The sequence below is a fragment of the Euprymna scolopes genome, chromosome 9 (assembly GCF_053919585.1).
Source record: "Euprymna scolopes isolate OS-2025 chromosome 9, ASM5391958v1, whole genome shotgun sequence".
Taxonomy (NCBI): Eukaryota; Metazoa; Mollusca; class Cephalopoda; order Sepiida; family Sepiolidae; genus Euprymna; species Euprymna scolopes.
The window spans coordinates 147,551,589-147,623,677 of NC_136490.1; the positions used below are offsets into that span (position 1 = coordinate 147,551,589).

Here is a 72,089-nt window from a genome sequence, read left to right on the forward strand (position 1 = left end):
AATTAAAATTTTTAAAAATATTATATCTTACTAAAGCAATTAATAACTTTCTGAATAAAAACATCCCAAACGCCATTAAAGAAAAGTATAACCCAAATTAGCAGCAGCAAAATCCCATTTCTACACAGTAGAAATCCCAAAATGTCAAACAGCCTTCTAATCTAATAGTTTTTCCCCAGGACTGCTTGACTTTGGAATTCCCTTCCTGATTTCTACTTACCCGACTGTACTAACATGCAGAAGTTCAAGTGTAATGTAAATAGATATGTTGCTGCTCCCTACATAGTATCCCTTCAAATTATGTCCCAGACTATAGCTCCCTACACCAATGTGGCAATGTGCCTTATTTGGGATGAAAATGAAAAAAAAAAAAAAAAAAAAGCAAACAAAAAACAAAAAACAAAAACAACAACAAAAAACCCCCCCAAAAAACAAAACAATTAAATATGTTTAGCCTCTTGATTTCTAAAAATATATCATATATCCGATGCTCTATTTTTAACGTAAATACGCCACTTTCTACATATAAGATAATTTCCCATTCAATTTGTGTATTCTTAACCTATTTTTAGTTATTACACTTTCAACTCAATAGTAAAAAATAGATACACTGAGACCTAATTGATTAAAGAAACGAGTCCCAGACAACACGAGGTAGGTAAGCTAGTAATTGATAACTTTGTCTGCAGAACGTCTATGGAATAAGAGAAATGAAAAATATAATACAAAGAAATCCATATAAAATAAAACCCAAACGAAGCACTGAAATATTTATCACCATGAAGACAAAAAGCAGATCGCAAATTTCAACAAGCATGCGATATCTCGACACATCAACACGAACAACATAAGAATATGACATTTTATAGAAACGTGCAAAAACAAACGATCGTTTTTTTTTTTTTACACGTTTTCTCAGAAAATTACACGGAAAAAATGATACTAATTAATTATTGTATTGGATTAATAGCAATAATAACGACTTACTGTAATCATTATTAATGACGACATAAATTATTTTAAAGGAAATACGGATGACAAGTCGGTTAAAAACAATTGATTTTAGTTTACCTGCTGATTTGTGACCTATTTGTGTTTTATAAATATAAATATTTTACATTCAATAAGAATCTTAAATAAATATCAGTTCCGAGCAACGTCGTCATATTTGTTTAGCAACTTGTTTACATAAAAAAATGGCTACTTTACTCAGAAGCAATATTTTGCGATGACTTAAAAGGCTTTTAATTTCTTTTAAAAGTAATTTTTAACGCAAATACATCACAAATGAGTAGATAAAACAAAATGGGTTTTCCATAATTTCCCAACAATTAAAATAATTTATGTCTGTGATAGCAACGATTACCCGATTTATAATAATAGGGTATTTAGACAGATTTGGCAAAGTATGCCAAAGCAATTGAACATCAATGAAGCAAGGCGATACCTATGCAGCTAGGGCCTACAATTAAGAGCGTGCATGCTTGAATCTGCATTACTGTTAAGTAAAGTTTACACTTACTAAGAATATTTGTAGCAAAGGACTTTGCAGTAAAATCCAATAATTAGCCAACTAGAAGGAAACACCTTAACATTATAATTATTATGGATTTATAAACAAATAAACGTTTGTTTATTTTTAAAAAAATCTGCGTTGAATTGGCTTACTAAACTTATTACAAGAAAAGGGGAACCTTTTCTTGTAAGAAAAACATTAGATAGACCGAGATTCGAACTTTGTAAGCAAAGTTCAGAAATAGATTCAGAAATCGAATGTGGAATTTCGTATTGTTCAGTTTCACATAAAATAGTTTAGATATATGGTTGTAAAAGGAATTTTGATTGTTCACTTCTTTTTATGAAAACTGAATTAAAATAAGGTCAGCTAGAAATTAAAGAACAAGGCAATTTAAATATGTTGAAAAATAGGTTAGGAAAAATAGGAGTGATAATTCTTTGTCTGCAGAAATGGTTTGGAAACGTGCCGAACCACGCATGTTTAGGCCACGTGGGTCGATCACGTTTTTGGACACGCGTATGAAGTCATGGCAGAAATTAATTCTCAATATAGAAGCTAAAGTCGAAGATAGGAGACAGAGTTGGAGATGAAGATAGGAGACAAAGCTAACATTGTCAGAAGAGGGTCCCTTTGGAAGCGAAGGGAAAACCTTTAATAATGTAGTCGACTTTGAATTCCTGGATGTCATCATCATTTCGACAGGTCAAATGGAATAAAAGAACATCTTATATTATTGTAACTGCCGTCTTCGTGTCGTCTTTCTACAACAAAGGTAATGTGTAATCGTTATTAATGAACTTTGTATAACCCCGATCCTAAGTAATGTGTCCCCCTCTCTCTCAGTCGCTAACCTATGTTACAAGGTCCACAGAACTGTATAAATGTCTCTCCTCTCTCTTCTCTCCGTCATCAATATTCTATCTAATAAAAAGGCATCACCTATGCAACAAACTTACATTTTGAATTTGCACTTAAACAACGCCTTTATCGCGGAGAAACATATCTTCATATACTTATTAAATGATCTCTATAAAGGCGGATGTACAATCAATCTACTTCCTTAGAAAGTAACTGACATCCAATGCGATCCTCTATCTATAGAAGAGTCAAATACGTCGAAAGATGGAGTAATCCTGTCATGTCAGAGGAGGTGCTATTCTGAGCTACCATTCGGCCTCGATAAATTATAAAATCAGGTTCGTTTAGGTTTTAAGGAACTCAGAAAATAAGCAAAATCAAAGGGGCAACAAAGTCGACATCGGTTGATTTTCGATGTGCGCGGCATCTGCAAACCAACGGATAATAAACTGGAGTTGTTTGATATTTCGTCACAAAGTCGATTTTTCACATAAGAAAATATTTATTTTAAATGAAAAGGGAGGGAGATATATTGAATATACATTTTTAATGTGCACACTCCTTACACAATCCGAAAAAATAAAGTTATAAACAATTTATAAATAAAATGTTTCATTTGTTAAGTGTTATTTCATTTGTTTATGCATTTTCGTTAATAAAAAAAAGTTTTTTTCGGTCAGTTTACTTATGATTGTTGAGATTTTTGCTTTCGTCAATGTTCTCGGGCAACGTCAGGACACTCTACGGCTAGTAGAACATTTAATTGTATATAATACAATCAGAAAGCTATGTGAGATTTTACAAAAGAGTCTCTAAAAATAATCTGAAAATACTTTAACGAAAAACAGTGAAGCCCAGAAAGACACTAATTTGTAGGAGGTATACTTGCTAAGCAATTAAGCTGCATCTTATGTATTAAGCTGTTTTTGTAGATACTGATATTACTAAAAACAATTATTTAGTTCGCAGGGTTGGAAATAAGCAACGAATATAAAAAATAAAAAATAAAACTCGTACAATTTCCAGTCCCGTGAATTAAATAATCGATTGTTTAGTAAGCAATAGCATCAAGAAATGCAGCGTAGTGCATAACACACTGTTATTATTCAAGTAAATTGTTAACATTAAAAACTACCAAAAGTAATATAGGAGGCGACGGTGGTTTAGTGGTTAACGCCACGGACTGATAACCTGGGTGTGCCAAGTTCGAATCCAGTTCGGTTCCCCAAAACTCACTTTCACTTAAGATGTTGGCTACCTTCACGTGATCCCTAGAAAGACTTCTGACAAGAAAATAACAGGGAAACCAATGCCAACAACATAATCTTCGGATTCATACGGTATGATGATGATGATAACTAATAAGTACAATATTCCGGTGTTCAACGGTCAAAGGGGAAAATTGGAGTTAATTTTGCGTCGTTGACAACGAAAATCGATTGTATCCATTTGGAAAATGAATTATTCTGAAATCGAATTAGACGTCAGAAAATGTTATTGTTGAATAAAAATGACATTAATTTTATTTAAATAACACTTAACAGTAAAGGATTGTTTATTGTAAAACATATTTAAATTGGTAGAATAGATTAATTTTTTTTAATTAGCTGACATATAATATAAGAAAAAAAAATAAAACTATGACGGCAGAGAAGCAATTACACATTTTCTGTGCAATCCTGCTTATTCCTGAATATTACTAACAAAGCCTCTTTTAAAATTTTTCTAAGCAACTGGTTTATGTAGCAGCAAATGATATGCCTACGTAACGTGCTCCATAGATCCCCGATTGCCAATCTTTTTCTGAGTGTCGCCTTGCACTGAAAAACAATGGAATTGTGTTAAACTTTAGATGCCGCCATTAGTAGGAAGCGTGCGAGTGAGCCTTGCATGAAATAACTACGCCACGCACAAATTAAACATGAATAAGAAAGATTAATCTACATTAGACATTTAAAAAGTTTTTGATTTTTTACTGTCGTCTTCATTGACATGTTAATTATTTTTAGATTTTTATTTTAGTTATTTCTGGAATATTTCTTCCAATATTTCCTTTTTTCCTTTGTGCTTCGTTTCAGAAGATATTTAATAAAAAACAAAAACAAAGTTTACATTATTAATAACCATGATGATCTCAACATTTTGATTTTTATTGTCAGAATGCTCCGGCAGATTTATTCTCGGGTCTTTTTCAAGATCGTATCGAAATTGGCCAAACGCTGGTATTCTTGAAACGGAAAACATGTTTATCTTATAATCGAAAGCTTGATATGTCTATAATAGACTTTAAAACAATTAATATTACTATGTTGTAATTATAATTACACCTATCAGTATTTGAAATAAAAACGGTAAAATCAAGAACGCTAACTCTTACAAAAAAGAATAGGAGTCATTCCTTCGAGCAGATTTGTCTTTTTAGGTGTTCATTTAAAAATATCTGTATATTAAAAAACTGCCGAACCTAAGTAAGTATTAATATTTTAGCGAAGTACACCAGTTTATTACTAATAACATGGTACAACGTTATTTATCAGCTTAATTTTATTCAGGTTCAAGTTTTAAAATACGATCAATATAATTATATATAGACATTTTTTTTAAATACTTGACAAGAAGAAGTGAATTTTAAATAAAATTAAGTTTTCAAAATGTTTAATGTCAAATATTTTAAATGGATCTTATCATGAAAATTGAAATTAAGAATAGTTATATTGTTGACATTTTATTTGTTTTGTTTATTTTTGTTGATCTGTTTAATTGAATTAGCGGCAATGTTCAAGTTGCCCAGAGTGATGCCAATTTTGAAACAAAGCTTAAGACGACAAGATAAAAACAATGGCCGAAATATCGTGACAAAAAAAAAAAAAAAAAAAAAATCGAAAATGAGCTGTAAATAGCTTGACTATAAAATAATGTAAATAACAATTTCATATGAAAATCAAAACAAAACATTTTTTATCAGCAATTATGATTAGTGACGTCATTTAAAATTTAAATCTACTTTTTTCATAAACGGTGACGTCATTTAAATTTTAAATATCAATTTTATAATCGATGACGTCATTTGAAGTTCAAATTTTCCACATTTCTGAAATAGAACAAATACATCTTCGCACCGTGCTAATCGCAGCATTATAACAATAAATACATGCTAATGATGCTATTTTGTTTTTCAACATTCGGATTGTGTTGTCTGACTTTAAATCTACCAGGTAGCGTTGGAGGACTTTTCCGGCGCTCCCAGTTGGTGAGGAGCTTGGTTGCTCCGCCTTTACTAAAGTTCAGCGTTTCAAGCCATCGTGGTATTTGAGACGATTTCAGTTGAATTCAGCACCTGGTCCGAGGACAGATCGTCGCTGGCATGAATGTATGTTTTTCGCAACAGGTCGTTATTACTTCGGACTGAAAAATAATAAAGAAAAATATAATTAATGAAAGAACAGAATTTAACACACAGGCAAAATATTAAGACAATAATAATAATAATAATAATAATAATAATAATAATAATAATAATAATAATAATAATAATTTGTTCCTAACATTCAATCTTGATCTAAGAACCAACCGTAGTCTCCTCTGGTATTCTTTTTCTATTATTTCCTTCCTTTCAGCTTCTTTTATCTTATCTAATTCCACAATTCCTTTTTTCCAACCTCTTTTATTATTTCCCCATTCAAAAATGTTATTCCTTTACTTTCAGCACTGTTTCTCCTCTTCAATTTCAAGGCACCACACTTCTTCCTGCCAAATTTCATACTTTTCTCATTACTTAACATTTGAACCACATTTACAAAGTTGTATAGCTGGTATTTGATTTTGTATACAATTTTAAGTCATCGATAAACAATAAACGAATTACCCAGTACTTCTTTCTCCACTCATAACACGCATTTACCTTTCGTAATATAAACGATAAGAGTACCATATACAAAACAAAGAATAATGGCAACAAGCTATCCCCATAAAACCTCCCTCTTACCATGAACTTCTTCCAAATCTCCATTTGATGTTAATGACACTTTTATGCTTCTTTCCAAGAAATCTCCACATTATATTTCCATTCATTCTTTTGACCAGCTCTGTGGAACCAGATTATATGCTTTGCGGTGATATATCTATGACATGCATAGATGTGTGAATCTTTTCTTACAATCCCGAAGTATTGTTCTATCTATAAGCAACTGACTTTTTTCTCCGTCTACTACTTCATCTATATCCGATAAGATATTTTGATTTTCCAGATATTTGTATATCTCAGAGTTGTCAACCACAGTGCCCCTTGAAATATCCTTCTAGCAGAGCGTTCTTCCACACGTGCTCCATTCCAGAATTACATGTCAACATTCCATCGATTTGAGATGCAACCCTTCCATACAAGGTGGCAAAGTTTTTTATAACCATCTGGTCCGGTAGCTTTTCAATTCGGAATTTCTTGCATTGTATTTCTCCTTGCTCACTTTCGCTATATCTTGAGGTTATTTTAACTTACTTTGTATTTCATTCCTCACATCTTCCAGCCACAAAACACTTCCATTATGTTTCTTTTTACACTTCCAATATCACTCCAAAACTTTGTGCACTCTTCTGACTTTTGTACTTCATTTACATAATTTGATCGCCTCTTAAGTCCTTCATAGAACTTCTTCTGGTCTAGACTGAATAACATATTATCTCTGAACTGTTGAATTTTCTCTTCATATCTCTTTACTTTCGCACTTTTTGCTCGCATTTTTTGTTTGATTTCCCCTGAGACAGTTTTAATCTCTTTTCTATTCACTCTGTATTTGTCATTCAGTTGTTTGAATTTCTCTGTCTGACTCGCACCCAGTTGTCCTCTCAAACTTTTTTCATCTTTTCCTCATTTTTTAATGCCATCTTTTATTCTTATTTTCCACCTTGATTCATTTCTATCTTCCGCAACCCAAACGCTTCTTACTAATATCAAACTATTTGTTTCTGTGATGGGATTACATTTCACATATTTCATTGCTTCATTTACTTTTTCTACCTGCACTTTCAGAGTTTTTTGTTTAATTTCTTAAACATAATCTTATTACTTAGTTTTTCTTACACCATAATCTCTCTGTCTTTCCCGAGGTGAAATACCCTATATATTAAAATTCAAGTCTGTAGACAAATGTCAAAGAGGAGTTTAATAGAGACGTTTCTCACACACCGACAAGGTCATATATATATATATATATATATATATATATATATATATATATACATAGTCGATGCATTTCCTTTCGTTCTGACGGACGATGATGATTTATTTTGGAATAATTCAGCCAAAAAGAGCTGACCCATTATAATCAAACCATTGGTACATCTCGGTAATATGTAATGTATAGTTTTTAAATAATTCGTATGAAGTTCTCACATTTGCGATCAAGCACTATTGATTTTTTTTCACCGTATTCTTACAACGCCAGAATGTTGTCCGTTGTCGATGCAACTGCTCGATTCTATCTCATTCTGGGTTCAAGCTTTATTGTGAAAAGTGTATGTGAACGGATATTTATATATTTATCTATAATCTCCTCTTAATGTCTAATATGTGTAGAAAAAGCGGGTCATCCTTCGTAGGGACGTGATGTCCCTCAACAAATAGGTTGTTCCGAAATCGTGTCTGGGGAGTCGGCTAATTTCAGTTAATGTTTGTAGATGTGATATCTACCGCCTGCATACCAGCAGTAACTATCTTAGTTGTATAGGACGCGTTGCTTGCCACATCGTAGAATGTAGAACTGGATAAAAATATAAGAATTTAAAAAATCGAGGTATAGCCAATAGATTGCGCCGTGGCCCATATGGTTTGGTCGTCTGTATTGCACACTTCATGAGTGCGACGACCTGGGTTCGCGCCTATGTCGGAGCACGTCACTGATGAGATGCAGTACATCGAAGCCCACTTTGGGTCTGGCGTTGTCCGTTGTCGATGCAATTGCTCGATTCTATCTAATTCTGGGTTCTAGCTTTATCGTGAAAAGTGTATGTGAACAGGTATTTATCTCTCTCTCTCTATATATATATATATAAGTCAATAAAGGACGAAAACGAAGTTATAAAAACCATATACTAATATATCTATATAGATTTATTCGTTTATTCAATAAGGGTATACATCAATAAGCGGTGTTGTGTAAGATAACTCTTTATACCCTGATATTTTGAAGCCTAACGAAAAGTAGAGAAGATGCTTAGTAACATAATAAGGATGCGACGTCTAGCAATAGTTACATTAGGAGCGAAAGAAATTATTGAGGCTGATTGGAGGAACTATATTGATCATAGTGTTAGAGGAGAAGTATAGTTTATATTATATAATGTAGCTAGGTATATTGCATATCAGTCATACTGAATTTGATGAACGCTCGTTTTTCAAAGGAATATGCAAATTAGTGAACCGTCATGAAATCGCTCAAGGATCCATGATTGAATTGAGTATATTAAGAAATTCGTTTTAATAATCTTTATGTAGAAAAAGTACACTTTTAATATCAATGTAAGCGTAATAAAAAGAAAAACTCAACACAATATATATATGTATATATATATATATACAGAGTTTATATATATATATATATATACACAGGATTTATATATATATATATATATATATATATATATATATATATATATATATATATATATATATATAAAAACCCTGTGTATCGCTTTATTTCAGGTCAATATTTTTTTAATTTTAAAATAGCTATGAATCGCAGAGTAGTGAAATTTATAACACTGGAAGAGCATAACAAGGTGTCTTCTTTCTCTGATTTTCGTGGAATTTGAACAAATATTGTGAAAATTATGCTTATTTTTCTATTTTCTGGTAATTATAAGTGTGTATCATTTTATTGCAGGTCTCACAAAATACCTAGAAAGGGTCGATTGAGAGCTAGTGAAAAGGAGCGTGTTATTGCAGGCCTTGCAAAAGGTTTATTTCTCGTAAATCTAGCCAAGGAGCTTAGAAGAGATCGAAGAACATTGGCTTCATTCGTTGAAAATCCAAACATCAAACCATGAAAGGACAAAAACACAAAAAAGTCAGTTTCTGCTCGTGATGTTAGAAAAATTCGCCATCAACTTATCAAGCAGCCGGACAGCAACAGTGCTGCTATATTTTACAAGGCTGGAATACTTTCCTTGTCCAGAAAGACACGCTACAATGTCTTAAACGAAATTGCAAGAGGCATTACGCCCATAGCAAGACCTGGTTTAAACCAAGCTCATAAGGAAAAACGTTTGGCTTGGGCTCAGAAATACATGAAAACAAGCTTTGAAAATATTCTTTTGGCCGATGAGGCCAGAGCAACCTTTGATGGACCAGATGGGTGAGCCAAAGTTTAGAGTCCTCTTAGATTCCCTACCTCTCATCGATTCTGCTGTCAACGGAAAGATGGGGGTATCATGTTTTGGGCTGAAACAATCTGCGATGAACTAATTGGACCATTTCGAGTGCCAGAAGGTGTCAACCTGACAAGCCATTATATATATTTTTAAATGAGCATTTGTCACCATGGTTGGATGACCTTCCACAGGCGCGACACCGTAAATTGATTTTTTAGGCACGACAATGGGCCATCCCACGCAACCAGGGCTACGACAGCCTACCTTAAGACATTAGGCATTAGTCGCGAAAACTTTTAGAAACTAAACTATTTAATAGGAACCTACTAAAATGTATAAACACATTAGCTGTATCACTATTAAGATACTCTGAACCGTTTTTAGCGAAGTCCGTTCGTCGCGGTGAATAATCAGATAGCATGTATCGTTTTCTTTTTTGACATCACCCGGTTTTATGCTCTTTGCATGAATCGATATGTAAATTAGCTTAACTCTCGCATATTTCCTCTTTGCTATAGGGCTCCCCACCAAGAACAGTTGTGGGAATATCACCACCGATCGACATTGATGAGTCTGCAGCAGAAGGTGATCGTAGAATTTAGGTATAGTAATCTCTTGCGAGTTTCTTGGACCAGTGAACTGTCCTCCCTACTCTCGTTTTGTATGGTTGAGTTGATTGTTTAGTTGTTTTTATTGGTGACTGTAAAGGGTTGAAAATGTTTGTGTCATGCGCATCCAACAAGCTAGTCTCGTACTCAATATGGGCCTTCTTTAACCGTCAACAGACACCGTCTCGGTGCGACCATTTATATTCAGCTTGAAATATTTTTTTTTTCTTGCCAAAACTTGAATGGCCGCAGATAGGGAGGGCTCAAGGGTCCACGGACCGCATGAATTCGAATGAAAACATGAGTCCATTTATCCATATCTCTCGAGACATGTGCTGAAATCATTTGTGGACGAGGACACAGGGGAGGCATTTTCGAAAAATCTGTCTGAAGCCGTGAGACGTACGACGAGATGTGTGTGTTGGATGGGTTTTTGCTCTTCATTAAATAAGTTTTGTTATTTGATGCGAATTTTCATTTATAAAACTAGAAATTTAGAAAAAAGAATAGAAGATATTGTAATCAGGGGGGGGGCTGAGAAGATACAACAGATAGCAATAATGAAAATAGGTGAAATATTAAGAAAAATCCTTGAATGCGGAGAGTAATGCACATTAAGTACAAACGCTAATCGAGCATATAAAAAGTGCAACAGAAGAAATACAAAAACACGAAGCAGCGCTTTATGGAACTAAGAAAACTGAAACCGTATAATTGTAAGTCAATTACCCCCCCCCCTCATCCAAAGATGTAGTATCAATATTGACTAACATCACAAAAATAATCGAGAAAAGTCGAAGTAGGATGGAAAGAGCGAAGAGAAAAAACACTAACCAGACTCTACTGGATGAGTGCGAAAAAGGCTGGTTGTTTAGGGGGGGGGGGCTTATTGCCACTCAAATTCCAGTGATGATCAATGGTAATTGCCAGCAAAATGCCAATGGCAAACGACTTTTGCGATAACGCAAATTCATTTGCAAAGGTTATCGAAAAAGGTTCATAGTACTGGAAATCTAGTCAGACTTGTTGTCACACAGACTCCAGCGAATACCACCGATTCTTGTCAGCAAGCAATTTCTGATGATAACCTTTGTAAAGAACTACTATTGAGTACAAATAATAATAATAATAATAATAATAATAATAATAATAAAATTAATATTAATAATAATAATAATAATGACGACATATGTGTGTATGTGTGTGTGCACGCGCGTGTGCGTGTGCGTGTGTGAGCGTGTGTGTGTGTGTGTGTGTAAAATTGGAAACGTAAAAACCAACACTATTTACATATCAATCAACTTTCGTCTTTTTTAAAGACTTTATTGGGACGATTGATATGAAGAAAGAAAAAAAAATTCTCTGTATCAATCATCTCGAGGAAGTCTTGAAATAAATGCAAAAAAGTTGATGACTACAGAAAAAAGTTTGGTTTTTACCTTTTCATTTCCGATCACGGAATTCCATGTTATAGGAAAAGTGACAAGAATACAATATTCAGTGGGCATTATTTAAAAAAAAAATTAATTACATTTTCACCCCAAACAAAGCACATTGCCACTTTGGTGTAGGGGGCTACTATCAAGGCAAAAGCTGCAGAGGTACTATGTGGGGAGTTGGTCAGCAAGATGTCGGGTCACGTTACACTTGAACTTCTGCATATCAGTACAGTTGGGAAAGCAGGAACCCGGAAGGGAATTCCAAAATCTAGCGGTTCTGGTGAGGAAACTATTGGAGTAGAAAGCTCTCTTACATCTAGGGATCTCATCTGTGAAGGGGTGTGATTTTTCTGCTTGTCGGCTTTGTCGGGGGTAATTACGTCGAGGGGGTACAAGTGCTTGCAGTTCATCGGATCATTCACCGTTATAGTACTTGTAGAACAGGCAGAGGGATGCTACATTTCGTCGATGGGACAGAGGCTAAAGCTTAGATGACAGTTCAGGACCTATGAGGTTGGTGACTCTCTTTTGGACCTTGTCTAGGAGTGAGAGACAAGTAGCAGATGCACCAGCCCAAATATGACAACAATACTCCATACATGGGCGAATGATGGCCTATAGGTGTAAAGGATACTTTCGGGCGTTAGTAGCTTTCTAGTACGGTAGAGAGAACCTACCTTTTTCGCAGCGATCCTGGCAATGCTCTCAATGTAATTGTTCCAACTCATGTTTCCTGTGAAGTTAGGCCGAGGAGTTTAAAAGATGTACTTTGAGATAAAGAGTCTTTGGCCATTACTATTGGTGGTAGAGAAGGTTTCTTGTAGTTATTGAAGGAAGCAAGTTTAGTCTTGGCAGCATTGAATGAGACCATCCATTTTTGTCCCCATTCCACTCCAGATTAGAGGTCATTCTCTAGTGTTTCTGCCATTTCTTTAGATATGTGTTCATTTGTTTTCTATCGTGTCTGTTATAGAGTGTGGTGTCGTCAACATATATGCCAATCTCACAGACAATTTTGTCAGGGAGGTAATTTATGAATATTGGGAATAATAAAGGTCCAAGGATAGACCCCTGAGGCACCCCCGCATTTATATCATATTTTTTAGATGTACGACCATCGAGGACAACTTGAATTTTTCTCTTATCAAAGAAGGATTTAATTGTTAAGTATTCTTTCAGTGATACCGTACGATATAATTTTCCTAAGAAGACCTTTATGCCATACCCTGTCAAAAGCCTTAGATATACCTAGAGCTACCACTCTGCCCTCCCCTGCTTTGTCCAGTGAATGGTATATACGCTTAGAGATTACAGTTAGGATGTCTGCTGTGGAACGGGCTTGCTTAAATCCATATTGTTGGTCGATCAGAAGTTTAGCATCTGTAAGGTGATCGACTAGAGCTTGGTTAATTATGGACTCAAATATTTTGGCGAAAAGTGGGAGGAGACTAATGGGGCGGTAATTTACTGGGTCAGTTTTTTTCGCCAGAATTCCTGAAAACTGGTACCAAATAAGCAGTTTTCCAGCAGGTAGGAAAGCAAGATTCATTGTTGTAAAAGTTGGAGAGAACTGGAGCTACTTCGGCGGAGCACTTTTTGCCATAGCACAGCCGAGATTAGATCAGGTCCACATGCTTTTGAAGTGTCAATATACATTATTTTGCTCATCCTTTGCTTTCATGGAAACGTTAGTTATTTCGTTAACAAGGTTTAAGATACTAAATGTGATAGGTTAATCAGCTTATATATATATATATATATATATATATATATATATATATATTAGATAGATATAGATATGGATACAGCTAGCTAGCTAGATAGATAGATAAATAGATAGATAGATAGGAAAACAATAAGAATGGAAAATGAAGTCACAAATACTATATATTGGTAAATATAGAATGGTTCATTTATTCAATAAGGGTGTACAAACATTCAGTTGGGGATAGAGGGGCATTTCGGGGTCCCCTCTATCCCCTAACTAAATGTTTGTATATCTTATTGAATAAATGAACCGTTCTATATTTACCAATATATAGTTTTTGTGACTTCATTTTCCATTCTTATTGTTTTCCCATATAAACTCCAATGAAACCTGTTGAGTTTTATATTATCCCGGTAAGTCTCCTCTTATAGAAGTGGACTCACTCTCTTCTTTCTAACTCACTAAGCTATATATATATATATATATATATATATATATATATATATATATATATATATATATATATTACATACAGACCAAGTTAAAGGTATTCAGAGGGAAAACACCTGAATGAAAACGAGGTTATTAAGAGTGCTCAATAAAAAAGAGCAAAAATATTTTATTTATGTAGACAAATATTACAGATATATTGATTGTATAGACAAATATTACACACGCACACACACACACACACAAACACACACACAAACACACACACATATGTATATATATATATATATATATATATATAGATATAACTTTCAATCCAAAACAAAGAATCATACGAACTATATAGACAAGATAATGCTAATCTATTATAAGTCCACCCTATGTCAAACCACCTGAAATCAGTGATTAAACATATCCCAAAATCTATTAGTAAAAGAATTAGTGACCACTCATCTAACAAATCAATCCTCGACGTCTATAAAAAAAACTTTTATAATAAAGGTCTAAAAGATATGGATATGAACACACTCAAATAAAATCTACCGAGACCTTATCTAATACAAATAACCCTAAAAACCACAGGAAAAGGAAAATCATCTAGGTTGCCCCTCCCTATAATTTCATGGTTAAAACTAACATAGGAAATATATTACATTTAACGATGTTTTTTTTAATATTTGACGATATATTATGGACGCATATGAATTGTATTTGTATTATCCACAGTTGATAGAGGTTTCGTTTCTTTTATTAAGGAGCTTATCTCTATCTTTGTAATCTGGAAAGAAACAAGTTTTCACTTAAACACAGGAAGCGAGGCGAGTTGAGAGACATATTAGGTTCTTGGTTGCTATTTAATATTTTACTATTGTGATTTTAGATAATATTTTAAAGGTTATCACTTCAACTATTACTTAGTTTGAGAAGTTTTTTTTTTAAATCTTAGAGAGGATATTTTTTGGTGGAAAATATACTTTGATAAGGTTAAGGAATTTTTTCCTTTTGATCTCTATAATGTGCGACGTTAAGAGAAAATATCACATAGTCCATTACACAAATCAGCTAGTTGCCTTCCCAACGCGGCTTCATTTCTTAACTTTGATCAATAGTCGCTGAGATTTAGAACTGTCAAAAAGGTTATATATATATATATATATATATATATATATATATATATATATATATATATACACTCGTAGTTAAATCAAATATTGAAATGCTTATATCTTTGGTTTTATAGGACGAAACTACATGAAAATTTGCAGGCTATTTGAAGATTAGATTACTATTGTATGGTTAGAATTTTTTGACAATTAGTAAAAAAATATTTTCAAACCAACAAAATATGCCTTAATTTGCCTACATTAGTATATATAATGTCCTAGCGGGCTAGCTTGAGGCTTCTTTGGGATGAATTTTGCTTAGTTTTGTTTGCTTAGTTGTCTCCCCTATGGCCTTGTCATATACATATATATATATATATATTACATAGGCATCACCACATTATCAAGGCCAAGAGGCCACTCAAGGATAAGGGTTAAAGAGTGTACAGTAGAAATTGGACAATATAGTAATCATTAGTAATGAAAATTTGGTAAATTTGATAACTTATATGGAACGGCTCATCAAGAACTTATTTACGTTAGACTTGAAGACAACCATATTGTAGTCAGCCGGAAAGCAGGAAAACGGAAGACAATTCCACAGGCGTGCAGTTCTAAGAAAGAAGCTTTGTTCATGGAATCTACGTTTAGGTTTAGGCACAGGTAAAGAGTGGGGGTAATTATTGATAGTGTTTACAGCTAGACGAGTGTTTCTTGTGAAAGTTTGGCGAGGGGGGACCATAGATTGAAGCTCAGTCGAACACTTTCCATGAAAATAACGATACATCAGAGACAAACTCGCAACATCTCTTCTGTGAGATAGAGGTTGCAAGGAAGAGAAAAGGGACATCTCCTACGAGGCTACGAAGTCTATTTTGAACTCTATAATTTATCCTAAACAGAAAGTGATGGCTAGAAAATATTAAATTCACAGATGTATACCCCCGTCAGGAAACATTGCGATGTTATATTTTTGTAGGTTTTGCAAAATTCGGTTCATCAGTGTAGCTAGATACAGCGAGGTTTTAACCCTGGATAACCAGAAGTTGGAGTCCAATTTCCCACCAACTGACTTCCCCAAACCTCTACCAAAGGTATGAGACATTATATACTTATGTTAAAATGAAAATACCCGTTCTATATATAAACATCCTTGTTGTAGATGTAAATATAGACGATGCAAGTCATGCACTCCTTTATTGTTTCAAGTACGTCATTTCCGTTTCATGTAACTCGACGGTGGAATCAAATAACCAACCTATCCGTTTGAGTATTCAAGTCATGCTCTACTTGCCTTAGTTTCGGCTAAGTTACTCACGTGTTTCCGACACGTGAGGAAGTCATCAGCGGTAATTTAATAACTCCACCGATATCTTGATTCGTCACACAAAAAGGTGCAACGATGAATGCATACAACTACAAACTTGATTACAAGGCAGCGGAAATAATCTGAAACCTCAATGTAGACACACACATGCTCCTACATATGGAGAGTTACCATTATCGCCATTATTAATAATAATCAATGAATATAACGCACACATGTAATAATATATATTCATATATAAACTAAAACATAAACACACAAACACACACACACACATATATATTATAATGAGTGCATATGATCTCATTTGATAATTTATTTCTGAATTATTTTAGATGTCCATTGATAATTTGTGTTGTTTGGATTATTGGAACTACTGTTTTAATCTGGGATGTTATTCTCCCAACGTTTCGACCAATGAAAGCTTTGACAGTCTCCAAAATGAATCTGACGGACGTGGCAGATTATATGGGCCGTAATATTGCGAAAATAACATATTGTTATATCCTTACTTTAAATAAGAATACAGCAAGAAACACGGAGTTATGGGTGAAAGACAAAAGGGTTTATTTACAAGGGAATACATGTGAAATAAGAGTTACTCGACATCTTGTCTTATTCTCTTCCTGTCTTTTTTCCTTCTCTCTCAGTCACGTGAGAGGGTATAGTTCATTTCATCTATGAAGGGATGTTAGGTCATTCCATTACATCACCTTCCTCCCAAGCTAAATTCTTCCATAGAATTTTGCTTCTACCATTTTTTCCTTTTTAGACTTTGTCAAAAAAAATTCGGTCCTTTTCCTTTTGATTTCACTTCTCACCATTTGTGCCGATTTTTTACTTTGTGAGAGTGACTTGATTTCTGAGTTACTGGTCCTTCCTTGTTTGGAAGTTGTATATGGAAAGTGTCGTATAGCACTTCCATTGGTAACTGTTGGTTTCTGACTGTTTCTATGTATCGGGGTCTCAGTTGGTTAATATGTTTTTCTTTTGTAGAAAAATGTCTGCCCTTTTATAATGTAAACCACTCTCCCAATTCTTCTTGAGATTATGCCTTCTTCCCAAAAACTCTTCCCTATCCGATAATTTTTGAAGAAAACTTTATCCCCGTCATTTTAAGTCTTGTACCTTACATTATCCTTGATACTTTTTACTTTTTCTCTTGGGATTAACCGGTCGAACACTGAACGTCCCTTCCTAGGAAACATAATTTCAGCTGGGGATAATTTAGCATTTGCATTTGGATTTGGTGTTATCCTATATTGCTAAGAATTTTTGAATACCCTTTTCTTCCCCGTCGATCTTATTATTCTTTTTTAAAGCTCGTTTAAAAGTATCGACAAATCTTTCCGCTTGTCCGTTTGATCGAGGGTTAAAAGTTGGTGTTGTAATGTGTTCAATGGCCAGTGCCTCACAGTAGTGCTTGAATTCTTGACCTATGAACATAGTGCCATTATCACTAACAATTGTTTTCGTAACTCCGAACCGACTAAATACCTCGTCCAGCGCTTTTATTGTGTTTGCCGCTGTAGGGTGTTTTTATTTAAAAACTTCTGGCCATTTTGACATACTATCTACGATTACTAGGTAATAATATCCCTTCAGAGGTCCTGCGTAATCGATATGGATGCGTGTCCAGGGTACATCTGTTTTAGGCCAAGGTTGCGAGGTATGGGGGGAGATCTTGCGGCTAGTTGGCAACCTTTACATAATTTCACAATTTCTTCAATGTCTTGATACATTCCAGGCCAGTATGTGAATTCTCTGATTAGGGCCTTCATTCTGGAGATTCCAGGATGTCCCATGTGGAATTCTTTTATGATTTTCTTTTGTAATACTTGCGGTATTACCACTCTGTCTGCGTACATCAGTTTCATCACACATAGAACATGGAAACACTTTTAATCCTTTTCTATTCTTTTCGTCTTGTTCCACTTGTGTTTTTATATTATTAGTATATTTATCTGTTTTCGCTGCTTTCTTTATTTCCTCAAGTGTAACAGGAAGTTCCCTAACAGTATTTATTAATACATCTGTTAGTTCATTTTCTTCTTTTAGTGCTGCTATAACAGTTTTCTTCAAATTCAGTTTTATTGGGGATCAATCTCGACAAACTTCTGCATGTGCAATTTTACTAGATGCTAGGTGTTTTATTTTGAAATTGTAATTGAGCAAAATAATGCTCCATCTCTGTTATCTATTTGCCGTATGATTAGGAATCCCTTTTTTTTCGAACAAAAAATCGATAGTAATTGTTTATGGTCCGTTTCCAAGACGAAAGATCTTCCATGAATGAATCAATGAAACTTTCTCGCGGCATACACAATCGCCAAACCCGCTTTTTCGATCTGACTGTACTTTCTTTCAGCGGGTAATAAAACTCTCGAGGCATGAGAAATTGGTTTAGTAGATTCATCTTCCATTCTGTGTAGAAGCACCGCTCCTAAACCGTATTCGCATCTGCCGCTACAATTAGACCCTTTTTCGGATCGTAATGTGCTAACACTAGATCTAATATCAAACATCTTTTAATTTTTTGGAATGCTTCCTCACATTCCTTTGTCCAGAGCCATTTTTATTCTTCTTCAATAATCAATTTAATGGTGCTCTTAGTTCGTGCATATTTGGGCTATAAGAATTATAGTAGTTTGCTAGACCCAAGAATGACTGTAACTTCACTACATTGTCTGTCTCTGCATGTCTCTAATTGCTTCTATACTATTTGGGTTAGGTCTTCTACCTTTCAAATCAACTATTTGTCCCAAATATTCAATTTTGTCCATACCAAAATTACATTTTTCGAGAGCCACTTTAAATCCGTAGTCTTCTATTTTCTCGAATACCTTACGAATATGGTTTTTATGTTCTCCAACATTTTTGCTTCTTATCAAAATGTTGTCTAAATAGGCCATTGCAAAATCCAAACATGCTAGCATGGCATCCATAATTTTTTTATTACTCCGATTTCTTTGAGTCTATTTAATTCTTTTCCGATGGTTTCTAATGCCGAATACGGAACCTTCCTTTTGGGTTTAAACACCGTTTTCGCTTCATCTTTCAGTTCAAATTTCACTTCCGTTTTAGTGCAGCAACCCAGACCTTCAGAAAATACATTTTTAAAATCCTTCTTCAAATCCCCAACAAATCTTCCTGGCAGTTTGGGACTTTCAGATCCTGTCACATTTACTCTTTTGCAAAATGAGTTTATTGGTTTCTCCCATGAATTGAAAAGTATCATCAATTCTATACCGAATAGATTAGAATTTTTCCAGGTATCACATACATTTTAGTTTTTAACGTCTTTTCATTCAGGGTTGCATTGGTATAAAATTCACCTTTAAATTTTAATCTATTTCCAGACATTCCTCTGGTAATTTTGTATTTTGCAGCTTTGGAGAACCAATTTTCTTCCATGTTGTTTCACCAATTAAGGATATGTCACTTCCAGTGTCCAAAAGACAGTTTACTTTCCGGCCATTGATTCTGACTTCAATATATTTCCCTTTTTACCATACATGGACTCTTTTTTAGAATCAATGGTCTTTATTTCAGGCTTACAGTATTTCTCCTTTTTGCATACTGTTGACTTGTGTCCTTTATGCCCGCACTTATAGCATATTTTGCTTTTGAAGTAGCACTCTTTGTGAAATGATTCTTTCCTCCACACGTCTTACAGTATTTTTTACATAGTGGTCACCTTGCTTTACCCCTTGTATTTTGTCATCATTTTTCTCTTCGATACTAGTATTATCTTGTTTTAAACATAACATTTTCTGGCATTCCTCAGTAACTTTCTGTAAGGTTATTTCTATGTCTTGGTTCATAATGGATAATATCCTAGAACGAATCTCTTTATCCTTCGAGGATGTTAACCTTTTCACAAATATCAAGCATTTAAACATGTCCTCTTTTATATCTTTCAGCTTAAATAACTCGCATTGGGCATTTACTCTCCCAGCATAGGCGATAAAGTCTTCATCATCTTGTTTCAAAATATTTAAACACCTATAACGAGTATAAAATAAGCTATCCCGTTCCCCGAAAATGTTCGATAAAATTTCTATAGTCTCTTTAAAAGAAATATCTTCGGGTTTCCTTTGGAGAATAAATTGGTATACTTGGTATTTCATGGGAACCCAGTTTTTGCAACAGTAAAATAATTTTTTCTTTATCCGACCAGGTATGACATCGTTTGGAAAAAATATTTTCGTATCTACGATAATATGCTAGAAACGTTAAGCCATTAATTGGTTCAAATAAAAATTCTGTCAGCGAGTTTGCAATTCCTTCCGCAGTGAACCGACAATCTTTTTTTCTTCTTGTTTCATTAATATTTTTTTAATACGTCATTTTGTTTTAACTTTTCTTTTTGTAAAAATTCCATCTGACTTTGCTGAGCTGCCAGTGCTAATTGTATCGTTTTTGTAAACTCGGCTAATCGTTCCATGTTAAAGAATTTTTTTAAAACACAGTAATAAAACAAAAAGGTTAACAGTACCTGCACAAAGCATTAAATAAATTAACTGAATAGTTTTTCTTAAACCACAAAAAAACATTCTTTTGTAGACAACGTTTTTGCAACACCCACGGAATTGACACTGAAACACAGCCTACACGTGTTTTTTTCCGCTGTATTTTTTTTTCTTATGAAACAAAAGAAATTTGAAATGGTCACTCTAAAAAATTAATCCTTTCAATGCTTCGTAAAATGTCAATTTCTTTCTTTTTTCAGTAGGACCGTAACAGATTGAATTAAAAAATATAACGTACTTTTTGTGTGTCTTAGCTTTTTTTTTCAGTAGTTGAATTTATCCGTGCCATATTTTCTTCTCTTCAGAATAAGAATACAGCAAGAAACACGGAGTTATGGGTGAAAGACAAAGGGTTTATTTACAAGAGAATACAGGTGGCATGAGAGTTACTCGACGTCTTGTCTTATTCTCTTCCTGTCTTTTCCCTTCTCTCTCAGTCACGTGAGAGGGTATAGTTCATTTCATCTATGAAGGGATGTTAGGTCATTCCATTACATCACATATAATTTGAGAATAGTAGTCCGAATAATTAAACTAATCCTCTACCGTCTAAGTTTTTTCTTTAAAACATGTTATTGCATTTTTCAACCCTCTGTTGTTTCGTATTAAATGACATGTTAAAAAACAAATGTTTCATCGGCGTCTTTAGTGGTTGTTATTATGTATAAAAATCAAAATTTTCTATTAAAAGAAAATGAAAATTTTAAATATATTATTTTACCTTAATGAATGTTTTCTTTAGAAGAATGTTTTTTTTTCAAAATTAAAAATGTAAAACTTAAAATAGTTCAATGAAAGCATTCTAAAACATCTCTCGTTAAAAGCGCACGAGGAAAATAAAAGTTTTTTGAGGAAGCGAATTATTTTGATCCAGAGGAAAATGTTTTTAATTTGTTAGGAAAAAGAGTAATTTAAGAAGAATATTATTAAAAATATTCACCTTCTATTGTTTCCAATTGTTTTTAATATAACAATTTAAGAGGTTGATTAAAGATACTTCTTTTTTGGTTATGAACAAACAACAAAAACAAAACATTTAATACGGCAGATTAAACCCGGATCTCCAACTTCTAACGTAGACCTCCAATACAAGGTCTCCTTCTCTAACACCTACCAGGTCTACGTTCTAGCTTCCCAGAGGTTGAAACCCAATTACAGGAGACTAAACCAGACATATTATTTCTAAGTGAAACTGGTATTGGACAGACCATTTCCCTAGATGAGTTCGTAATTAAATGACACTCCAAGTTAACTTCCAAATCTGGCCACCAGGATCGCCATGGGTATGGAATATGTGCCTATATTAAAGATGGCTTTCCATGTGGTAGTGACATCTCCATAGAAGATCCTAACTTACCCTTGCTCAAACTACTGCATTTCTATTTGCTCTCTATCGACCCCACAACAGCGGAGTTACTATCTTTAAAAGCATATCTGAGAAAATTGATCACGCCCTATCTGCTTATCCGTCAGCTACTATTCATGTCTGTGGAGACTTCAATGTTCACAATGTGGAATGGTTAACTCACTCAAACAAGACCGGTGATGAGGGGGAGGTTCTGTCATGATTTCTCCATTGCTTATGACCCCACTCAGATTGTTCACGAACCCACCCGTGTTCCCGATACTGACAGCCAGTATGCAAGTCTCCTAGACCTCTTTCTCACAACTTGCCCTGAACTGTGTTCAGCTTCTGTTCTGTCTCCACTTGGATCTTCCGACCACTCAGTTGTATCAGTTAAGATAATAATGAAATGTAATAAGTTCCCAGATGTACCTCTCCATCGTACAGTATATTGATACTCTATGGCTGACTGGGATAGCTTCCGCACATTTATATCAGATCTAACCCTGCGTTCTATGTTTAAAAAGGATGTGTCCTCTATAGTATCAGTCCTGACAGAATGGTTAATTGTAGGTATAGACCGTTTCATACCCTCGAAAAAATTCCAGTAAAAACCTAACAGCCAGCCGTGGTTCTCTCCGGAATGTGCTGCTGCCATTGCGCATAGAAATCACTTTTTCCATTGCTTCCAACGTAATAGATGTACTGAGACTAAAGCCGCTTTCAGAACTGCCAGCAACCACTGTAAAAAAAGTAATAAAGAACGCAAGAGAGTTGTATGCTCAGTCCGTCAAGTCCAAAGTAGCTGGGCAGCGGCTTGGTTCCCACCAGTTTTGGTAAATAGCAAACAGAATCTTGAACAGAAGCGTGTGCTCTATCCCAACTCTCATAAATGGATCTGAAGTAATCTTGTCAGCATCAGACAAAGCCAAACTCTTTGCCAAGAAATTTGCAGCTAATTCTAACCTTTGCGACCAAGGCTGCCAACCTCTAATATTTCTTCCTGTATCAGAAAACATGCTATGTGATATACAAATACCTGTACGTAATGTTGCCAAGCTAATACAAAATCCCTGATTACAGTAAAGCAATCGACCCTGATGGTATTCCAATTATAGTACTCAAAAGACCAGAACTTGCGTCCATCTTTACAAAACTGTTTAAACATTGTCTTAAGGAGAATTGCTTCCCATCACCATGGAAAATCTCATCAGTATGCCCCCTATTTAAGAATTCAGGTGATCGCTCATCTCCTTTACAGTACAGGCCAATAAGTCTCCTGTGCATTACTGGAATCTGTGTTAAATAGAGAAGTAATCAACCATCTCAGCAAAAATAACCTTCTTAATGACACTCAATATGGTTTCCGTTCTGCTAGATCTACAGCAGATGTTCTTACAGTTCTATCTCATAGGATTAGCGAATCTCTACAAGGAGGCTACCTTTTCTAGTGCAATTGCTCTTGGCATATCAAAGGGTTTTGATAGAGTATGGCATAAAGGTTTACTTCACAAGATCTCTAGCTACGATATAGATAAAAATGTCTTCTCAATTATTAAATCATTTCTCTCTGGTAGGTTCATAAGAGTAGTGGTTGATGGGCAGAAATCAGAAGCTCACAGTATTAATGCTGGAGTCCCTCAGGGGTCCATCCTGGGCCCAACTCTCTTCCTGATCTATATTAATGATCTTCCAAATCATATCCTTACATCATTCGTAGACATCTATGCTGATGACACTACTATCTATGGTAGCACATCTAAGACAGTAAACGACCAAGTTCTCCCTGATTCTCTCTTCTCTGATCTTGAGCAAGTGGTACAAAGGGGAAAGAGGTGGCTTGTTACTTTTAATGCATCTCAAACCAAGCCCCTATCTTTACATCATCAACGCTCTAAAATGAATGGCTCTCATCTTGGGAAGGCCTCATGTTTTGACAATCTTCTGGGCTTGACCTTTACTCCTGATCTTAAATGGAACACATATATTAAATCCGTTGCCAAGGCCGCTGGAAAAATGGTGGGATCCTTCTATCGATCCAGTAGATATCTTACTGCTGATGCAATTCTCTATCTATATAAGAGCCAGATACGTCCAAGGATGGAGTACTGTTGCCACATCTGGGCAGGAGCTGCTAGAAAGGACTTATCCTGCCTTGATAGAGTTCAAAATAAACTTCGTAGCCTTGTGGGGGATATCCTTTTCTCTTCCCTGCAACCTCACAATATCTCACAGAAGAGATGTTGCATGTTTGTCTGTGCTTTATCGTTATTTTCATGGCAAGTGCTCGGCTGTACTCCATTCTATGGTCCCCCCTCACCAAACTTTCACAAGAAACACCCGTTTATCTGTGCCTAAACCTAAACGTAGATTCCATGTGCAAAGATTCTTTCTTTCTGCACGCCTATGGAGTTGTCTTCCGTTTTTCTGCTTTCCAGCTGACTACAATATGGTTGTCTTCAAGTCTAACGTAAACAAGTTTTTGATGAGCCGTTCCATATAAGTTAACAAATTTACCGAATTTCCATTACTAATGATTACTATATTGTCCAGTTGACCACTGTACACTCTTTAACCCTTATCCTCGAGTGGCCTTTTGGCCTTGATAAGTGGTGATGCCTATGCAAAAAAAAGTAACTGCTGTCTGATCAGTACACTAAAATCTTCTAAAATTCCTTTTACTATATTTAAGCACTAGTTTTTATTGACTATGATATATATTGTTACACGATTGCTATTGAGTTTTTTTATGTAAATTTTTTTTCGGAAATAATAATGGAAATATCCCGAAATCTATAAATAAAACTTCTAAGTTGGATGTGAGGCAGAACCCTTTTAAAACTTCAACTATATCCTATTTTCTAAAAGTTTAAATGATATTAAAAAAAAAAAATTCTGGTGCAGACAATGTCAGTGTTTCCAAACCTCTACGTTTATCCTTATATACACAAATATCTACATTCACCCGCATCTGAGTGATTCAAGCGAACGCCACTGCCTTAAAATGGCAAACATGTACACTTGTTTTTTTATGAGTATTCTTTTAAAAGTCGACAAATATCTGAATTGTTAAGTTGGTGTTATCGTTTTAACATCTCTACCTCCTCGCTTTACCCTAATCAGTCTAAGAATCTTGAATATAGATAATACAAACCATGTATCATTTTGATGTTCATTTTTAGCGAATAAAACTTTTATGAGTTGGCTTCTTTTTTTTTCAATTCACAACAGTCTTTATCTTCTTCATGTCTCTGCATTCTTTTTGCGGTTCTTTTAAAAGCCAAAAATTTTGTTTTTAATCTTCATTCCTTATCTTTACCCACCATGGAGTCCACTTCCAAGTCCTTGGAAATTGTCAAGGTGGAACTCAATCGTCTTGGCAAAATAAGATTACAGAAATAGTATACACAACCTGATCATTATTACAAGCACCTGTGTTCCATTGATTTTTCTTTTTAACTCACGACGGTTGGGAATATATCAGGTTAAAAACATCAAATTGTGTTTAATAAAATGATATGAAATCAAACATTATATTTTCTTTATATTTAATATAATAAAATATCAGAGAAAAAAATGGGTATATTTAGTTAGGAAATGCCTCTCTGCCTGTTTGCTTCTCTCTCTATTACTCTCCATATATACCGTAGATCCCCTCTCTCTTTTTCCCTCTGTCTCTATCTGTTTCTGTCTTTTTCTTACTCGCTCTTTCTTTATATGTATAATATAAAGTTGTATTCCTCTGTCTGTTTGTTTCTTTGTTTGTTTGTTCATACTTCATATATAACATCATAGCAGATATTATATATATATATATATATATATATATATTAGCAATATAGGTCATATAGGTCATATATAGGTGATATATGACGTCATAGCAGACGTCATATGTGATGGCGCTATGTATGATGGCTGTAGATCAAAAATTTGTTGAATATAAAGGTTGAGAGTGTCCTAACACACACATAATCTTATTTTTATAAATGTACTAGCAGGCTGCCTGGCTTTGCCAGGTATTATAAACGCATATTATATTTCAATTAATACGGAAACTGAAACATGTTCAAGCAAGAAGCGGAAGACCGGAGGCTCGACGTTTCTTCCGCTTCTTTTTCACATCATATATATATATATATATATATATATATATATATATATATATATATATATATATATATATATATGTGTGTGTGTGTGTGTGTGTGTATATGTGCATATATGTATATATATATATATATATATATATCTTACGAACATCAGTTAATCATCATGTCTGGGGGTTAACTACAACCGATCGATGCAAAAGCATGTGGGAAAACTGCCAATCTCAAACATATTTTCACTGGATGCGAGCATTCCCTAAGATGCTTCACTTGGAGACATAATGTAGTATTGAAGATTGTTGCGGAAGCTGCGAAGAAATGTTGTGTGACTGCCAATAAAGCTCAAAATATCACCACTAGAGCAATTCATTTCGTTAAAGGAGGAAAATAATTCCAAATCTTTATGCAGAAATAGGCAGATTTCATCATTGTTTGATGGCTGCACGTACTGGCGCGTTGCATTCAACTTAAAACGCCGACTCGTATTTTCAACTGAAATAACGTTAACGGATCAGCGTCCGAATATCGTAATTTGGACTGTAAATTTGAAAAAAAAGTTTTTTCTCGTTGAATTATTCTTCTTATAGTTTAATATTAATAGTTTTTGGTAAAATAATTTTATATTTATCAGCAACATTAACAGCAACAGAAATAATAGAATTATATTTATTAATAAAACATGCTAACGATCTCATGAAAAGTATCACATAATGCAATATTTTTAATTTAAATGATTCATAGGTGTGCCATCTTTCGCCTGCGGGATGCAGTTACAAACCCATACTATGCTGAGGTAGTGGTTTAATGTTATGGGAGAAGGCCAGCACTAATATTTTTGCTATTTCTATTGGATATATGACCTGATTTTTTCTCAAATATTTGTTCCTTTTATATTTTTCAAAAAAAAAAAATGCCAATATTGTTGGACATTTTGGAATGAAGATTGAAATTATGGGAAATATTAGTGTCACTGATAATATTCCAATTGTTATTATTATTCTTAACAATTCAAGTATAATGCCCAAAATAAACTTTAATAAAAGTACTCTAGCATAATTTGACCCGAATTTTCGTGATTTCCCGTCAAGCCCGGATCGGACGAGACCGGTGTGAGCCGAGCGTTCTTCAAATGTTGAAACGCTAATTCGACTTTGAGAAGTTATTTTTTTATGTTTTTAGTAATTTTGTAATTTATGAATAGTTATTTTTAATGATTTATTTATCTTGAAATTTTTTTTTGTACTTCAATTTCTGGGAGTTTGATTAGCCAATGAAAAAGCGATATGTAAATGAAAGCAGACGACATTCGAATTGGAAGAAATCGACTGACCCCCCCCCAAAAAAATCTGACAAACAAATTTTCAGACTCGCCAAACAAGAAAAAATTACAGGCAAGGAAATAAATCTGTGCATGCTAGAAAAACAACGGACCATGTCGAGAGGATGTGGAAGGAAGCAAAACAGCGTAACAAGCAAGAATGCGGGACCAGCCGGGAGCTTCAGGGTACATATTGACTTGAATTTATGTGAAGAAAAAAATTTGGAAACGATCCTTTTGTCTCCATCATAAATCACATTTCCGAATGCAACCCATTTCCCTCTACCCCATCACCTCCCTCTTTGTTGTCGATGGTCGATCAACAGTCGACCGAAGATTCCTAAGGAAATATCCTCATCTCAAGAAAGTTCTTCCGTTGGCAATTAACAACCGTTAAAATTTGTTTTTAATAAATTAAAAAAAAAATCACTAGTTTTTGAAAAAAAAAACGCAAACATATTTTTCTATTTCTGTGTAATCCCCCCACTTAACCCCCCCTATCCAAAAGAACCTGACTGAACAAAAAGTCTTGAAAATAAAATAAAAAACAAGAAAAAAATACGGTAAAAGAAAAACAAAAAATAATTGCACTTATACTTAACACTTATACGAGTAAACAACCTTTTCTTGAAGATATCATTTTTTCAATAACTTGCTGTTGATAAATATTTTGCAAAAAAAAAAAAAAATTAAAATAAAATAAATACTAAAATAAATTAAATAAACATATTTGCTTTTTTCAAGGTAGGTTTTTTATTATTTTTTGATAATTTGCATTTGTATTTTTTCGGGATGTTTTGCTTTTTTCCTTAGTCGGACCCTGTTACGCCGTTCGGCTGTCACCGATGATTGCCGGTCTCGCCCGATCCGGGCTTGACGGGAAATCACGAAAATTTTGGTCAAATTATGCAAGAGTACCAAATTCATAATTTCAGAACTAATTCGCTGAAGATTTTAATTTTCAAATATAAATCTATTTATTTGAAAACACAAATATTTCATTGCAGCAGGAAAAGTTATAGTGACTTTTCCAAGTGCTCAGTTTTTTATTGACATTCATTACAATGTTCGAGAATTGAAGAGTCAGTTTGGAGCAAACTTTCGAATTGTTTGAGTGTAAATAGTTTTTTTTTAAACTCTAGTATTTTCCTTTTTTAAGTGTAATATTGATCAATAGTTTCAGTAAAATAATTTTCCGGTTAAACATTTTATTGCACATTTATCTGTTGAAGAAGGAATCTTTTTTCCAATTAAGTTATAATGATTCATAACAGTACCATTGTTTGCCTACAGGGATGCAGTTACAGCCCCATGCCACGCCGAGATGATGGTTGAATGTTAAAGGAGAAAGCCACCACTATTTTTGTTTTCTATTTAGATTGGATATATAGCCTGTTTTTTTGTCAAATTTTTATTTCCTTCATAATTTTTCAAAAAAAAAAAAAAAAAAAGAAAAGAAAATGCCAACAATGTTGGACATTTCGGAAGGAAAATTGACATTAAAAACATTGGTATCACTGACAATATTCCATTTGTAATTATTATTTCTAACAATGTAAGTGTAATGCCCCAAATCGATTTTATTCAAAGTGTGCAGAATAGCTGATTTTACTTTGAAATTTAAGCGAGAAATATATTTTTTATTCAAATTTTCATCCCAAACAAAATCCAGTGCCACTTTCGAGTAGGAGGCTACTATTAGGGACTTAAGTTGCAAGGGTATTATGAAGGGAGATGAGTGGCAAGATGACTGTTCACATTACACTTGAACTTCTGCATGTCAGTACAGTTGGGAAAGCAGAATCCCGGAAGCGAGTTCCAAAGTTTAGCAGTTCTGGGGAAGAAACTATTTGAGTAGAAAGCTTTCTTACACCTAGGGATCTCTACTGTGAAGGGGTGGTGTTTAGCTGCTTGTCGGGTTTGCCAGGGGTGTTGACATCGAGGGGGTACAAGTGCTTGTAGTTCGTCAGACCACTAACCATTAAAGTACTTCTAGAACAGGCAGAGGGATGCAACATTTCGTCGATGGGACAGAGGCTGAAGCCTAGATGACAGTTCACGACCTATCAGGTTGGCGACTCTCTTTTGAATCCTGTCAATAAGAGAGAGACAAGTAGCAGATACACTATTCCAAATGTGACAACAGTACTCCATACATGGACGAATGGTGGCCTTATAGAGGTACAGGATACTTTGAGGCGTAAGTAGTTTTCTAGCACGGCAGAGAGCCCACCTTCTTTGCAGCAGCCTTGGCAACACTCTCAATGTATCTATTCCAGTTCATGTTCCCTGTAAACGTTAGGCCAAGGAGTTTAAAGGAAGTACTTTCGGGTAATGTGTTTTTGGCCATTACTATTCGTGGTAGAGAAGGTTTCTTGTAATTATTGAAGTAAATAAGATTAATCTTGGCAGCATTGAATGTGACCCTCCATTTTTGTCACCAGTCCACTACGGATTGGAGGTCATCCTCTAGTGTGTCTGCTATTTCCTTAGATATGTGTTCATTGCCTCAAACTCCACACTAAACTCGGTACACCACTCACTCCCTGATTTTCCTCTGCGAACAGACGCCACACTTGACGATTTAAAAATCACCCCTTCTCAGGTACATGCTATCAGAAAAAACCTAGACACCTCAAAAGCACGTGGACCAGATCTCATCCCGGCTGTGCTATTAAAAAAATGCTCTGCCGAGGTTGCTCCAGTTCTGTCCAAACTTTACAATAAACGCCTTAACGAATCTTGTTTTCCCGACTGCTGGAAAACCGCCTCTGTGATACCAGTCTTCAAGAATTCTGGTGAAAGAACTGACCCACTAAATTATCGCCCCATTAGCCTTCTCCCGCTTTTCGCCAAAATATTTGAGTCCTTAGTTAATCAAGCCCTAGTCCAGCACCTAACAGCTGCTAAACTCCTGACTGACAAACAATATGGATTCAAGCAAGCCCGTTCAACAACAGATATATTAACTGTAGTTTCTGAACGTATATACCGTTTATTGGATAAAACAGGGGAGGGTAGAGCGGTGGCCCTTGATATATCTAAGGCTTTTGACAGGGTATGGCATGATGGTCTTCTTAGGAAAATTAGATCATATGGAATCACTGGAAGAATTCATAATGTAATTAAATCCTTCTTAAGTAATAGAAAAATCAAAGTTGTCCTCGACGGACATACATCCAAACAATATGACATAAATGCGGGAGTACCTCAGGGGTCTATCCTTGGACCTCTATTATTCCTGATATTCATAAACGACCTCCCTGATAATATTGTTTCGGAGATGGGTATATTTGCCGATGACACCACTCTCTATAACAGATATGAAGGGAAAACAAATGAACACATATCCAAGAAAATGGCAGAAACACTAGAGGATGACCTCCAATCCGTAGTGGAATGGGGACAAAAATGGTTGGTCACATTCAATGCTGCTAAGACTAAGCTTGTTTCCTTCAATAACTACAAGAAACCTTCTCTACCACCAATAGCAATGGCCAAGAACACATTGCCTGAAAGTACTTCTTTTAAACTCCTCGGCCTAACGTTTACAGGGAATATGAACTGGAATAGATACATTGAGAGAATTGCCAAGGCTGCTGCAAGGAAGGTTGGCTCCCTCTACCGTGCTAGAAAACATCTTACGCCTGCCAGTATCCTATACCTCTATAAGGCAACCATTCGCCCATGTATGGAGTACTGTTGTCACATCTGGGCTGGTGCATCTGCTGCTTGTCTCTCGCTCCTGGACAGGGTTCAAAAAAGAGTCGCCAACCTGATAGGTCGTGAACTGTCATCTAGGCTTCAACCTCTGTCCCATCGACGAGATGTTGCATCCCTCTGCCTGTTCTACAAATACTTTAATGGTGAATGCTCTGACGAACTGCAAACACTTGTACCCCCCCCCGACGTAACTACTCCCGACAAACCCGACAAGCTACTAAGTCTCATCCCTTTACAGTAGAGATCCCTAGGTGCAAGAAAGCCTTTTACTCCAATAGTTTCTTCCCCAGAACTGCGGGTCTTTGGAACTCCCTTCCGGGATTCTGCTTTCCCAACTGCAATGATATGCAGAAGTTCAAGTGTAATGTTAACAAACATCTTTCTACTCTTCTCCCTTCATAATGACCCCACTAATTAATTCCCTAATAGTAGCCCCCTGCTTCAAAGTGGCACTGTGCCTTGTTTGGGGTGAAAATTGAATAAAAAAAAAATTATTTTCCCCTCGTGCCTGCTATAGAGTGTGGTGTCATCAGCAAATATACGCATCTCAGAAACAATTTTATCAGGGATTTCATTTATGAATATCAAGAATAATAAAGGTCCAAGGATAGACCCCTGAGATACTCGCTATTTTAAATCTTATTGTTTAGATGTACGACCATCAAGGACAACCTGGATTTTTCTCTAACTTAAGAAGGATTTAATTGCATTATGTATTCTTCCAGTGATACCATATTATCTAATTTTTCTTAAAAGACCATCGTGCGATACTCTGTCAAAAGCCATAGCTATATCAAGGGCTACTGCTCTAACCTCCCCTATTTTGTCCAGTGAATGGTATATATGTTCAGAGATATTTGCTGTGGAACGGGCTTGCCTAAATTCATATTGATTGTCGGTCAGGAATTTAGAAGTTGCAAGGTGATGGGCTAGAGCTTGATTATTTAAAAAATCAAATATTTTGGCGAAAAGCGGGAGAAGGCTAATGGGGCGATATTTAATGGGTCAGTTCTTTCACAGAATTCTTGAAAACTAGTACCACAGAAGCGGGTTTCCAGCAGTCAGAAAAACAAGATTCGTTAAGGCATTTGTTGTAAAGTTTGGACAACTGGAGCAAGAAGCATATTTTTAATAGCACAGCCAGGATGAGATCGGGTCCACATGCTTTTGAGGTGTCTAGGTTTGTTATAATACCTCGTACCTGAGAAGAGGTGATTTTCAAATCATCTAGTGTGGCGCCTGTCTGCAAAGGAAAGTCAGGGAGAGAATGGTGTGCCGTGTCCAATGTGGAGTTAGAGGCAAACCGGCTGGCAAGAAGGTTAACCTTCTCGGTTGTTGTGCAAACAACCTAATGATTATTTGATAGTGGGGGAATCGTTAACTGCCCATTATTTACTACTCTGTTGTAGATTTTCAAAAATCACGGGTTCCTAATTTCTGTGCTTCGATGCGCTTTCTGGTTGTTTCAGTGTATTCTGGCTTAGCTGTGGCTATTTCTCTCTTACAATTACTTCTAACTTCTATGTACTTCTGTCTGTTTGAACTGGACATGTCGGTTGAATCTGTGGTACGCATGCTGCCTTTGAGCAATGGCAGCTGCGCAAGTAGAAGTAAACCATCGGGAAGAGTGGTGCTTGCTATAGAATTTCCGTGTTGGAACATGTACTTAAATTGTTGTTTTGAACCATTCAGTGGTTTCATTTGCACACTGTTCAGCTGGAAGAGAAAAGATTTTCCCCATGGGGCAACTTTAATAGTATTTTCAAGTTTAATTACAGTTTTACGATTTTTTATTAAATTGTAAGGTGAAAGTAGAGAATAGATACACAGCACCCTCTCGTCCCATGTTTTATCTTTTTTTTTGGGGGGGGGTATTTTTTTTACCGGAGTGTAAGTAATTATTAACAGGAAAATTGGTGAAAAAAAACTTCACTTTTTTTTGGCTAGATTTAATAAACAAACAAAATGAAAGCAAAGCAAAACAAAAATTTGGTGCTTATGCACTGATGTTACCGTCATTTCTTTTTAAATGGTTAAAGTACCTACCCCAATGTTTGAAGAGTTTCAAATTGTTTTTAAATATTTGGAACTTATGCCCATACCCCCACCCGGCACCAAAATTGAAAAATGCTAACAGTTACAAGTCCGCGGCCACTGAAATTTCGACCCTATCCAGCCTGGTGACCCGGTCACATGCATATTAGGGACATTAGGTAGACCCCCCCACCCCAACTTCCGCTAATAAATATAGTAGCTGATAGGGATTTCACACGTACTTTCACCTTACAATTTATGCGACGAAGGTCATCAACTCCCGTATTTTCTCCTACAACAGACAACACACTATCCAACATACAAATATCTGTGCATGAGGTCGCCAAACTAATCAAGAACCTTGATTCCAGTAAAGCAACTGGCGCAGACGGCATTCCAATTATAGTGTTGAAAAAGTTTCGACCAGAACTTACCCCCATACTTACAAAACTGTTTAAGCGTGGCCTTAAAGAGAAGTGCTTTCCAACACCCTGGAAAACCTTGTCAGTATGCCCTGTATTTAAGAAGTCCGGTGATAAGTCATCTCCCTCTCAGTACAGACCAATAAGTCTCTTGTGTGTCATGAGTAAGTTACTGGAATCCATATTAAATAAAGAAGTAGTCAACCACCTCAGCAGAAATAACCCCCTTAGTGACATGCAATATGGTTTCCGTTCTGCTAGATCTACAGCTGATGTGCTAACAGTTATATCTCATAGGATTAGTGAATCTCTCGAAAAAGGCTTCCTTTCTAGGGCAATTGCTCTTGACATATCAAAGGCCTTCGATAAGGTTTGGCATAAGGGCCTACTTCAAAGGATTTCCAGCTACGGTATAACTGGAAATGTTTTCTCAATAATTAAATCATTTCTCTCTGATAGGTTCATAAGAGTAGTGGTTGATGGGCAGCAATCAGAGGCCCACAGTATTAATGCTGGAGTCCTCCAGGGATCCATCCTGGGCCCAAAACACATCCTTACATCATTCGTAGACATCTATGCTGATGACACGACCATCTACGACAACACATCAACGGCCGTAAATGACAAAGCTCTCTCTGATTTCCTCTCCTCTGATCTTGAGCGCGTGGTTCAGTGGGGGAAGAGATGGCTGGTTACTTTTAATTCATCTAAAACCAAGCTCCTAACCTAACATCATCAACGCTCTGTTCCTCATCTAGCATCAACTGAAATGGATGGCTCTCGTCTTGGGGAGGCTTCATGTTTTGACAAGCTCCTGGGTTTGACCTTTACTCCTGATCTGAAATGGAACACGTATATCAAGTATGTTGCCCGGGCCGTTGCGAGCCTGTTTTGTTTTATCATCATTTCCATGGCAAGTGCTCGTCCGAGCTCCAATTTCTGGTCCCCCCTCGCAAATCCCTCATGGTAAACACCTATCTAGCTAAAACCACTGTCAGTAATTCCCCCCACTCTTTATCTGTGCCTAAATCAAAACGTATATTCCATGAATATAGCTTTTTTCTGAGAAGTGCACACATGTGGAACTCTTTTCCGTTTGTCTGTTTCCCACCTGGCTGCAATTTGGATGTCTTCAAGTCCAACATAAACAAATTCCTGATTAATCGCCCCCTTAAGTAAGACACTTTATCAAATCTCCAATACCAACTATTACTACGATATTATCCCACTGATTATTGTACACAAAATAGCCCTTATCCCCGAGTGGCTTACGGGCCTTGATAAGTAGTGATCCCCATGTAAAAAAAATAAGAACAGGTATCGTAAAATTTTAATTAAACTTGAAAGTACTATTTAAAAATAGCGCGAATCAATACGTGCACTAGCACCAAATAACATTTCATTGTGTTTCGATCTACGACATTCTATGAGAGGTACGTACATGCTAAAGCTTTTTGTTTATTTTTGTTTATCGCCACAAGTGTTAATTTTGACTTTCACCAATTTTCCTTTAAAAAGCAATTCAAACATTGAGAGAGGCACTTAAACCATTTTAAAAATAACGATAACATAAGTGCATAAGCACCAAATTTTTGTTTTGTTTTGTTTTGCTTTGCTTTCATTTTACATTAAATGCAAATAATAAAAAATAGCAAAAAAAACTACCTTGAAAAATAAAAATATGTTTATTTCATTTTAGTATTTATTTTTTTTTTGCAAAATATTTAACAACAGAATTTTTTTTTTCTCCAAGAAAAGATTTTTAAAACGTGTAATTGTTAGGTGTAAGTACAAGTTTTTTGTTTTGTTTTGTTTTTTGTAACCGTATTTTTTTCTTATTTTTCTTTTTTTTTTCAAGTTCAGTCAAATTCTTTTGGTGGCACTGTCCATTTTTACATCTCCAGGAGAAACCATCCTTTACACACGATCTTTTTTTAAAGTAAACATTTGGGTTTAATGTTGCATTATTGTTGCACCTCATTTTTGGGACAGCCATTTCTTCTCCTGATTGTCTGCATCGATGTTTTCATTTCTTTTTCTAACATGTATAGATTTATTTTCTTACCTGTCATTTTTCTGTTTGGCAAATTTGAAAATTGTTGTGGGGGAATCACCCTCGAAATGGACTGTTCTATCCATTATATAAACCATAGACCTTTTGATCCCAGGTGTGGATTAAACACCAGAGCGACCCTCGCCTGCTCGGTGACGTTTACTATTCTTTTCAGTTGTAACCTTTTTACGTTGTTGTTCCAGTAATACATTGTTTAAACTCTATTCCGTTGTTTTGTTTTCTTTGTGGCTTATTGCAAGCTATAACACTGGCGACACATGATTTGGAGAACGTACTCACGTTTAAAAGACTGTTCTAAAAACACTGACGACATTGGATTCAAGGAGCATACAAAAATCGAAACCAGTAACGACATTGAAAAAAAATACTCGCGTTGAAATAGTATTCTAAAAATACTACCGACGTCGGACTCTAATGTTATCAAGCCTAAGGAAGTGTCTAACATAACACTTTCAACTGAAAGGTTCACGAAAAAAAAAACGCAGATCATTACGGAAAAAAGAGTTGAAAAGAAAAAAGTTCGTCATGACTTTAAAAGATAGCGCTGTACTTTTTCAAAAGAAAAAGGTTCGTCGCGATTTAGAAAGGTAAATTTTTTTACTTTTGGAAAAAGAATTCAGGAAATTAAGTCAGAATCCCTAAATGACAATTTCATTCAAACCACGAAGCAGAAATTAGCACTGGGTGACACCAGTTCAGTCATTTTTCTGGTTGCAACGAAATGCTGTTATACGGTGAAAGGGTTGTCATCCCCCAAACCCTTTAAAAAGAATTCTCAGGGATTTTCACATGGACCAAGATATTACCGACATGGTGAACAGATGCAAAGGCTGTGCTTTAGCTGCAAAAGCACCACCGATAACATATAAACCTTGGCTTAAGGCTGAACAACCATGGTCGAGGATCCACATCGATTATGCGAGACCTGTGAAGGATTTTTACTACCTGATAGTAGTTGGCTCTTACTCTAAATGGCCAGAGGTACTAAGGTGCAAAAAACCGACCACGGTAACAACGACAAATTTTTTTTATTGGAATTGCTTGCTCGGTTTGGTGTTGTAGACTGTCTGGTAAGCGACAATGCTATACAATTCACCTCGACAGAGTTCAGAGAATTCTGCGAGACGTATCAAGCCAAGCATATTACGACACCCCAGTACTACGCCAGAAGCAACGCCCAGCCCCAAACGTTTCGTCGATACGCTTAAAAGGGCATTAAAAAGGCGTCCGGTATACCGACAGAAAAGGCCCGAGAAATCCGAACAAACCAGATGCGGGATCCCCAGCAGAAATCATGTTTGCACGGAAAATAAAATCTGTATTTGATAAACTGCTACCCAAACATATAGTACACAACAGAACCTCTACGATGCCAACGAAACGGTTTAACAGCGGAGATAACGTGTATTTTAGACATTTTAGAAATAACGTTTCTTTTTGGGAACAGGGCACGATCGTACGAAGAATCGGACATGTTACATACATTATTCAGGGCCCAAAGTTCCAACATAAGAGGCACCTGAACCAGATCGACGAGGATCAGGAAGAACCACCGCAGGACGGCAGTGAGGCGATTGAAACTGTGTATGACTGTTTTGACATAGACCCTCTAAGAGGGATGTCAGAACCGAGACGCCCCGGCAGAAAGAGGAAGCGCAAAGACCCCTGGTGATCTGCCCCAAAAGGAAGAAATACTGATTTTCACAACCGCGGAAATCAGCTTGGGAGGGGGGTGTTGTAGTAGAAATGGACCGTTCTATCCATTATATAAACCATAGACCTTTTGATCCCAGGTGTGGATTAAACACCAGAGCGACCCTCGCCTGCTCGGTGACGTGTACTACTCTTTTCAGTTGTAACCTTTTTACGTTGTTGTTTCAGTAATACATTGTTAAACTCTATTCCGTTGTTTTGTTTTCTTTGTGGCTTATTGCAAACCATAACAAAAATATATTTGTTTTTCAGCTTTTCTTTACTTTTTTTTGTTGGTTTAGTCGCTTTCTTCCAATTCGAATGTCGTCTGCTTCCATTTAGATTGCGCTTTTTCATTGGCTAATCAAACTCCCAAAAATCCAATTAAAATAATAATAATAAATAAGTAACTAATCAGAAAATAAGGTCATCTCGCCCCCTTAATATCACCTTAAAAATTACTAAAAACATAACAGAAAAAAAAAATTAAATAAAATAAAAAGTGGAGTTAGCGTTTCAACATTTGAACAACGCTCGGCTGACACCGATATTTGCCGGTCTAGTCCGATCCATGCTTGACGGGAATTCACGAGAATTCGGGTCAAATTAAGCAAGAGTATCGTATTTTCTTTTATTACGCACAGCAAAGTTTCACGGGTTTAAAAAAATATTTTAATATTTAAAAAATTTTTATTTGAGGGTAAAACCGTCAAATCACGATATTACGAATTATTAAAGTTTTATCACGATATTACGAATTATTAATGTTTTTAAATATTTTTTAAATATTTAGATATTTTAAAATATTTTTTTAAAATATTTTATTTCAAGTTTTACGCTTTACACACGACAAAGTTTCAGTTTTTTATATTATATTTTGTTCTGTTAAGTCAATAAAACTTTCTGAAAAATGTTTTTTTTTCTGTTAAATAAATAGTCATGAATATACGCACGCACACACACACACACACACACACACACACACACGGTACAAAACGTCGTCAAACAAACAAAAACGGAAAGAACGAAAGAAAAAACACGCTGTAATGGTCGCGTGTACGACTATTTATACTACCATAACATAACATTTAAATGTCTGCTAAAACTACTACTACTACTACTACTACTACTACTACTACTACTACTTCTCTATATCTCTATAACAGCATCACTGACTGCTTGCAAGAATTAAAGAGAGAAAAAGAGAGAGAAAGAGAGAGAGGTGAGCGAGGAAAAAAACAGTATGTTTATATATACTCCCTATATATATAATATATAAACATACTGCCTTTTTCCTCGCTCACCTTTCTCTTTCTCTTTCTCTCTCGCTCTCTCTCTTTCCCTCTAGCAAGCAGTGAGTAACGCTGTTATAGAGATAAAGAGTACTAGTAGTAGTAATAGTAATATTTTAGCGGTCAGTTAAATGTTATGTTATGGTAGTATAAATAGTCCTCGGAAAACTCTTTAAAACCGATTTTGTGAAAAGGATTTTTTTAAAAATAGATATTATATCAAATTATATAAAATAATATCTGAAATGAAACAGAAGAACATGGAGATTATTATTATCACTATTCGAAAGGAATTCGTTAAATATTTGGCGAGGAAATTAAAAATTTGTTTTTTTCAAGCAGAACCTACGAGTCATTACGCAATTGTAGTCTGCAAGTAACATTTTGGTGTCGAGCAGTCACTTGCTCGACTAACACACACACACACACACACACACACACACACACACACACACACACACATATATATATGTAAGTTATAAAAAATATATATGACGATTAAGCTACACAGAATATTCTGCGTTTCATAGTGTGGATTAAACGCGGAATATTCTGTGTAGCTTAATCGCCATATATATTTTATAACTTACTACCTAGCTCTATTTACTGTTGAAGTAAATACTTAAGGTTTACGCATACTTTCGTATATTAATTTATGTGATTAAATGAAGTATTCATACATATATATATATATATATATATAATTATATATATGTAAGATACGCAAAGTCACTTATAGAAATACGCTGAACGCATCTAAATACATTTCTATGCTCTAATTATATCAAATATTGTGCCCTACGCTCAATCATAATGTAATTCTTCTCATATATTTAATATACTGCTGCTACGAAAGCTATTGTCCTATTTTTGTTTGCGGTATCTATCTTGAATTACTAAATTAGTTATGTCTAACTTCGTTGACGATTTGAAAACGCCGGATAATGCCTGCTACGTACTACGAAATAGGTTAAGCAAAGATAAACGGAGAAAATATTGACTACTGAAATGGAGAGTAAGTATAGGAGTGCCAATCGAAAGTCCTTGAAATAATCCTAAAATCCTGATAGCAGTTATTTAGAATATTTACTAGGTTTGCGAAAATTCCTAAAGAATTAAAGATGGTTCCTGTTAGTTAAATCAAGGAAAACAAATGCGATATGAATGTAATATTCACGTCAGAGTGTCGAATAAATGTGTAAGGTACTTGATATCAGTATTACAACGGTGTTCGGTAATTTGAAGAAATTGTTTAGCCATTTTCCCTTCACGGTCTGTGTATTTCTATTAGACTCTAACTCTATATTGATCCAACTACTTTCTAATATTTCTTAATTTTCGTATCAACATATAAAGAAAAGATTAACTCTGTTTTTTTCAGTGTCGTCATCTAATTTATGTATACAAAAAATGTGAAACGACAAATGTGAACTCAACAAATAAATTAAATAATAGTTTTAAATAATAATGTTTATTACCTCTTAAATACGAAATAAATTTTCTCTTATTGATCCCCCAATCAAGGAGGGATTAGACCTAGTAATTCACCCCGTTCATCAGTTAGTTTATTCGTTTGTTCCCACTTTTCTCGATAATCATGCATTGGATTTAAAAAAAAAATTGCACAAACATTAGTCATCGTAAAGTAAACTGTTGCAAGAACGGATTTCCAGGATTACTCTAGTTACCCCCCCCCTAGGGAGCATTATAGGGGTACAATTACCTCCAAATCGTTCATTCGTGGAGGGGGACCCTGCATGCTCGGCTTGTTTTCTATTGTAAATCTTTTGAGATATAATTCTTCTAGAATTGGACGAATTTTTCTTATTGTTATTATTGATTAATTTTTCTTTCTTTCCAATAAGCAGAACCTTTTGTTGTCGAGACATATTCAGTGTGACTAGCCATCCAAAAAATCCACTGTCTGGGGTGGCTGTATTTAGTAACACCCTATCGATTAAAATATATTCTGACGATGTTACATAATGGCATTCTACTTTATAATGTTTTTAAGTTCAACATTAGGCAAGATATCAAATCGCCGCCAGAAAACTTATCAGGAAAGACTCGACGTTCTCGTCATATCCGGTTTCTTAAATTTTCCTCTGTTGTAGGCCAAATCAACCGTCAAAAATATATGTTTATATTTCAGCGTAGTTGTACTATATGGTAAATTCTTCTTTACGGTTGCGAATGTTGGACAGTAACAGAGGCGACCGAAAGTCGTTTGAAAACGGCGGAGATATAGTTTTTTTTAAGGAGAATTCTACAAATTCCACGAATAGAAAATAAAACAAACGAAGAAATAATGCGTAAGGCAAAGTAAAGCAGATCACTACTCAATATTATCTATGAAAAACAGTTAAAGTTCTTCTGCCATTTAATACGGGTCGGCGGCTTGGAAAACAGCTGTATGTTAGGGAAAAACACCGGGGTAAAAAGCAGAGGAAAACAACAAAGTTCACTGACGGTCTCAAGAAGGTCAATAAAAACACAACTAGAAATCTAGGGGACTGGAGAGCCATGATCATTGAAATCTGCAATAACAGGTTTGATACACGAAGAAGAAGAAGAAGAAGAAGAAGAAGAAGAATAAGAAGTCATACTAACCCTGTGTTTTGACAGTTATTTTTGTTTTTAAGCCATGTCATTTTTAGTCGAGTGCAAACGATTCTATAAGTCACTCCGTCGGTCTGTCGGTCTGTCGGTCTGTCCGTAACACTTTTGTGCTTGGCCTTTTTGGTTAAGATCAAAGGTCTATTGTTAATAGATGCTGTTCTTAACTTTTAAGCTTTTCTTGGCCTTTTGGCCAAGATCAAAATATAATATCTGTTCCGGCAGATACTGCAAGGAAAGACCATATGTGGGAGCAGCGCCACATATAAGGCCTTGGTCAATGTAGGGGCAACCCTTCATACCAATTGTCACTATCCAGCTCCCCTACTTCCCGGGGAGTTGGTCCCCATTTCCCCTTCACTCCTCACATTAAAAATCAGCCTTATGCCTAATTTGCTCGGTGGGGGAGCAAATAAATACCAGCCTCACATATAAGACCTTGGTCAATGTAGGGGCAACCCTTCATACCAATTGTTACTATCCAGCTCCCCTACTCCCCGGGGAGCTGGTCCCCATTTCCCCTTCACTCCTCACATTAACAATCGGCCTTGTGCGAATATCATCAATCGTGGCCTTCATTCAGTCTTGATAGACAATTTATAGGAGAATTTAAAACCGAATAGTAAAAATTGTGTATAGAGAAACCATTAGTTGCATACAATAGGGAAACATCAACGTTATATCTCTGTGGCTGGTTTAAATTCTCCGATAAATTGTCTATCAAGACTGAATGAAGGCCACGATTGATGATACTCTGTGAGATATTTTCTTTTAAACAATAGATGCCCAAAGAAACATATTGTTAACATAAACACGGAAAATTTACCATCAACGTCAACCGACCGATTCCCCGTACGACACTCCTGTTTTTCCTGGTGATCAGATACGCAAAAATAAACAAACAGATCCAACACGGATATTTAAAAAAATAATAATAATTCGCACCCTTTTATCGCAGAAAAGGATGTTTATTGCTTTTTCCATTGTTCGAACTTCACTTTATTAATTCAAACATTGGTATATCTGTCGGTCTATCTATTCTGAAATTTTATTATATTTTATATTGTTTTAGATGAGCATTGCTATTCAATATTGTCAACCAACTCTTAGAATTATGGATTTAGTAAGATCTTGGCTTTTTGGCTATGAGAAAAGTGTTGTGTCTGTTTTAATACATCTTTTCACTCGTCACTGAGTGTATTCTTATTCCTGTCCCAATTCAGAGTGGGCGTTTTGAGGAGGTCGATTTTTTCCACATTTAAAAGGGTATTGCGGACGCAATTTGAAGTGCAATTTCTGTAGTTTTCCCATCATTGCAATCATCTTTTTACACAGTGCATTGCCTTAATAGAAAACAGCACCTGTTCTCTTATGAATACTTGCACGGGTGCCTAATCAGTATAACTGAATCCTGGGATTTTTTTTATAAATGTGTCATCGATTACCAAGATCCGAAGGCCCACTCGAGGATAGGTGGGTAGTTGTAGGAATTAAGTAGACTTTGATTATTCAAAAGAGTAGCTCTTAAAGAACTTGTTTGCATTGGACTTGGAAACGGCTATGTTGTAGTCCGCTGGGAAGCAGTACGCGGTATAGAGCTCCACAAACGGGCATTTATACAATTAATTACCATATAACAACCCATTAAATAGTAAATCCTAAGAGAATTGTAGTCAGGAATATAAACTTCGCAAAGTCTTTCATAAACTCAACAAGAGAATTCGGTGTCTTAATTTGGAAACTTTTATCGATTTTATTAGCTAACTCGATTTTATGTTCGGTTTCCGCGTCAGAGATTGTGCGTCAGACTCGATTTCTCCTGTAAAATTAGGAATCGACTAAAAAGTAATCTGTAATTATGTTACTTTAAGATGTCCTCAGTTGGAAAGTACGTATTAAAAGTATTAGGAGGTGACTGCTCCAAAGTTGCGAAAATGACAAATATGTGTAACCCGCTAATAGATTTACAAATCTTCATAGGAAAATTCAAACTTTTTTAAAATGAAAAATTCATGAATAAACAATTGTGTTGTATACAGCTTCAAATATCTAATTATCTCCATTAATCTTAACTCTAAAATCAACCGGACCAATTAAAGATTAGATACCCCGGTAGCAGACGACAAAGATAGGCGCACATCTCCATTTACACTGTTGTTCGACTATGACATTGTCGTTGGTTGGTTGTAAACACGTCAAATAGCAGACATGTCCGAATGTTCGCGAGCAAGATTTTAAAAAATATATTTACAAAACTTTTAAAGATTTAAAAAAAAAAAATATATATATTTACAAAACATTTTCTTTAATATTAAATATTTACAAAACTTTTTAGGATTAAAAAAAAACAACTTTTTTATTTACGCAAAACTTGTTAATGTAAGTAATAAAACAAACGTATTTAAACAAAATATATTTAAATAAATGGGTGTCTTTCTGAGTGCATTCTTTTTATATATTTACAGAACTTTTTTAATAAAACTATTATTATTATTATTATCATTATTATTATTATTATTATTAATAATAATAATAATGATGATAATAATAATAATAATGATGATGATAATAATAATAATAATAATAATATACATAAATGGTAAATTTTTTACGACGTGCCCATCCCCAGCATATTATAAACACTCCAACCTCCCTATGTTAAGAACGGCTTTCGGAATAACACCCCAACCCCAAAAGCCGTTCTTAACATGAGGAGGTTGGAAGGTATTTATTCCGAACGCCGTTCTTAACATGGGATGGTTGGGGGTGTTTATACTACGCTGGGACAGGTCGTAAAATAATACCAAATAAATAAATAAACCGACGTTATAACTGAGAATTTCGGATGATGTCAATTAAAAAATACACAATTAAAAAAAATAAATAAATGAAATTATTATAACCAAACTTTTTAATAGCAGAAACGAATATAAAATAACTGATTTGTTCGGATTTTTGCGACAAATATTAATTTTTATGTACAGTGTGTGTGTGTGTGTGTGTGTATAAAAAGATGTGTACACTTCATCTTTATAAAAATAAAAGTTATAAAAGATATGTGAATAAAATATATTTTCTAAAATCTCGATGGTTTGTACTTGTGATTTATTATGCATAAAAAATTGCCTCGGTCTAGAAGGATTTCTCCTTTCACTAACCACCTACACACCTCGCACTTTAAATAAATATTAAATTGTATTAAAAACGCACAAAGAAACACACACACACACACACACACACACACACACACACACACACACACACACACACACACACACACACACACACACACACACACACACACTGTACATAAAAATTAATCTTGGTCGCAAAAATCCGAACAAGTCAGTTATTTTATATTCGTTTCTGCTATTAAAAAGTTTGGTTATAATAATTTCATTTAAATGTTTTGTAAAAATTGCGTATTTTTTAATTGACATCATCCGAAATTCTCAGTTATAACGTCGGTTTATTTATTTATTTGGTATTATTTTACGACCTGCCCCAGCGTAGTATAAACACCCCCACCATCCCATGTTAAGAACGGCTTTCGGAATAAACACCTCCCAACCTCCTCATGTTAAGAACGGCTTTTGAGGTTGGGCGTGTTATTCCGAAAGCCGTTCTTAACATAGGGAGGTTGGAGTGTTTATAATATGCTGGGGATGGGCACGTCGTAAAAAATTTACCATTTATGTATATTATTATTATTATTATTATTATTATTAATATTATTATTATTAATATTATTATTATTAATAAAAGTTTTATTAAAAAGTTCTGTAAATATATAAAAAGAATGCACCCTGAAAGACACCCATTTATTTAAATATATTTTGTTTAAATACGTTTGTTTATTACTTACATTAACAAGTTTTGCGTAAATAGAAAAGTTGTTTTTTTTTATCCTAAAAAGTTTTGTAAATATTTAATATCAAAGAAAATGTTTTCTAAATATATATTTTTTCTTTTAAATCTTAAAAAGTTTTGTAAATATATTTAAAAAATCTTGCTCGCGAACATTCGGACATGTCTGCTATTTGACGTGTTTACAACCAACCAATGGCAATGTCAAGGTCGAACAACCGGTGTCAATGGAAATGTGCGCTTATCTTTGTCGTCTGCTACTGGGGTATCTAATCTTTACTTGGTCCAATCAATCTTGTGTTTTAACTAAAAACCTATCAATTTAACAACCGAAAGAATGTTAGTTTATTTGTAATATGTATATTGCTCTTTATTGATACTTAGTTCTACATGAAAGTTATTGAAGTAAATACTAAAACAAAAATTATATCCATACAATCTTACATTTACACACACACACACACACACATACACACACACATATATATAAATATTTCTGTAGAAATATATTTTCTTATAATATATACCAATCCTTATTTAAGAAGCTCAATGTAATTACAGAGCAATATAGTGAATAAATGAAAAAAAATATATTCCAAAATTTCTGATGTTGACAATCTTATAATTTATTCATTTAATTCAGCTGATATTTACAATTCTTCACAGTATCTGTTTCGTAGCGCAAAATTAATCACTTAATTATTATATCAGTTAGTGAATGTATTATGTCCTTAACTCATCAGAAGAAATAGCAATAATCAATCCGCCAAAGGAAATAAAGTGCGATTTAACATGATTAAAATCCGAAAATTGGAAGAGAAGCTGTACATACCTTTAATATGTTTTCATTATGCTATTTTAAATTTTGATATTGATTGATATAATAATTAAGTGATTGATTTTGCGCTATGAAACAAGTACTGTCAATAATTGCCAACTGAATTAAAGGAATAAATTATAAGATTGTCAACATCATGAATTTTGGAATATAGTTTTTGTCATTTATTCACTATATATATAGTATGATAAAGACGTATTCCTGTCTATTTAGTTGTTCACAATTTGGTTAATCTATCTATATATCTATAAAAGTAAAATTGTCTGTGTGTGTACATTTCCCTACAAAACTACTCTGTCAATTTTCAGTTTACAGACTCGAGATTTGACATAAGGGGTACTGAGATTGGAAAAATCTTTTTAATCGGATTTCAAGGGGTCAAAGTTCAACGATTTGACATTTGAAAACTCTACCAATGTTGGGTCTACACACTTGAAATTTTAGATGTAGGATACTTGGACATGGATCAAACTTTTTAATTTGATTTGAGTACAAAAAAATAAATATTACAGGGTCAAAATTGGGGTCAAAGTTTAAAGAATGTACCTCTGCGGTCTCTACCAAATTACTAAGCAAATTTTAGGTCTAAACATTTGAAATTTTACATAAAGTGTATTCAGACAAGGCAAGCCTTTTAATCGATTTTTGGCCGAGAATTTGGCTGCTAAGCGGTCAAAATTCAAAGAATTTGACCTTTACGGTCTCTAGCAAACTATTCAACAAATTTTGGGTCTAAACATTTGAAATTTTATATAAAGGATATTCAGACATGCAGCAAGCTTTTTAATCAGTTTTTGGGCGAAAATTTGGCTGCCAAGAGGTCAAAGTTTACAGAGTCGGCCTTTATAGACTCTATCAAACTTCTCCGCCAATTTTGGGTCTAAACACTTGAAATTTTAGATGTAGGTTTCGTGAACATGAGTCAAACTTTTTAATACATATATACATAAGCACATAAAGTTATACTTTGGAATTCCATTCCAGGTCACTGCTTCCCCAACTGTACTGACATGCATAAGTTCAAGTGCAACGTGAACCAACATCTCGCTGCCCTAATCCCTACATAGTACCCCAGTAGATGTTTCCCTTGATAGTAGCCCCCTACATTAAAGTGGCAATGTGCCTTGTTTGGGGTGAAAATGTAATAAAAAAAAAAAAAAAAAAAAAAAAAACATAGGCCCCGAGCAAAGTCGGGCTGAACTGCTAGTATATACAAAAATACACCGTTTCAGAAATAGATTTTAATACTGAAAAAAAAAAACAACATTTTATATACTTTTATCTCTGGATGATTTCTATATATATACTATTTATAAAAAAGGAATCAAGATTCAAGAGGTTATCTAATTTGCATATACCATTAAAGAATATTTGTTTTATTATTAGCTTTAAAGTTTTAATGGAAATTAAATTAATTATTAAATTTAATTAATAATTAAATTAAATAAAATTGTTTTAAATATTCCAATAAGAAATGTTGTATAAATTTGATTTATTGAATTTATTTTAACATTAATTTAAATTTAATTTAATTTATTTTTTATTAGTAGTATAACGAACATCAGCTGCGTTTAAAAATGATGAGTTATTTTCCATTAAAGTATGAGATGTTACTTTCCAAAATCCAAAATATGGTAAACTTTCAGAAAAATCCTAATAACTTAATAACTAACTAATATATCTAATAGTATGTGACTAAACCCTCCGCCGACAATATGTTCTTAATCTGGCAACGCCAGGTATGTACAATATATATATATATATATATATATATATATATATATATATATATATATATATATATATATATATATGTATATATATTCGTGAAACAGCTACCAAACAAATAAAAGATCCGATAACTCCAATTAATATATATATATATATATATATATATATATATATATATATATATATATATATATATATATATATATATATATATATATATTAAGTAAAGTGATTTTCAATTTAAAAATTAAAAATTTTTTTTTTAAATTTAAAAATCAAATTTTAATTAAATTAAAAATCAGTTTCATAAGAAGGAACAACAACAAAGTCAATTATCTGTACGATCGTTTCGGAAATCCGTGCTTTTTATTTGTGGTATACATGAAGTTATGTAGAACAATTATATATAGTTTTTTTGGTAAGCACGGTCTTCTCATCAGCAAATTTAGGAGGATTTTTATTGAATTTAAAAGACACCATAAATAAACCTAGCATTAAAAGTAAGGCAGATGAATCTGAAAAAATTGAAATAAAAGGTTTGGATTTAAAATTTATAAGAAAATTAATATAGGTTATAGATAGAAATGAGTAGAAAAAATATATATTTTTGAATTTACATAATAAATTTGATTTAAAAATATATAGAGATAGTTACCTTTTAGTTTTTCTTTTTTTGAAATCAGGAACTGTGTTTAAAGTAGTCATTTAGAGGTTTGCTATAGCTTTTTATTTTATTGAATGATGAATTTTAAAAGGGTGACGCTTTTATTTCAATTTTTTCAGATTCATCTGCCTTACTTTTAATGCTAGGTTTATTTATGGTGTCTTTTAAATTCAATAAAAATCCTCCTAAATTTGCTGATGAGGAGACCGTGTTTACGGGTTTTAGTTTGCTGTTTATTTGTATTATTATCTAATATTTGTAGTTTGGTTTTATCTTTTTTTGTCTCTTGGTTATTTTTCTTAACTCGTATACAGGAAGACATTGCCATATTATATGTTATTACGCTCTTAATAGGTTTATTTTTAATGCAGTTTATGTTTCTATCATTTAATTGACGTAATAACATATAATATGGCAATGTCTTCCCGTATACGAGTTAAGAAAAATAACCAAGAGACAAAAAAAGATAAAACCAAACTACAAATATTAGATAATAATACAAATAAACAGCAAACTAAAACCCGTAAACGTAAGAATAGACACAAGGAGATCCTATGGTTCAACCCCCCGTATTCCAAAAACCTAGAAACAAACATAGCCAGAGAATTTTTTAAAATATTAGATAAGAACTTTAAAGCCCCCCATAGATATAATAAAATTTTCAATAAGAACACAATTAAAGTCTCTTACTCTACTATGCCTAACCTTCATCAGAAAATAATTAGCTCTAATAATAAGAAAATTAATAAACTACAAAATACAACTATACAAAATACATCGGACTGTAACTGTAGAAGAAAAAATAAATGTCCCCTACAAGGCTCATGTAAAATTAAAAATGTTATCTATAGCTGCACAGTATCAAAAACTACAAATCTACAAGAACCTATTAACAGCCATAACTCAACTACCAGATTAAATAATAACACCAACTTAAATCAATCTACCGATCAATTACTAATCAACCCACCACATAATAATCCAACAATAGACCTAACGGAAAATAATCACAATAATCAAGAGGTAATATATATTGGTTCCACATCTGGCCCAATAAAACATAGAATTTCAACGCACAAACATTCTTTTAAAAATAACTCTCTATCAAACCAAACTACTCTATCCAACTATATTTGGCAACTAAAAAATAGCAATATTTCTTTCAACTTAAAATGGCAAATAATTGAGACTTGCAAATCATATAAACCAGGAGATAAATTTTGTGCACTATGTACAAAAGAAAACCTAAAAATTTTAAAATATGAAGATATAAAAAATACAACCAAACTAGTAAATTCAAGACACGAGCTTCTGACATGTAATCATAAACGTTGGTTTAAATTTAATAAATATAAACCACCTTAAATCATTAAAAATTACTCATTAGTAAAAATAGATTACAATTTTTTTTTAAAAATAAATTAAGTTAGACCAATTACCTCCCTTAGACCCGTAAATCAAATAATAAATAAAGTCAATAATACATGACAATTATCTCCCCTTAAAAACTTGCAAAATAAATACTCTCTCTATATATATTAAGTGTAGCGTCTTTAAATCAAAATACGCTAACGGAAACAATTTACTGCACGAGCGTCACCCTTTTAAAATTCATCATTCAATAAAATAAAAAGCTATAGCAAACATCTAAATGACTACTTTAAACACAGTTCCTGATTTCCAAAAAAGAAAAACTAAAAGGTAACTATCTCTATATATTTTTAAATCAAATTTATTATGTAAATTCAAAAATATATATTTTTTCTACTCATTTCTATCTATAACCTATATTAATTTTCTTATAAATTTTAAATCCAAACCTTTTATTTCAATTTTTTCAGATTCATCTGCCTTACTTTTAATGCTAGGTTTATTTATAGTGTCTTTTAAATTCAATAAAAATCCTCCTAAATTTGCTGATGAGAAGACCGTGCTTACCAAAAAAACTATATATAATTGTTCTGCATAACTTCATGTATACCACAAATAAAAAGCACGGATTTCCGAAACGATCGTACAGATAATTGACTTTGTTGTTGTTCCTTCTTATGAAACTGATTTTTAATTTAATTAAAATTTGATTTTTAAATTAAAAATTTTTTTTTTAAATTTTTAAATTAAAAATCACTTTACTTAATATTGAATTAGCTCTAGGACATTTAACTATCGAGCTTATTATATATCTAAATTACAACGAGCATTTCCTGTATTTTAATTAAACTAGTAATTTCACTGTTACATTAAAATACACTTAGCTCTTTAGACTATTATTCTAATCTCCTTTAAATTATATATATATATATATATATATATATATATATATATATATATATATATATATATATATATTCGTGAAACAGTTACCAAACGAATAAAAGATCCGATAACTCCCAAATATCAATTTTTCAATTATGACTCCTTAGCAGCCAATTATTCCGGATAAAACTGATTACAAAGTTGTCCACGTATCTAAATACACATTATACCAAATTTTAAGACTTTAAAGCAAAAATTTGTTGAGCATATAGGTTGGGAATGTCCTCTCTCTCTCTCTCTCTCTCTCTCTCTCTCTCACACACACACACATTCTCACTTTTATATATATATATATATACTAGAAGGCCACCCGTCGTTACCTGGTCGTAAAATATGCATCTAATATTGTATTTTAATTAATGCAGGATTCTTATTTATTATAAACAGAATTACCGTAGGTATTAAACAGCGTTAAATTCATTAAAAAATCAAATAAAAGAAACGGAGGAAACTGAGATATGTGCATGCGAATATTGTGTTTTTTCTAAACAGTTCACTTCTTGTGAGTAAAAAATACTCGACCTAAGATAGAAGCCAACACCTAAAGTCATTGAGTCAAGTACGATAACTATTGGGCCAGCTTGACATATTCATATATATATATATATATATATATATATATATATATATATATATATATATGTATGTATATACTGTATATATAAGTGTGTGTGTGTTTTGATGATTATAAATCATTTTAAAATGTATTGTACAGTATAAAATAAACACTGACTTAAAATATTTGTAAACACCTGTAATTCCTTTCTGTATGCTATTTATTGTATTAAATATAAATTGTATATTATTAAAGTGAACAAGGGTTTACATCTTCCAATTAAACGCACAGATATGCATATATATGATCTATCCCATACTTAGAAATATCAGCACACTATGTTCGTCTGTATTTGAAATCATTAGACTATTACTTGAGAACCAAGCGTTTCTAAACCTATGTACACGTACAGAACATAAATCCGAAGTTATAGTTCTAATTTTGAACGCATATTTATCTTTAATAAATGCAAAGTACAACATCTATAACTGCTTTAAATCAATCAAGGACAAAACGTATAAAAATGGAGAATATACAATTGGTTTTATAGATTTAGAAAATAATAAGTGATTCTATAGTATTTTGTTTCATTAGGCATTTTTAATAATCCGCATTTGCTCTGTATGTTACTAATGGTTTGAATCTGTTTTAAATCAAGTGTAAATGAAATTAATAAGGAATTTATTACTTCTAAATAGAACCTTTGAAAACTGCAAAATGTGAAGCTCTCTAATATTTCAACGTAATCAAGAATATATACAAAATACATCAAAACACTGGCGAATATAAATCAGAAGACATTGAATTTTTGTTTTATTTGGCGCAACCATTAAAGTTTAATTAAAATAAATAAAAAAAATGAACCACAATTTTGAAAATCAGTAAATAATGTGTTCGACATGAGTCAAGGGTGTAACGAAGTCTCATTAAAATTTCTCCGTATTACTTAACGTTCCCTTTATTCCCATCCTAATGCTGGATATGTACGCATAATCACGTTGACACACTGGATCACATAAAGCCATCGAAGTTAAGCAACATTGAGCTGATCAGTACTAAAATGGGCAACCATTTGGGAAATTCAGGTACTGCATGTGGTCTCTGCTTATCTCCGCATTATTTCTAATCGTCCAGCACTTCTTGCCACTGGACTCAAACAGTGCCGATTCAGAAGAGGTGTTTTTGGAGATTGTGCAATCTCACAATTATACCCTGCAAGGAGGTACCCATTGTCTCTTGAGACTGAACGGAGGCATCATTATAATAGTGGATGCTTAGTCTTTAGTATGGCTCAATCAAATCTCAACTACGTAGATCTAAAAACCTAAAATAGTTATCAGAAAGACGGGCATACAATTTCTGTATTTTACATAAAAAAAACAAAAATAAGTAAACATGCGAAAATACACACGCACATCTTTTGTATTTGTACTTTCTGAACGCTGTAGAGGTGTCTCAAGAAGAAACTTCGATTGTTGGTTTCATTCGCCCATTCCGTATCAATTTCGCATATGGGAAAGTCGGAGCAGTAAATGCACTCAGGTTTACGCCAGGAAATACATGCGCACTAAGTGCAAACTTAATGCAATGAAGTAGCGACGTTTTAAGCTCTTATTCACTTTTGCTTACTTTCCGTTTTAACAGTTATTCTGACAATTTGGACACATACCGTCTGTGTTGTAGGAATTCATACGCATGCAACGCCAACTTTACAGTGGGCGTACATCCTTATATTATCATGTGCCACATATACGCGAATAACAACTACGTATGCACACACACGCACACACACACACACACACGCACACACACGTATATAATATTTATATATTAATTGGATAGCGTGTGTTTTATTTATTTTGTGCTTCACGCTTACACCCTAGTGACTGTCATTTAATTGTTATGGACTTCCATTTCTTGTAATAAATAATTTTACCCAGAATTCTTCATAAGTTTTGGTTTCGGTGTCGATTATAGCTGATGGCACTCCAGTAATCTATTTTTTAATAAATAATATTATCAAGAATTAGTTTCGGTTTCGATTATAGCTGAAAGAACTCAAGATATATATATATATATATACATATATATATATATATATATATATATATATATTCATAAGTTTTGGTTTCGGTTTCTATTCAAGTCATATAGATATATTTTTTTAATTTTTGAAATCGAACTTTATAATATATAAAAATCAATAGAACATTAACTTTTTAATAATATACATGAATTTGCAAGAATTAAATATCATATTTAAGTGTACTTTCCGACCGGGCTACGGCGTGCTTCCCCGCTAGCTTAGATAAATACTTTAACAGTTTTAACAAAAAAAGCTACAATAATATCAGGGCGTCTTCATTTACGCTGAACATCCACAGGATGCCAACATCAATATATTGCATAGGAAAGAGTCCGCTGTGTATTTTTCGCACCAATAAAAGAAAACACACACACACACATGAAATATCTCCAGAATAAAAACTCGATTAAACCTAGAACCCCATCTTCCAGCGTAGACCCCTACTACCAGGTCTCCTTCTCCAATATCAGGGGTCTACGTTCCAACCTTCCAGAGGTTGAAACCCAATTACAGGAGACGAAACCGGACATATTATTTCTAAGTGAAACTGGAATAGGGCCGACCACTTCCCTAGACGAGTTCATAATTAATGGATACTCCAATTTAACAGCTAAATCTGACACCCAAGATCGCCATGGGCATGGAATATGTGCCTACATTAAGGATGGCTTCCCATGTGGCAGGGATATCTCTAGAGAAGATCCTAATTTACCCAATATGTGCTTCAGGGTTGCACTTGCTAACACCACTGCATTTATATTTGCCCTCTATAGGCCCCACAACAGCGGAGTTACTATCTTTAAGAGCATATCTGAGAAAATAGACCACATACTGTCTTCACATCCCTCGGCTAACATCCACATCTGTGGTGACTTCAACGTCCATAACGTGGAATGGCTGACCCATTCAAATAAGACAGATGATGAGGGGAGGTTTTGTCATGATTTTGCCATTGCTTATGACCTCACTCAGATAGTTCGCGAACCCACCCGTGTGCCCGATATACCCAATCAATATGCAAGCCTCTTAGACCTTTTTCTCTCAACTTCCCCTGAGCTATGTTCATGTACCGTTCATTCTCCTCTAGGATCCTCCGACCACTCCGTCGTATCAGTTAAGATAAAAACGAAATGTAAGAAGCCCGCAGACGTACCCCTCCACCGTACTGTATACCGATACTCTATGGCTGACTGGGATAGCTTCCGTACATTCATATCTGATTTACCTCTGCACTCCATGTTTAAAAAGGAAGTGTCCTCTATAGTATCAGATCTGACCGAATGGTTAATTGTAGGCATAGACCAATTCATACCATCTAAAAAATTCCAACAAAAACCTAACAGCCAGCCATAGTTCTCCCCAGAATGTGCTGCTGCTATCGCGCACAGAAATCACTTTTTCCATAGCTACCAACGTAATAGATGCACTGAGACTAAAGCTGCTTTCAGGACTGCCAGCAACCACTGTAAAAGAGTAATAAAAAATGCAAGAGAGCTATATGCCCAGTCTGTTAAATCCAAGGTAGCTGATCAGCGGCTTGGTTCCCACCAGTTTTGGCAAATAACAAATAGGATCCTGAACAGAAGTGTGCGTTCTATCCCAACCATTATCAATGGACCAGAGGTTATCTCGTCAGCGTCAGACAAGGCCAAACTATTTGCAAAGAACTTTGCAGCTAATTCTACCCTATGCGACGAAGGCCATCAACTCCCCATATTTCCTCCTATAACACAGAACAAGCTAGGTAACATACAAATATCCGTGCATGAGGTCGCCAAGCTAATAAAAAAACCTAGATTCCAGTAAAGCAACTGACCCTGATGGCATCCCAATTATAGTGTTAAAAAAGCTTCAACCAGAACTTGTTCCCATACTTACTAAACTATTTAAGCGCTGCCTTAAGGAGAAGTGCTTTCCGACCCCCTGGAAGACCTCATCAGTTTGCCCTGTATTTAAGAATTCAGGTGATAAGTCATCTCCCTCTCAGTACAGACCAATAAGTCTCCTCTGTGTTATGAGTAAGTTGCTGGAATCAATATTAAATAGAGAAATAGTAAACCACCTCAGCAGGAATAACCTTCTTAGTGACACACAATATGGTTTCCGCTCTGCAAGATCTACCGCAGATGTGCTGACGGTTATATCCCACTCTTGACAAAGGCTTCCTTTCTAGGGCAATTGCACTTGACATATCAAAGGCCTTCGACAAGGTATGGCATAAGGGTCTACTTCACAAGATTTCCAGCTACGGTATAACTGGAAATGTTTTCTCAATCATTAAATCATTTCTCTCCGATAGGCTCATAAGAGTAGTGGTAGATGGACAAAAATCGGAGGCCTGCAATATAAATGCTGGGGTCCCTCAGGGGTCAATCCTGGGCCCAACTCTCTTCCTGATCTACATCAATGACCTCCCTAAACACATACTTAAATCATTCGTTGACATCTATGCTGATGACACGACCATCTACGGCAACACATCAAAGGCTGTAAATGACAAAGTTCTCTCTGATTCTCTCTCCTCTGATCTCGAGCGCGTGGTTCAGTGGGGGAAGATGTGGCTAGTTACCTTTAATGCATCCAAAACCAAACTCCTATCCTTACATAATCAACGCTCTGATCCCCAGCTGGCATCAATTGTGATGGATGGCTCTCGTCTGGGTGAGGCCCCGTGTTTTGACAAGCTTCTGGGTTTGACCTTTACTCCTGATCTGAAATGGAACACGTACATCAAGTCTGTTGCCAAGGTCGCTGGAAAGATGGTGGGATCCTTCTACCGCTCCAGAAGATATCTCACTACTGATGCAATTCTCTATCTATATAAAAGCCAAGTACGTCCAAGGATGGAATACTGTTGCCATATCTGGGTAGGAGCTGCCAAAAACAGCCTATCATGCCTTGACAGAGTACAAAATAGACTTCGTGGCTTAGTGGGGGATGCCCTTTTCTCTACCCTGCAACCCCTCTCCCACAGAAGAGACGTTGCGGGCCTATCCTTGTTTTATCGTTATTTTCATGGCAGGTGCTCGTCTGAACTCCAATCCCTGGTCCCCGCTCGCCAATCTTTCACGAAAAACACCCGTCTAGCTGAATCCACTGTGAAAAATTTCCCCCACTCTATATCTGTGCCTAAATCAAAACGCGGATTCCATGAACAAAGCTTTTTTCTTAGAACTGCACGCCTGTGGAACTCTGTTCCGTCTGCCTGCTTCCCTCCGGACTACAACTTGGATGTCTTCAAGTATAATGTTAACAAATTCCTAATGAACCGCCCCCTTAAGTAAACACTCCATCAAATCTCCACACTAACGTAATATACTTGCAATAACCCTTATCCCTGAGTGGCTTCCGGGCCTTGATAAGTGGTGATCACTGTGTAAAAAAACAAAAAAAAAAAACAAAAAACAAAAAAAACACACACACACATCCTACCCTATGCACCCAGTTGACCAAGTACCAATGGGCCCCTCACTCCCACTCAAGTAAGAGTAAAAAAGGAAACAATGAGAAAAAACAAAGAAAGATAAATAGAAACACAAGCAGAGAGAGAGAGAGAGAGAGAGAGAGAGAGAGAGAGAGAGAGAGAGAGAGAAACATAAGACATCAGTCCTGCTTAATGAACCAGTAATAAAGATTAGACATAGGAATGAAAAGTAGAATCACTTACACATGTTTCCACCTCTCGGAAGCATTTCAAATGAACTACGAAAATGTCCTTTTACATTTTTAACACATCCTGAACATTTTAAATACTTTCTGAAGAGGACACTTCACAGAACATCTGAAACGCGTTAAAAACGATTTCAATGATTTAAAAACATTATTACAATGATCTAAACATAATGAAAAACCAAAACACGGAATAATAAAATAATGCTAAAAAACACACATTGTTGGTGACCATCCCCTTATATATATATATATATATATATATATATATATATATATATATATATATATATATATATATATATATGAAGATTAAGATTTATTTATACGTTAAGAATTCTGTTGTTTATAAATTTGTTTGTCAGTGTGGAGCTGACTACGTTGGCAAAACATCCCAAAGATTAGAAATGAGAATATCCCAATATATCCCTCGGGATATTCGACTACACCAGGTTTCGAGAACATCCGGGCACTCCCAAGCTCATGAGTCCGCCATTGGTAATTACCTGATGAGTATAAATAGGTGTTCTGATCAATATTCCGATGGGTGGTTTTCTGTTTTATACAGTGCGAGGTCGAACTATCATCTCAATATCATTGAGGCGTTAGTCATTAATAACTCTCGACCTAGCCTGTGTAGACAAAAGATTTTGAAACATCAGTTGGAGATATTTATTGATTTAAAACCACCTGAACAGTGAGATTTTTTTTTCTCACTGTTCTTCCAACTGAAACCAAATTCCCTTCTTTCCTCATTCGTTTCTTAGTTTTTAATTTATCATTCTGACGTTTCCTCTTAGAGGGTCAGACGATAAGGCCTTAAGGAAATTTTAATAATTTCACCTGCCCGTTTTTTTTTGTTTTTTTGGTATTTAAATTAAATTATGTTTCCTTTGAAATTTCTCCTTCCATTTTGCTGTACCAAGAATTTACTTATATATATATATATATATATATATATATATATATATATATATATATATATATATATATACGTGCGTACGTACCTACCTTCCCCCCTCTCTCTGTCTCTCTCTCTCTCTATATATATATATATATATTTTTTTTTTTTATTATTTGAGCCTCGTTTTTTTTTTTTTTTGCTAAAATCATTACAACTTGTTGCAATCAACAGGACAATAATATTATTCTGCCAATTTCATCAAATAATTTAAATCTAAATAAAAGATTGTTTAAAAATTACAAATAGGCATCAAAAACCAAAATATAAAATGCTGGATAGAGAGGGTAGGGGAAGGAGTGAAAGGGAAGAAAAGGAAAACGAAAAGGGAAAGAGAGGAAAAGGGGTGGCTTAGAAAATATAGTTCGAAATTATGTTATGTTATGTTTCCTATGAAAACTTGATTGATAATTTCACATTTATTAATCTCTCACCATTTATATATATATATATATATATATATATATATATATATATATATATATACTAGCAAAAGTACCCGTCGTTGACTGGGTTCAAGAACAGCCTACAGAAAATGGACTCTGATTTATTAAAGTATGATAGGTTATGAAAAGGAAGGGTTGTAAAGAGATAGCTTCGAATTCGGGGGTATCAAAACCAAAGCAAAATATGATGATAGTAAAAATAAAATATTTAAACCCCATTATTTATTACACCATACCTGTTCACATTGAAACACTTATCACAGTATTCTGTGGATCTATATTAAAAGACCTTGTTACATATATATGTTTGTGACATATTTCCATTCTATGGAGGTCAGGTGCGAATTTTATCATACCATATTTTTTCAAACTGAAACATAATTATCAAAGTATACTTACGCAGATAGATATGAAAAGTCTTTATTAAAGTTTGTGCCTATTTCCATTCTATGGAAACCAGGCGCGAAAGCAGACCCCACAATTTTATTATACCATCCCTATTTAAGTTAAAACATACTTATACAAGTATTATTATGTATTATCAAAGAAAATTTGTAAACGTTTCTTTTTTTAATTTTTAAATTATTTCCATACTTTGTGGACGAGGCATGTACGCAGACCCCACAATTTTAATGAACTATCATGCCAGATCAAGCATACCCATTCCTGTGTCTCGATACATCTTCTATCATTATATGTTATCAGTTTTCTATAATAGTCAACCATATAGGAGCTTGACCAGACACACACAGACGTTCAGCTTTATATATATATATATATATATATATATATATATATATATATATATATATGAAGAAATGATCCATTATAGAGTCAAATTTGGTTTCATTATCATTTTATGATTGCTGTTTAGGTTTTGAAGGGATAACGATCCGGAAATTTACTCAAACAAAAAATGTAATTCAACTATTTTTGCTAAAGTTTTTTTTCTCTTAGATTGAATGAAAAAAAAATCTAAATATGGTACTCAAATTGAATACAAAAATGTAAAGTTATTGAGTGGTAAGCTGTGATTTTTATAACAAGCGAATTAGTTAAGTGGGTTTACATAATACAAAATTTATTAATAAATAAAATAGTATGAATTATCCAAATATTAAAAATGATAAAATTAAGTTTAATGGTTAATATTTATAATATAAATCTTCATCGTCTGTGTTTGTGTGTTTGTGTGTTTGTGTATATTCGTTTGTATGTCCGCTAAAAACTTTTGTTATCCGAATCGAATTAGCATTAACCTGATGTCGGTAGAAAGAACGATGTCTCGGACAGATAATATCGAAAAATTAGAAAAAATACGTCAATTGCTTTATGCAGAAATGTCGTTTTGTTTGAAGGGGGTCGGGTGAAACCTTGGTTACGAAGCTGTTTGTTAATCGTGCATGCGCGAACGGTTGAGTCATTGTTTCATTTTAAAAAAGCAAAATGTGCAATGTCTAAACAGCTGTGTTGTTATGGTCTGATCGATAACACGCGGCATTTTTATTCTTTCTTCTCTTTCCTATCTTTTAAAATTCCCAACTTTCTTACGCGCGATCATCACGTGGCATTTTTTTCTGTTAATAACACAAGAAGATGACACCCAAGTCCCGTGTTTTTATGCAATCGTATTTTAGGCAACGTCAGTCCCCCCATCCGCTATCATTATATAAAGCAGAGCTTTTATATTTGACGTCCGTAGATTACAGAATTTATACCATGGTTAATATCTCATAATCATGCTCCGAATATGAAAAACTAGGGATTTTTGTAAGTGCATTTCAAACAATATCACTATTTCATCACTTTTATATAATAAAAATAATAACGATTATTTCATATGGATAAACATTAACTTCTGAAGCAATAATTATAATTATACTATAAATTTTGTAGACTACTTAATTATATATATATATATATATATATATATATATATATATATATATATATATATATATATAATAAAATGAAAATTACAATTGAATTTACCAAAATGATCCAAGATGGTAAACTTAAAGTATAAATATTAAAAAATTAATATTTATAAAATTATCTAAGCCAGATATAAAAGCTCGATAAAACCAAATAGAAAATAGGGCTTATAATATGAGCAAACGGTTAATAAAATAAGTTAAAAACATATTTAATCTGAAAAGGAAACACTAGATAAATGGATAAATGGATATCCATTTATCTACTGTTTCCTTTTCAGATTAAATATGTTTTTAACTCATTTCAAAGTGTTTTTTAACATATTTTATTAACTGTTTGCTCATATATATATATATATATATATATATATATATATATATATATATATATATATATATATATATATATATATATATATATATATATATATATCAGTGCCCTTATCCGTCTGTGTAAAGAACGATTTCAAAATCGAAAAATTAGAAACTTTGCAGGCGTAAGTCTTCTCTGTATGCGCAAATATACATTTTTAATATACATTTTTTCGTTGATATAGGTTAATTTTTAGCACTTTGAAATCCACTTGTTGGTGGCTCAGATGGTAACGAATAACGTTGAAGCGCTAAGTGTTTTGGTTTAATTTCTAGCTAATGGAACCCAAGTTATATATATTTTTTTAACTTTTAAAATTATTATTCTATATTTTATACAATATAATACTCACTAGAATGTTTGTTCTATAATAATAAATGTAAAATCTGGGAGGCTACTACCATATATTTGACATGATAATCAGTAGAAAATTAGCTCTATAATAAATAAGAAATCTGCATATATATATATATATATATATATATATATATATATATATATATATATATATAGTAATTTATAAAATATATATGGCGATTAAGCTACACTGAATATTCCACGTTTCATCAACTCTAGGATTCTTCAGGCTTATGCGCGAATTTTGTGGTTGTCTGTCGTTTTTATATACGCACCTTGTATTGAGAATTTAGTTAGCCAATTGGCTTTCTAGTATCCACCGCGCCCTTCCTATCAGCCAATGGACATGTAAAATTCGCGCATAAGCCTGAAGAATCCTAGTGGATTAAACGCGGAATATTCAGTGTAGCTTAATCGGCATATATATTTTATAAATTACTAACTAGCTCTACCTACGTATTGAGCACTTTTGAAGTAAATACTCAAAGTTTACGCATAAATTTATACTTTTCTATATTAATTTTATGTGAGTAAATAAAGTAGTTATATATATGTATGCGTGCGTGTGTGTGTGTGTGTGTGTGTGTGTGTGTGTGTGTGTGGCAACAGCTGACCAGAAGTTTGTCATATAAATAGCACCGTGTGACTAATTAACAAGGAATATTAAGTAAGGAATACAAGTAAATAATGTTACAACCGGTGCAAGGGAAAATACACACAGGAATTATGAACGCTAAAGCTTAGTACATTTAATTGATATACTTGTAATTCAAAATTTTATAACTTATTTGTACTGATAAATTACTGGGTTATTTAGCTTGCGCGTAGCATATGACGCGAGACCGTAATGACCTAGAGAAAAAAATCTTCCCTATTGGTTGTTTATTAATTTTATTTATTGTGGACTATCCTTATCTTTTCTTAGTTGTTTCACGACGTTTCGGCCAACTATTCCTCTGGCCTTCGTCAGGTGGTAACCGCGACTGATAGGAACTCTGAATCTCCTAACTGCATTCACTGCAATTACTGCCTTCCGTAGTTGTTGTCGTCTCACCACGTTTTGGTCAAGTAAACCTCTGGCCGGCTTTGAATAGGATTGAAGCCATTATCTTCAGACAATTCTCACCTGGAACCAGATGAGAATTGTCTGAAGATAACGGCTGAAACGTGGTGAGACGACAACAACTACGGAAGGCAGTAATTGCAGTTAATGCAGTCAGGACCTTGATGAATGTTCGATTCTAACCACCTAGGACTACACTTATAACTGTGTGGACACTATGGTTTTCTTCGTGTTTGCTTTTAACCGAGGGAGGTCTGGTCGTCACCAAACATTACACATTATTGTCCCATTGACTACTGTATACTCATTAAACCTTATCCTCGAGTGGCCTTCTGACCTGGATAAGACATGAATCCTTTTGAAAAAAGATAATTTACGGTAACAAAGGGGCATATCCGGCATTTCCCCATAATAACTGAGGACCTGCTTTCCAAAGCTCTTGAAGAGAAATAGATACGCTGACAAACGGGGAAAAAGAGGGAAATAATAAGGATATTCGTGGAAGTAACGGATGAGCTGACACGTTTTTCTATTCTTATTTTCAATTTCCGTAAATTCCGGCCTCCTCAAAATAATCATGCCTTCTCGCTCGAAATACGAATAGACTTTTGTTTAATAAACATGTCAAACAAGAATAACTATTACAAAATATGTCACATCCGCTCAAGTTATGTTCTATTTAGTTCTGTTGTAAAATCATTCGAACTAAATATCAAATTATATTATAAATTATATTACGCAAATAACTTTAACTCAACAACTGGAAATGCCAATGAATAAAACATGATTTTTTTATGTTGATTAGCGTAGGCTACTACTACTACTACTACTACTACTACTACTACTAATCTTTCTCCTCCTACTACTGTATCACTTAAATCGCTTTCAGTAACTCAGTAAATTGTCTTGCTAAAGCTCCAAGACAGACCTTCTGATATAATCACTAAAATGAAACATATTATGTGTGGAAATGTTCTTTTTACGTGATCTACAACTCTATTCTTTTTTTTTTACATGGAGTTCACCACTTATCAAGGCCCAATGGCCACTCAGGGATAAGTGTTATTGTGTGTACAGTAATCAAAGGGATAGTGTAGCAATAGTATTGGAGAATTGGTAAGGCGTCATTACTTAGGGGGGGCGGTTCATCAGGAATTTGTTTGTGTTGGACTTGAAGACATCCAGATTGAAGTCGGGAGGGAAACAGGCAAGCGGAACAGAGTTCCATAGGCGTGCAGTTTTAAGAAAGAAGCTTTGTTCATGGTATCTACGTTTTGATTTAGGCACAGATAGGGAGTGGGGAAAATTATTGACGGTGGTTTCAGCTAGTCGGGTGTTTTTTGAGAAAGATTGGCGAGGGGGACCAGAGAATGGAGCTCAGACGAGCACCTGCCATGGAAATAACGATAGAACAATGACAGGCTCGCTACGTCTCTTCTGTGGGAAAGAGGTTGCAGGATAGAGAAAAGGGCATCCCCCACCAAGTCACGGAGTCTATTTTGTACTCCGTCAAGGCAGGATAGGCTGTTTTTTGCAGCCCCCGTCCAGATGTGGCAGCAGTACTCCCTCTTTGGACGTACTTGGCTCTTATATAGATAGAGAATTGCATCATTAGTGAGATATCTTCTGGAGCGATAGAAGAATACTACCATTTTCCCAGCGACCTTGGCCACAGACGATGTATGTGTTCCATTTAAGATCAAGTGTAAAGGTCAAACCCTGGAGCTTATCAAATCCTGAGGCCTCCCTTAGACGAGAGCCATCCATTTCAATTGAATCTTTCTACACATATTGCAATGAACTACCTTTGCCCTTAATATATATATATATATATATATATATTATTATTATTATTATTACAATGATAATATATTTAATATCTACAGAAACTAGTGTGTCATCATTTTGGGAATCATCGGTTCAGGGTAACACGATTACTACCGGTCGGGAGATTCGAACCCGGCCACGAATCCATCTCTGACTCCATTAGCAAGGAACAAACCTCACGACGAATTTTAACATTCATTTTTTAGATTGTCGTAACATCCGGCCATAGTAATCTAATGATTATTACATCATGATTTATGCATTCGGGCTTAGGTGATCGATTTTCAATTTCAACTCAGTAATAACAACCGAGTTTTTTAAAAAGGTGCTGACATAATTATTACAATAATGATTTATTTAATTAATTTAATTTAATATATATATATATATATATATATATATATATATATATATATATATATTAGAATACGTTCTAAAATGTCTTGCGTAGTTCGTATTGGACGAACTTTGTTAACGGCGTCCACGAACTTGTTGATTTTAATACTTGAATTTTAGTCAACCTATTTTTTTAATCGACTTTTCATCAACTCTGTATATTTAAACTTATCGCCTGTATATTTTAGTTTTCACTTTTAATTCTCATTTTCGCTCCTTCGGACTTTTTACTTCAACACCTGATGATGATTCGTGGACGAATCGAAAGCCTTCGTGACAGCAATAGCTATGGAACTTTTATTAATATTTTTGATTTTGATACAAAAAAGATTATACGAAAAATCGGAAAACTAAAACAAAGAATAATAAAACAATCTCCGTTTCATTTAATAATATTTGCTTGAATATATATATATATATATACATATATATATATATATATATATATATATATATATATATATATATATATAATCAAGAAGCAAACATTAAGTTTACACGCAAAAATACTTCTGTAAGTCTAAAGAGAATATAAATATTAATATTTATATAGTAATTGTCACCAAATCAATACAACCAACTCTGAATAAAAGAACGCATTCTTTGAAATCCAGCGGATTAAGGAAATCTTCGTATTTCTTTTACAGTATTATGTCCAATAATAAATTCTTGCAAATTATAATTTACAGTCCTTAATCGTGTTCTTTAATATATACATATTGTTTTCTCTCGATTTTGACATAAAGATTGTCATATTCAATTACTACGATCCCAAATACGAAAGATACACATGAAACAATTGAAGAATGTATGGTATCCCGTGAGTGCACAGTGAACGAGGCATAAAAAGTGACTAAGTTCAGCACGCCCCCCCCATTTAGCCCCAAAAGTCTACAGGAAACGTCAAATCCTGGTTAAAATGAACGAACGGTACAGTTTTAGGCCTTAACATATGTAAATTTGAGTTCTGCACCATGGAAAAAAAGAAATAACTGTCCATCATTTGCACCCCCCTTATTTAGCCCCCAAATCCCCAAGGCCTTAACATATTTAAATTTGAGTTCAGCACCATGCAAAACTGCTAAATAGACATACACAGAAAATTTTGGTCAAATATGGTAAAATAGTCCCAAAAATGGAAAAAAAAAATAGAGTGTTTTTATTAGCCCTAAAAGAGCTACTGAGGCACACCCAATAGTTATCGCGGAGTATAGACAAACAAAATTATATAGAAACCAGTTAGTTACAACTTTTCAAAAAGTTTTAGAAAAATCCAAGTCATCATTTTTTTTTTTATAAGCACAAAAGTGTCAATTTTAGCCATTTTATCCCGAAAGGCACCTCCAGGGGAGCAACTGGAGTTTTCCCGGAAAATCCGTTCTGTTACTTTTTTTTACTCATATCATGTTTAATGTTTGTGCAAAATTTCAAGGCGTAGTTATTGAGAAAAGTTCGGACAGAGGAACGTACGAACGGACAAAGGTGAATTTACAGGTCTACTCTCCTTTTGTCGGGGGACCAAAAAGCGAAGATTCCATCGATCGATCGAACCAACAGAAGAATAGTAGTTCCAATAATGTTAATCTCCCAGAATATTATTACCAGAAAAATACTGTAGAAATTACACATCAGTCCGGTATACTGGCATGCGATCCGATAGGGATAAGAACTTAAACCCGAATATGCGAGGCCGAGTATAGGGAAGCACGAACAGGTGAAGTTATACTATATAAATATTATTTGTTTAAAATTGCAGCAATGTAATTATCTTTAAAAACAGTAAATATTCTCTGTCTTTTTACCTAAAAAAATAATTGCCAGCTAAATATTCTCCAAAGTAATAAAACGAATGTCACTTTTTAAAAAGTATTAATTTAAATATGTATCCTTTTATATTCGATGGGAAGATATAATTTGATTTTAGAACAATTCAATCTTAAATAATATGGAATTATTTACCTTAACGATATTAGATTGATCACCAATCACTATTATTTTTTATAAATTCATGTGAAAAATAATGAAGTACCTACGAACATATTAAATAAAACCTTAGAATATTATTATTGTTATTGTTGTCGTAATTGTAATAGTAGTAGTAGTAGTAGTAGTAGTAATAGTAGTAGTGGCAATAATAGAATCAAACAACGTCTGTATATTATTAGAGAGAAAGTAACTTGAAAATCGCATGAGGCACTCAAATTTTAACTGTTGAAAGACTTACGAAGTCGTATCATTTTATGAGTTGTGCTAAGCCATTGTTTTACGATATGCTATAATAATCGTATTCAATGATTTATTGAAACATTATAGTCTAGTTTTATATCATAATGTGTATTTTACGAGGAAAGTAGCCATTTCTTACATTCCATTAGGATGAAGTTAAATGACGTCATCTGAAGCAAACTAAATGCCAATCTTTAATAAAAGAGTAAATTATTGACGAATGTTCAGTTCCTTTTTGTAAGATTTTGCCATTTTGCTTTTGTTTTACGACATATCCGTCTTTCTACGATTATTTAATGCCAAACTTAATTCAATATGGGAACCATTAATTATAAATAATAGAAATTTATCATTAAATAAGTATATATAAATATAAATATATACTTATAATTAAATAATAATTGTTCTTTTTTACTTACAGACATTAAGGTTTCATGCTTACGCAATCATCAGTGCAGGAGATTACAATTCCTGCGGGTGGAGAGATTCGAACTAAGTCACGAAGCCACCTTTGCTTCCATTTGCTTAGCCTTTATATATATATATATATATATATATATATATATATATATATATATATATTCTGGCATCTATGGATCTATGCGGTGAAGGGATGGGGTTTTGCTGCTTGTCAGGTTAGTTGAGGGTATTTACATCGAGAGAGGAACAAGTGCCACTAATTCGTGAGTACACATTTAATCAATGTACTTTTAAACTAGACACATTTATTTAACATTGTGGCGATGAGACTGGTTGAAAGTTGATTGACAATGCTGGGCCTTATTAGATTGGACACTCTTTTTAAGGATTATGTCTAAAAGAGAGAGACTACTGGTAAATGTACTAGCCTAGATATAGCAACACTACTACATGCATGAGCGAATTGTGTATTCATCATTCATTTTAAAATCTAATATCAAATTATTAAAACGTCTGACTTGTTTACAAAAACATTGGAATATTTGTTGGTTGGTATATTTTTAAAATTCAATTATTTTTAAAATGTGATTTTTTACAAGTTAGTTTTATTTACTTTATCTTTTGGTTTTTACTACAGTGAATATTTTGATGAATGCAGAATAAAGTGCAATGTACAAAAATTGAGGTTGCTTCATAATTATATTGCAATATAACAAGCACTTTTGTGTGCTTTTTAGTCTTTATAGATTTTAGCTTAATAGCTCACGCCTCCAAGTTTTCAAATTTATGGCATCTATCTGAGTGAATTGATCATGGTTGACAACTTATTTATTCATTCATTCAAGTGGTGTCTTGCCTGGTTCAAAGATCGACGGATATGACTCTCCATTTATCTCCCTAGAGGCATTCATGAATTCATTGTTGCTCATCATTCACAACCCTATTCACGCTGTATTCTCGAAAGTGCTTAATTTATTGTCACGAAGTTTTTTTTTTCAGTTGTACAGGTAATAGGTTGCAGTTTCTTTATGTCCGAGCAGTACTCATACTTGGCGATTGTCCTGACTATCGTACACAAAGTGATCTTCTACCCAATGAGATACGAAACCATGAACAGAACCATTCCTGATTGCTTCCATATAACATCAGTCACCCGCTTTTCATTACGTTAATTTTGTTTGATCTGGGTTCTGAAGTGGGTACTCGAACATGCTCAGGTATCCTCCACAGACTAGCGGATGGAAGGAGGCGCCTAACTTTTCCTTTGTCAGTAGGGGTGCCCCATCAACGTATTCACCACTTAGAATTTCCAAATAGTCACTCATCTGGTATTAGCCAGGTTCATCGGCCATGTGACGGGAACCGGTGTGTCAACGCGATTATGCCGTATAACTTATATTATGAGAAAATCCAAATTGCTTCATGATAAAAAAAAATAACTATTCTCAAATACACATCATTTATGTTCATTGTTTGTTGCTTTTGTCCAATTTCAACGTTATATATTGTCATCGGTGTCTTTGGCTGATTTAAAAAAAATGACGTTAAATAAAAAACAAAAAAAACAAACAAACCCAAAACGACTCTTCATTTTGCATTTTGTAAAAATCATCTTTTCGTTGAATTATTTGGACGATTATTTATATTTCAATTTATATGGACAACGTGTCGGCTGATATATACCCGACCTTCTTCCGATGTGTCATTTTGAGCTTGACATTTTTCTAGTCGAATCTGGCAAATTGCTTATCGGATAAAGATCTTGCAATTTTTATTTTATTATTTTTTGAATCTCTCTAATTTAAAACGTTTTATTGGGCAATGGGAGTCTACATGCAGATTCATAAATTGCTAAAATAAAAGATATTACGCGAACGCTGCTTACCGTGTTGCCTAGAATATACATTCCATAATTTATGATGATCGGTTAATAAGTTTAGGAATACGAAATCTTTTCTTTTCATTCTTTCTCTCTCTTATCCCTCTCTATCACTCTCTCTCTCTCTCACACAAACATATATAAATCAAACCTGTCTCTTCTGCATACATCAGAATGAATTAATATAGCCCACATTACTCACTCTTATACCTAACAGCTGTTATTCTAAAATTCATAATAGGATCTTAACAAGTTACATTTCAAAAATTATTTTTATTCAACTATGTTTTGCTCAAGTGAATTAAGAAATTCTTGTTTTGATAAGCTCCTAGAACTGACCCTCTGTGACGTTGTCGCGTCAGCATGAGCGTGAACGTAACGCCATAAACTCAAATGCATGAATATGGATTAAAATCGAAAGGAAAGGAAAGGAAAGGAAAGGAAGAAAAAATAAAATAAAATAAATACGTGGCGATTGGCAAGTTACGCTCTACAAGTAGCCGAATTTCTCTCTCCTACTACCGCTTTCGAAAGTCTAACTTTGTGAAAATTGTCGTCGTGCCAGAGAGATTTACGGCATAATTTTGTTTGATTAAAAATATACTCACAATGCTAGAATAGCTCCTGAACTTACACACGTGAATTATTATTGAAAACAAACGTATACACACTTCTTTACCTCGTGTTTTCATCTACCTATCTAAATATTCCACCTCAGACCAAAGCAAAGTGAGATTCATATAGAGATGAATAGTCGCACCTAAAATGTGATCTTCAAACCCACAGAAGGACAGAACTTATTATAGCAGGACTCTACGAACAAATTGACTTTTAGTTGACTTTTGACAACTATATATTTTCATTTACTGACCGAATAGAAAAGTTACTATCCAATCACATGTAATGCGATTTCCCTTTAATATTTTGAATCAAACAATGCCAGGTGAAATTGTGTTTTATTTTCTAATTTTCTAAGACGATACAGACGAAATCATGGTAAATAAGAAAGATACTAAAAACGATTAAAAAATATCACCAAAGTTTAACAATCAGTGAAGTTCGAAGAAAGAAAGAAGGGGGTGGACAGGATTTTTAACAGATAGAGAAACCAAGGTATCAAGAACTAATACAAAAACGCCATACAGGAAAGACATTGTAGCATTCCATCCCACAATCCACATCTTTTGCATATTTCACTAATTTCAGTGCAAGACACCGATATCGTACTAAACTGAAGAAAACCGATACTCAATACTTTCCAGCGCATTCTGACGCCATTTTGAATATTAACGCCCAATTCAGCACTGATATACATCAAATAATTACAACCGTCTGCGTCAATACTATTTTGATGTTGAAAACAGTTACAACAGACAAGTTTGTTACTCGAATAAAATGAATAACAAACACTATAATAGAATGAAAGAAAAAAAGGTTTAGTACAAGAGAAAGTACAATGATTAGATAGACAGGGACTAGTAAAATATGAATAACTTCCGAGGCAAGACCTTCGGTTGATGTAGAGCTCACTATACATAATTCTGTATTCGTAAGCCAACATGGTGTAGGTTATTCTAATATAAATGTTAATGTAAACACGTACATAATTGTTCAGCAAAGAAGAAGCAATGATAATTGTCTGATCTTAATCGGAACTAACGATCTAAATATGTAAATAATAAAATTAAATACTAAATGCTCATAGTTAGAATCGTTGGTTAGAGCCGTCCAAACCGGAAGTAAGAACGGATTAGTCGCGCAGTTAATGGTATTGTTTTTGTTTTTATTTTTGTTTTTGATTTTCAAATGTAATGCAAGTAATTTCACGATCTCGTTGCGTTGTAATAGTAATTTGTGAAAAAGGAGATGTTAGTTTAAAAAATGTGTAGTTGAAAGCAGTAATAAATGAAGCTCATACTTAGATTCCTCGGTTGGAGTCGTCCAAACCGGAAGTATAAACTTAGTAATCTCGCAGTGTGCGTCTTACGGAAGAAAGAAAATCTAAACAAAACAAAACAATCTAATCTTAATCGGACGTTTAGCGGGTTTACTTATTTAACTTTTTTTTTTTTAAGTAAAATGTAAGTAATAGCACAGTATCGTTGCGTTCGAATAATAAATGGTAACAATGAAATTGTTTATTTAATAATAAATTTTAGTGGAAAGTACTGATAAATAAAGCTCATAGTGAGATTCTGCGGTTAGAGTTGTCAAAACCTGAAGTAAAATCCGAGCAGTCACGCAGTTTGCGTTGTACGTTAAAGTGGGGGGGGGAAGCAGATAGGCAAAAAGATAATGTTAATCGGACAGTAATTCTTTTATTTTTTATGGGAGAGAAGCGAAAAAAATAGAGAAAAAAGGCAAAAAATGGCTTTAATAGCCCTTTACTGTTCCAAACCGGTGTTTATTCCTACTGTTCCTTGTGGACGCCTTCTCAACGGCGTTAAGTGGTAACAGGAGTAGTAGGAATTTAATAGAGAGAAAAGATTTTACAACTTCCATTGATTCTAACCGGTTATGGCAGTGAACTGTCACCGGGAAAAATATAGGAATGTATGGTTATCGAGGAATTGTAAGGGTAATAGGCCTATAGCACATCTCAGATAATGTGCTGCAGTTTGTGCACATTACATTTGCATGCAATGTCTTGATTTTTAATCCTAATAAGTTCAAACTCACACGGGAAAAATGAGTTCATTTTATTTATCTAGAGAGAGAAGAGAAAGAATAGAAGAAGAAGATAGATAGAAGATAGATAGAAAAGATAGAAGAAGAATAGAAGAAGATAGATAGATAGAAGAACAAGATAGAATAAGATAGAAAGAAGATAGAATAGATAGAAGATAGATAGAAGATAGATAGACAGAAGAAGATAGAAGAAGAAGATAGATAGAAGATAGATAGAAAAGATAGAAGAAGAATAGAAGAAGATAGATAGATAGAAGAACA

General features: G+C 34.0%; 1 long non-coding RNA gene across 1 annotated transcript; it reads right to left on the reverse strand.

Moving 5' to 3' along the window:
• Positions 1-4,387: 4,387 nt before the first annotated feature.
• LOC145284899 (uncharacterized) lies at positions 4,388-53,309 on the reverse strand. Its single transcript, XR_013868903.1, has 2 exons — positions 52,915-53,309; positions 4,388-5,782 (listed from the first exon to the last, which is right to left on the reverse strand). It is a non-coding gene; the product is annotated as an uncharacterized LOC145284899 (long non-coding RNA).
• Between the last annotated feature and the right edge of the window lie 18,780 nt (positions 53,310-72,089).